The sequence below is a fragment of the Malania oleifera genome, chromosome 3 (assembly GCF_029873635.1).
Source record: "Malania oleifera isolate guangnan ecotype guangnan chromosome 3, ASM2987363v1, whole genome shotgun sequence".
Classification (NCBI taxonomy): domain Eukaryota; kingdom Viridiplantae; phylum Streptophyta; class Magnoliopsida; order Santalales; family Ximeniaceae; genus Malania; species Malania oleifera.
In genome coordinates, this window is record NC_080419.1 from 44787182 (window position 1) to 44859270 (window position 72089).

General features: G+C 36.7%; 1 protein-coding gene across 2 annotated transcripts; it reads right to left on the reverse strand.

Moving 5' to 3' along the window:
• Positions 1-7996: 7996 nt before the first annotated feature.
• LOC131152397 (sm-like protein LSM5) lies at positions 7997-18451 on the reverse strand. Of its 2 annotated transcripts, XM_058104255.1 has the most exons (4): positions 18218-18451; positions 17691-17814; positions 8382-8454; positions 7997-8292 (listed from the first exon to the last, which is right to left on the reverse strand). In XM_058104255.1, exons 1-4 carry the CDS (start codon positions 18249-18251, stop codon positions 8260-8262), a joined length of 264 nt encoding a protein of 87 aa, XP_057960238.1. In that variant the 5' UTR covers positions 18252-18451; the 3' UTR covers positions 7997-8259. The 2 variants fall into 2 exon arrangements, with proteins under 2 accessions (XP_057960238.1, XP_057960237.1); XM_058104254.1 differs by having other exon boundaries at positions 7997-8454; positions 18218-18431.
• Positions 18452-72089: the final 53638 nt, after the last annotated feature.

A 72089-nucleotide genomic window follows, 5' to 3' on the forward strand; every position in this document is an offset into this window, starting at 1 on the left:
CAGAGTTTATATATTAAGCATCACCACTTCAATTTATAAGCATCAATATAGACTTCACACAGAGATTCTATACTGAGCATCACCGCTTCAATCTATACGCCACACAGGCCTTCGACATCATTATAGACTTCACATGGAGTTTTTATACTGAACATCACCACTTCATATTTTTTAATCAAATGCAAAATCTAACTTACCATTTCATGATTAATGGAATTAAACTGTCATATTTTCGTATCCATATCAAACCCGTCATTTTATAATTTCACAGTAATCCCACTATATACATATATCCATGAATTAGTATTACGCCACAAAATCACAATATCATACCATAACAATTTCAACAAATTCATATAAAATTATTTGTTAATTAATCTCATGCCACATGGTTATACGTTAAAATTTTCATTTCTGTAATCCGCCGGGAAAAAAGCGCGTATTTCAAAAATCTGGTCCAATTGTTTTTCAAAAATTCTATTTAATTTTAAATATGCAATTTTTCCTAAAATGGAGGCACACGAACCACCCTCCTGGTTATTCCCAAATATGTATAACACTAAAAAACGACCATTCCATACCCCAAAACATACAGAAATTCAATTACACTGAAAATTCTATTTAATTTAAATATGCAATTTTTCCTAAAATGGAGGCACACGAACCACCCTCCTAATTATTCCCAAATATGTAATACACTCAAAAATGATCATTTCATACGCCCAAATCATACAAAAATTCAAATACGGCGTATACGTATAATATACTCAAATTTAATCATTTCAAAATCTTTAAAAAGCTAACATAATATATTTCCCTTACCTGATTACTGAAATTATACGTGTGAGGAAGTGTTGATGCAGCATGGCAGGGTGGTGGCGTATGCGTCCACACAATTGAAAGAATATAAGAAAAATTATCCTACCTATGATCTTGAACTGGCTGTAGTGGTACACGCATTGAAGATTTGGAGGCATTACCTGTATGGCGAACGATGTGAGATTTTCTCCGATCACAAGAGTTTGAAGTACTTTTTAACTCAAAAGGAATTGAACATGGGGCAGAGAAAGTAGTTGAAGCTAATTAAGGATTTCGATTGTACCATCAGTTGTCACCCAGGGAAAGCTAACGTGGTAGCTGATGCATTAAGCAGGAAGTCTAGGGAATTAGTGTTGGCGGCTATGGAGATTCGGTATCCGATCATGATGGATCTGGAGAGACTCGGCATCGAATTAGTTGAGAGTGATTCACAGGTATGTATCGCCAATTTAATAGTGCAACCTACTCTACAGGAAAGAATTAAAGTTGCTAAAAAAGAAGACCCAAAATTAGCAGAGGCGATGGACCGAGTGCAGAGTGGTCAGGGGGAGGAATTTACTGTTGCAGATGAAGGAGCTTTGCGGTTTCGTTCCATATTATGTGTTCCTGCTGATACTGAGATCAGGAAGACTATTTTAGAGGAGGTTCACATATCTTTGTACATAGTTCATCTCGACAGTACAAAGATGTATAAAGATCTGCGCAAGTCTTATTGGTAGAGTAGTATAAAGAAAGATATTGCTGAGTATGTAGCCCAGTGTTTGACGTGCCAGCAAGTAAAAGTTGAGCACCAGAGGCCGGTAGGGCAGTTGCAGCCATTATTTATCCCAGAGTAGAAGTGAGATCATATATCTATGAATTTTGTGTCAGAATTGCCGATGACGTTACATAGTCAGAATGTCATTTGGGTGATTGTTGACCGTTTGACTAAGACTGCCTATTTCTCGCCTATTAAGATCAACTACTCCCTCAACAGGTTGGCGGAGATTTACATTTAGGAGATAGTTCGTTCTCATGGGGTGCCAGTATTTATAGTATCAGATCGAGACCCATATTTCACGTCACGTTTCTAGAGAAGCTTGTAGGAAACTTTAGGGTCTCAACTATCGTTTAGCATGACATTCCATCATCAGTCAGATGGACAGACTGAGAGGACGTTACAAATATTGGAAGATATGATCTGGGCGTGTGTATTAGATGTTGGGGGTAGTTGGACTCAGTTCATGCCGCTGGTGGAGTTCGTGTATAATAACAGTTATCAGGTTAGCATTGGTATGACACCATTTGAGGCTTTATATGGTAGGATATGTCGATATCCTTTATATTAGGATGAGATGGGTGAGCGACGAATTTGGGGACCAGAGCTTGTACAACAGGTGTACTATAAGGTTTGGCTCATAAGAGACAGAATCAATGTAGCTCAGAGCCGACAGAAGAGTTATGCCGATAATCGCCACAGGAAATTAGAATTTGATATTGGAGATCATGTATTTTTGAAGATAGCTTCATTAAAAAGAGTTATGAGATTTGGAAGAAAGGGTAAACTTAGCCTTAGGTTTATCGGTTCGTTTGAGATTTTAGAGAAAGTGGGGCCGGTTGCCTACAGGTTAGCTTTACCACCTGCGTTATCCAGGATGCATGACGTATTCCACGTTTCCATGTTGAGGAAGTACATCCCATATCCTTCTTATATTATCAGTTATGGTGAATTAGAACTCAGTGATTCATTGGTGTATGAGGAGTAGCAGTACAAATTCTGGATAGGAAAGTGCGGGAGTTACGTAACAAAAAGATTCCTTTGGTAAAAGTTTTATGGAGAAATCATGTGATAAAAGAGGCTTCTTGGGAGTCTGAGGAACAGATAAAGCAAAAGTATCCACAACAATTCCAAGAAGTTTAACCAGGGTAAAATGTAAATAAATGGGTAGCATTTCTTTTGCAGGTACATGTAATAATTTAGTTAGTAAGTGGTATTTTAGTTTTGGGAGAAATTTTCTTCTGTATATGTAATCTCCTAGGACTCGGAATGTAACCACGGTATTCCTTCACCATAAGTGAGGGTAAGTAATAAAATAAGTAGACAGTTTTTCCTTAAGGGATGAGTTATATGAATAGTAAATTTCGAGGACGAAATTTTACAAGGAGGGGAGAATGTAATGACCCGAAGAATAATGGTATTTAAATAATAAGAGAAAGGGAAATGGGAAACAGAAATAGAAGGAGGCAATGTTCGTTGATGACGTGGCACTATGAGCTCGTCGACGAGGGTGCATTTCGTCGACGAGAAGATATCGAGAGGATGTTTTGGGCGACTTTGAATTTCATTGACGAAGAGGAGAGTTTGTTGACGAATTTCCTCTTGACCTCGTCGATGAGGTGACGTGGCTCGTCGACGAAACTCATAGTATAAATAGTGCAAAACTCGGTTTTTACGCAGAAAAATCAGAAAATCCTCATTCTCTCTCCTCCCTATGGTTTCTCTCTCCTCTCTTTTCGATTTCGGCTCCGATGTTCACCGGATCGACGATCTGAGGCCACCACGACACTCCTGGGGAAATTTTCTCTAAATCTATCGAAGCAGATCGTTGGTGGGATTGAGTTGAAATTCATCCCTGGTTTGAGGTAAGACTTTTTATACCAAATTTGGTCTTACCGTAGTTATAGGAAATTATAGTCACGGAAAAATACTGAAATTTAGTTCTTAAAATTGTTGATTTCAGGGTGTTGATTGGGAACCCTACGAGTGTAGGACCGGTATTTTAGGGGGTTTCTTTTCAGTATCAGGTAAGGGAATAAACTAAAATAGTTATTTTCCATGCAAATTATTATTATTTATCAGTAAATTAATTTTCAGGAAAGCATGTATTATATTTGAATATTATTGAGAAAAAACATATTTGGGAAAATACTGATGTTATACAAGAAATATGATTTTAGAATGGAATGTATGATTTTACTTAGTATTGTGTGACATGAATATTATTTTACATAATAAGTGTTATGTTATAATAATTTTATGAATGAAGTATGATTTTCAGAAGTTATAAAATATTACAGTGCATTATAGTTTCAAAATACATGATAAATGAATTATTTCTTCAAAATGATATGTATGAAATATTCGGCGCGAGACCGTGATTGATAGCCAGCGCAAGGCCGAGTATGATGTATGATTTCGGCGCAAGGTCGTATGTATATGTTTGATTTTGGCTCAATGCTACAGATGTGAAAGTAATCAGCGTAAGGCCATATGTATTTTGTTATCATAGAAAATGTTATTAATTTATTTACGCTAAATTGTATATTGTCATGTATTATCTATTATCAGAACTTGGATGCTAGTTTAGTTTAGTTACAGGAGCACGGTACTGTTGTTATACAATAAGATATTTATGTTCAGACTTGTGCTAACCACCCCACAAAAGGGTGAGAGATGGATAGTTGATATGACATTCAGTGTGTAGTTGTAGACATCCACCTGACGCTCCGGACTAGGGTGTGGCGGACTCATTGTACTTATAGACATTTTTGACTCAATAGTGGTCAGCTACCCATTATCCGGTCCCGCCTTCGGGCTGCACAACCCGTTATGGAGGGTAATACATGACATCAACTAGTTATACATCCTAGGTAAATTTTCAGTATTATTAGTTATATCAGACATTTTATGAACTGTATGATTTATTAGAAAATACGAAAATATATGATTATTCAGTATGATATGATGAATGTTTTCAGGTATATGAAATGTACTGTATATGTATAATTGTATCAAATATTCATGTCGCCACATAACTGTACTTAGTTTATTTTCCCTTACTGAGAAATGTCTCATCCCCGAACTTAAATAATTTTCAGGAAACCCAGAAGGACCGGCGGATTGAGGCTGCCATTGAGTCTGTTGTACTACCCCATTAGGAGGGTAAGTTTGAACTAGGATCAGGAGATTTTGATGTGGGATCCTAGAGATATTTTTGTATTTTTGAGAGTTTGTATATAAACACTGTGTTTTGGATTCTATTTGACTCTGGTATTATGTATTTGTGGTTATGAAAATGTGATTTACATTTACTGCTGCTTAGATTTCTGCTGTGAATGTCAAATGAGTCCCCGTTACCCTCGGGTTCGGGTTGATCTTATTATTAAATATGTTTAATTATATGATTAGATAAGTAGGTCATTACATAGTTGGAACCAAAAGTTATGAATTTTTTTTATTAAGTATCCAACATTTCTTGAAAGTTTTTGTGATGCCGATTGGAATACTATGTCAAGTGATTCCCTCTCCACCACTATTTATATTTTTACTTTAGATGGTGGTGCTATTTGTTGGATTAAAAAAAAAAAAAAAACAAACAATAATTGCTAACTTAACTATGGAAGCTAAGCTAGTTGTTTAGCATCAACTAGTAAGAAAGCAAGTTGATTAAGAGATACGTTATGTTAAATTCCATTTTGGGAAAATCCAATACCACCAATCTTAATTAATTATAATAGCTTTGTTGTAATTGGTAGAGTGAATAACCATTATTATAATAGTAAATCTAGACCCATAAGAAGAAAACACAATATTGTGAAATCATATTTAAGTAGTAGCATAGATAATATGAATTATATACGATCTACTAAGAATCTTGTAGGTCTATTAACTAAGGCCTTAGCAAGAGAAATGGTTTGGAATACATCAAGGGGGATGGGGTTGAAGCCCATAAAATCATGAATTACATATGAGAATACCCAATCCAAGGATTAGAGATCCTGTAATTGGGTTTAATGAGAAGAATGAATCATATTATGGTCGAAATAAATGCACAATTATCTTAAACTCATCCCTATGGTGCAAGTGCATTTATCTTTTAATTAGGGGGGTTTAGTTTTTAAGACTGTTAATGATAATCAGTATCTCTTATGAGTGGGGAGTTAGCGTTACAGGAGCATCATTGACAAATTTCACGTATATAAGCATAAGAGTGGCATCATTCTCTATAAGAATTGGGCGTATTCTCAAATATGTTCATGAAATTAGGATTAGCACAAGGCTAAAACATGTCAACCATTAAAGCCCATGTCGACATCTAGATCATTGTTCAAGTATAAGACCACTACTAACTCTGTAGTAAAGATTATTATTCACTAAGTGAAGGTTCAATGCTGAGGACGCCTTCATCATACATAACTATCCTTTTGTTATTGTTAAACTTTCTATATACATGTTGCATACAAAATATTAAAATAAAAGGGAGGGGGATTATTAGTTTATTTTAATATTATATTATCAAAGTTGATTAATCATCTTGGAAATGACATATATTTTGGAGTTAGACTTTATTCAATTGAATCTTTGGAAAAGGGCATTTATCTTGGAGTTGAACTTTTTATTTAACTAAACCTTTAGAAAGGGCATGTATGTTGGAGTTAGACTTTTATTTAATTGAGTCATTGGAAAGAGCATGAATCTTGAAGTTAGACTTTTATTCATTTGAATCTTTAGAAAGAGCATATACATTAGAATTAGATATCTATTTATTAAGTTTTTGGTTTTTGTGTTTCTTGAATTCGAAATATTAAGTACATCTTTTTTTAGGTCCTATGTGCCTATAAATATCCCATGACATTGGCTCTAAACCATAGTCTCTCCACATAATTCTATTCATGCCACTTATATCATACTATTATAGCATCCAAGTATAGAGAGTTTGACAACTTAATAAAGGTGTTCTTTGTGGAGCTTTGAACTCTTCCACTTGTACAGAATTGGAGAGAGTTGCGTGATTCAAATTGGATTGTTGTATCCTAAGGGAGACAAGTCAAAGTAAAGTTCTATTACACTGGTTCATGAGCTAAGCCGAAAAAATCGTAGAGGACTTAAATCTCCTTAAAAAAAAGGAGATATCTATGTCTCAACCTAATTATGAATCGTGCTTGTGTTTGATTTATGCTCATGTTTTTTTTTTTTTTTCCATTATATTTGTACTATATTCCTTATACTTAATATTATAACATTTACAAATCCCCATTCACTATAAAATAGTAAATTTCAAAATGGTGGAGCACACATATAGATGTGCACAACCAGTATTTTTCATTTTAAAAAATAACTTTTCAAAATGCCAGGGGTCAAAAAAAGTATTTCTTCAATGGAGGCAAAATCTTTAATTGATTTTCGAAATTCAATTATATATATAATACTTTTTTTAACACAAATTTGAGTTTTAAAAAGTCAACTTTGTCTTCATCCCTTATTAACATTGCCCTTAAATTTACCACACCTATATTTTACTTATAAACACTAGGTTAGTCACCTAGTAACATTTATTTCATCAGAGTACATTATACATATCCTAATTGACAGTATTTATTTAAAGCTAACTTTATAATTAATGATTAAGTAAATGTAGGTGGGAATAAGAAATTTAGTTTGCAACACTTTGTTGTTGTAATTTACTGGGATATTTGGTAAGCAAAAAATAAATATGTTCCAAGATATCAGGTTAGATTTGCAAGGCCAAATTTGTGGAATTTGGAGATAATTTTAAAGAGTGTTCGAGGCTTTTCGATTTAGGCTAGTGCTCTTTGAGTGATCAGGGCTTAGTATTTACTCATTGGAAATTCCCTCATAAAGCTACAATTAAAGTGAACATAGATGGAAACACTTAGGGTAATCCAAGGGAATCGAGAGTAGTGACATGATCTAAGAAAACTTAGGTAGGTGAATGACAAACTTCTCTAGTCATTCGGCAGTGACAAACATGATGGCAAAATTATGAGCCACTCACCAGCCAAACATACCATAATCACGATGAGCTTAGCCCTTAAAAATTATCCTTCCTGCCATTAAATGACAACTTTAACTATATATATATATTTATTATGTAAAATCTTCAATTGTATTAATTCAAAGTACAGATACTAAAATTATTTTTTCCTAATAGTACATGTCCTTTCCAAGCCTCAATCCCTTTTAATTCCTATTGATGACCAAAAAATTGTGATTTGTTAATTTGTTATTTGCTAATCAGTGTCTTTTTTATTTCCATTGGATCCTATGAATCAATTAAATTTGGATCTTTCCTAGTTCAGAAGTTACGAACTTCATTGACACATCAAAATCAATAACAGAAAGGTTGTTCTAATGAATTCAACCGGGAAAGAAAAAAAGAGAGAACAAAAAGAAGAGTTAGTAACAAGAAATAGTCACATTTACTTCACATTAAAAATGCAAAAATTACCAAAGTAAAAGGTCATCTAGCATTTCAAGAGAATCAGCATTTGAAGCACCCTCAACCATGACTAATGAAACACATCTCATTCTAGTAATCACTTCCTACATATAGTACCATAAAGTAACATAATTTGTGTGACTAACATGTCTCCACCGAACAATGCTTATGCCATCTCGTCCAGAAAAAAATGCCAAAACAGAGGATAGAGACAAGCGCATCATTCTGGATCAGGGGAGCCGCCAGGAACCAGCTGCATGAGATGTAATACACATCAGCCCGAGGCTTAAAATTTTCCACATACAAAGTTGTAGATTTCGTCAGTATCAGCGTTCTACTTACAATGGCAATATTGTTCCCATTTAGCAAAATCTGATCAAGCTTTGTTATTCGTCGCCCTTCAGAAGTGATTTCACTAAAAATAAAATTCTTGCTCGTTACATTACACAAACATATTACTCAAAAAAATATATAATTATTATGGTATACATAAAAATAAACCAGTAGTACATTTAAGAGAGACAAAGTTGACTGAGTGCCAAAGATTTATTCACAGCACAAGAAACCATAGATGTAAACGAGGAAGCTGAACAAAAAGGGAAATTTCAGCCTGCTCAAAGAAGGTTGGATTCAACAAATTCAACACGCATACTTTCATCATGGATGGAAAAAGATGGCACTCAATGGTAAAGCCTCGTTGACTTCCCTTTTTGTGTGATCAGCAATTACACCAGCACAAAAATGTATGCACTATGGAGGAAGGAGCCGATTAAGTGTTAAGTTCAGGCACCCAGGCCCCCTCCCTCTCCACCTCCCCCTCCCCCCTCCCAAAGATGGAATGATGTAGGACAAGAAGCAAGACCATAAGAAGATCCTTGCCAGAGAATAATTAAGAGTTGGGTCAAGGAATTATTAGGTTAAATTAGCACTTTATTATGGGTTTAGTCTAATTAGTAGAGTATTATGTGTAATTGGGTGTGTATTCTAGTGGTACGCTTGTAATGCCATAGTTTTAGGGGTCTGTATGTAATTTCATGTGTTTTAGGGATCTTGAATTTGAATTAAAGTGAACATGAGTTTCTGTCTTGTATCTCCTCTCTCCTCCCTTCCCCTTCCTTCTCTTATAATTTCTCCATGGCTGCAGAAACTTAATGCTGCCCTGCATCAAGGACCCTTATGGTTTTTCCCCCTGTTCTTGAGGTAGGCCTGAAAGCTGATGCATTAATTGGAGATTCCACTTTTCTGTGCTATATAATATAAAATTGATGTTTCTTTCCCTTGTGCAATTTCAAGCTATTCAGCAATCAAAAGATATTTTAACAATTGAATATATGTACTAGAAATAGGGTAAATATAATTAGATTAAGGCTACAGAAAATTAAGTCACTCCTGAAACACAAGAGTTGATATGATTTCTAATATTAATTTTGTCGTTCTCGTGTTAAAATTAAATCTACACGTCACTTCCGTACAACAATTCAATCAACTTTGGATGGTTTAGCAATTGGATCAATATGAAGCCATGTGCAGCCATAGTTATCAGTAGAGATTGACCTCCCTGATCTGTTAGGAAAGAGGTCATTATGGCCTTTGGATTGACCAAAATGACCCTGCAGTCAATAGTTTTGAGTGGAAATTGACTTTCCTGATTTGTTAAGAAAGAGGTCATATGGTCTTTGGGTTGGCCAAAATGGCTAAGTTTTAGACCTTATCATCTGGCTTGGAACTCCAGGGGCACTGGAATGAACTCATCTCAGGTGCACAGAGAGTTTTCTTCCCTGGATACATGGCCCATGACAAACCACTTTCCAACCTCGGGTTATGACCTAGGATACCTAAATATACCCGAAAAAGGATAAAAAGGATTGGAGGAGAAAACGTGTGAATTCCACAGATCTGCAAAGAGTCAACTCGAAATCACAAATTTTATTTTGATAGAAAATGATATTTAAGAGAAGATTTCCACCGACAACTACAAAGAAGACAACTACAAGCAAGCTGCCTCAATCTCTTTGCAAATCAGTTGAAGAAGCACTTTTCAATACCCCAGAAGCTAAAGACCAAACACAGCCGAGAGAAGCCACTATATCCATAACAAATAAGGTGGTGTGGCTTGATCTTTGAATATCCAAGCTAGGGCTGCAACAAGCCAAGCTGAGCAAAGTTCTACCATTCTCAAACTTGTTTATTAAATTTTTAACCAAGCCTGAGCTTGAGTTAGCTCAAACTGAGCTTGAATATGCTTGCTCAAGAGCCCTTACTGAGGCAAGCTATCAAGATGCTCACAAATGATTTGGTTCTTTTGGAACCTCTCACTATGACAGACTAAATGCTCTTTAGGGTTTTGTTAGGGAAAAAAAAAATTGAAACGGGACTCTAACAAATATTGCCCTACTCCCATCAAGCCACAGCCTATTAGCCTTGAGTGGTGGCAATATCAGTAAATTCAGGTTATGGAAATTGAGCTAAACAAGCCACACCCAAAAAGTCCCTACTTTTTTTAAGCCCACTAGTCTATCAAGTATCAAGCCTAATTCAACCTTATTAAATGAGCCTAATCCAAGCCTATTAAACGAGCCTAACCAAGCAATTCCGACTCGCAAGCTGATCCATTCATTTTCAAGATTGGCTCATTTATTAAACGGGCCTCAAAATTGGGTTTGGGAATCACTCATTTATATAATGAATGGGAGTATTGGTTTGTTGCAACCCTAATCCAAGCATTCCTCTCCATCCATAAGGTCCAACAAATTGCGAAAGTATAACTCTGCAACAGTTTATGGCATCTACTTCTACTAACCCCCAAAACTTCACCACCATAAATAATCTGCTGCCTGAGGAGTCACCCACATCTCACCCAGGAAAAAGCAAGCACCAAGCCATCAAATCTACCTAGCATCCTAACCACCTAAGAATAAAGAAATAAGTGCTCATTTTCATCACTAAAGCTGCACACGACACACAAGTATCTGGACTGATTGCTTCATGAGGTCTTCCCTCAGCAGCAAATCAATAGCATTAATGCTGTTAAGAATGAAAGTCCATATAAATGCTTTGATATTGGAAAGAACCTTGGGGCCTATTTAATTGTGAAAAACATATTTTACTTTCCATTTCCATTTTTTCAAAGAATTACAAAAGTTTCACCATGCTTTCCAGTTTTCCAACATTCATAAAGGGAACTTGGAGAAAAATAAAAATATATTCTCCAAGTTTTCTACACAAACATTGAAAATTTCAAAGAACAAGGTTTTGAAGTTCATTAGAAACTATTTTCCAGAACTAAACAGGTCCTTAGCCTTCCAAATCAAAATTCGTATTTCTGAATACATTGATTTTCTAACAAAATGACATAAAGAGACAAAATAAGTGCATGTAAAGGGACTTGACCCAAATACCTCTATGATGTAGAAAAAATACACAAGTTAAACTACATTGTTGCTTTTGTTAACCCAAGGACTTTCTTGTTGTATATGGTTGTGCATGAATGCTCCAGAGACATTATTTGACTATTAACATATCTTTAAAGAGCTGGTCTCCACTCCTGTTCTGGCTGTATGCTCCGGTAAGGTATTTGAGCTGATTTGGATTATGACTTTTGTAATAATGGGATTATATAAATGGTATGATTTCGAAGTTTAGTTTTACAAATCCCAGATGATCAAAATAGTGTTTTTTTTTATGATATTTGTTCTTTCTAGGATTTGATAAGAATTGTCTGGATTACCCTTCGAAATTCCTCATACTCATATATTAATTGATATTTTACAAATGACACCAAACTTGGAACTAGAAGGAGTAATTTTAAGAGTAAAATCTCAAGTTGGAATTCCAGGAGGATTTCCTAAATTCCAAATTTTGATATCCAAACATATGGATTCAGTATATGGTAACCTTTTTAGAAATCTGAAGTTTTTATGAAATCCCATCTTAATATCTCTCATTCAAACAGGCTGTTAAAAATCCTGCCCCAGTAGCCACTATGGCAGCAGGAAGAGCAAGTCCTATGCTAGAGATGTTAAAGATTATGGATCAACTTACACAAGAGATGCAAAACTTGCATTGAAATCATGTAGGATCCCATGTTGATGTACCAGAATGAGAGCATGAGCCCCTGTACCCTATTGAGAAGGAACCAAGAAGAAAGAAAATGCAAATGATGATAAATTTAATTTGTTCTATAATCCCATGAATCATGATAAGCCCGGACACAGTGGATTACAAGAACGTTTAGCAAGAGCATTTGGCCTTAACTCAGGAATTTTGGTAGAAATTTCCGCAAAGATGCGTGCCAGGCCAACTTGAATTTGGAATCTAGCTTACAGATTATATGAAAGCCTGTGGCTGAAGACCTGACTGTATTATTCACAAAGTTAAAGTTGAAAGGGGCAGCAGTTCAATGGTGGAACAAAGCTGGAGGAGAAGCAAGCTAAGCAAAGGAAGCCAAAGATTTACACTAGGTCTTGATGAAGACAAAACTAAGGAAGTTATTTCTCCCAAATGATTATTTGGTGAACTTAAATGTGCAATTTCATGCGCAAAGAAAGGGGGAATTGAGTATGGAGGAGCATACCAGTGAATTTTATAATTTGTATCCAAGAGTAAAACTCAATGAACAGATGAACTTATAGAAAATATGGGATTAATTGCATTACTAATATTAAGGATGCATACCAATATGCACTCCAAGCAGAAGTATGAACGGCTTACTATGGTCCCAAGCAATCCCTGGTGTCTCCTACTACATCGTCAGCAAATGCAAGAAACACTGTGGCTGCTCAACTAGGCAAAGTGTTCAGGCATCCCCATGAACAGGCCAACAAGCTAGTAATTTAATATTTAATTAACAGGAAGAAAATTTACATGAGAAAGAATGAGACATCTCCCAAAAAGAGCCTGGAACAATCCAGAAAAAAGCAACTAATAAATATCAAAAAATAAAAGATCAGCATGCCAAAATGTTCCTCCAATCTCTATGTAACTCATGGAAACTAATTCCTTTGAAAAAACCCAAACCAGCCCACCACAGTGAGCCCAAATATTGAATTTCATCCCAAATCAGCACTCAACTTACGGCTTGTTTGGTTCGGCGGAACAGCTACTCATTAGAAATTAGATGGAATATAGTTTCAATTTTGGGAATCAAGGGAATAGTCATTGCTTATATATTCCTAATTATTTCATTCAACATAAAATAAGAACGGAATAGACATCCCCATGATGAAATTTGGGAATAGTTATTCCTTATCTATTCCTTATTATGGACTCAAAAATGTTTTACATTGTTATCTATTTTATAGTAACAATATAATTTTATGTATAACAATGGTAACTAATTTACTAAAACTAATCTACTCCTGGGAATTGGCATTCCGCGAACCAAGCGTAACCTTAATTTCTTCCTATTGAATATCCTTGCATTATGCTCCAACCATAAGCACCTTTTGGCGCCTCAATGTTATTCCAAAAGAAACAAGATGGGGGTCTATGATTGTATGTAGATTATCGGGCTCTCAATAGGGTGATTGTTCACAACAAGTACCCCATTCCATTGATTGCCGATATTTTTGACCAGTCAAGTATAGCCAAATATTTCACTAAATAGGACTTGAGATCAGGATACCACCAAGTGCGCATTGCAGAGGGAGTTGAACCTAAGACCACTTGTGTCACTCGATATGGAGCATTCGAATTCCTTGTCATTACCTTTTGGGTTAACAAATGCACTTGCTACTTTTTGTACTCTAATGAATTAGGTTTTCCAAGACTACCTTGATCTATTTGTAGTCATCTAACTTGATGAAATAGTTGGGTTCAGCTCATCCTTAGCAGAACATAAAGATCACCTTCGGCAAGTCTTTCAAAAGTTCTAGGAAAATCAGTTATATGTGAAAGGAGAGAAGAGTGATTTCTCTCAAAAGCATATTAAATTCTTGGGGCATATCATTGAAGAGGACCAGATATGGATGGATCCGGAAAAGGTACAAACCATCTATGAATGGCGAGCACCTACATCCATTAGAGAATTGCGATCCTTCTTGGGGCTGGCCACTACTATAGGAAGTTTATAGAGGGACACTCTAGAAGAATTGTGCCATTAACAAATTTATTGAGAAAATGGGTACCATGGGGGTGGTCAGAAGAGTGTCAATCAACATTTGTTGAATTAAAGAGGAAGATTGCAGGAGATCCTGTGCTAATCCTTCCCAATGTGACAAAGTCATTTGAAGTGCAAGTAGATGCCTCAAACTTTGCTTTAGGGGGAGTTCTCTTACAGGAAGGGCATTCGGTTGCTTTTGAAACTCGAAAATTAACGGGCGTCGAACACAACCATATAGCGCAAGAGAAGGAACTTCTAACTGTGGTACACTTTCTTCAGGTGTGAGGGCACTACCTCTTGGGGTCCAAATTTGTGGTAAAGACACATAATTTGGCAGTTACTCACTTTTTGTCACAACCAGGACTACAAAACAAGCCCGCTGGCAGGAGAAGCTAACTGAATTCAATTTTAATTTTGAATAAAAGGTAGGGAAGATGAATCAAGTGGCAAGTGCTTTAAGCAAAAAAATTGAATTGGCAGCACTGAAGCTTATAAGTCATTTATCAACGAGTAGGGTGACTTTATTCTTGAAAGAACTTATCAAGGAACATTTAAGTACAGACCAGTAGGCGCAGACATTGAGCAAACTAATAGAAGAAGGGAAGACACGACAATTCTGGGTAAAAGATGGGCTGATAATGACTAAAGGCAGGAGACTCTACGTGCTCAAAGCTGGGAACTTGAGGAAAACCTTATTAAAAGAGTGTCATGATACATTGTGGGCTGGACATCCCAAATGGCGAAGAACTCATACTTTGATTACACAAGGGTACTATTGGCTGAATATGCAAGATGATGTAATGAGTTATACAAAAACATGTTTGATCTGTCAACAACACAAGGTAGAAAGAAAGAAGACCTCAGGATTGTTGGAGTCATTGCTAGTATCTGTAAGGCCATGGGAGAGTCTCTCTTTAGACTTCATTTCCTCATTGCCAAAAGTAGAGGAGTATGACACGATTCAGGTGGTAATTGATTGATTTTCAAAATATGCAACTTTTGTATAAGTTTCGAAGCCATACTCAGCAGAGAAGACAACTCAACTATTCTTCAAGCATGTAGTGAAATATTGGGGTATTCTAGAGAGCCTAATTAGTGATAGGGATGACAGATTCATTGGGAGATTTTGAGGCAAGCTCTTTTTCTTGATGGGGTCAAACCTTAGTCTTTCCACCAGCTATCACCCTTAGATAGATGGTCAGACAAAACGTTTTAATGAGATGCTGAAAGAATATTTACGACATTTTGTAAACTCAAATCAGAAAAATTGGGTACCCTTACTAGACACAGCACAATTTTGTTTTAATTTTATGAAATCTTCTGCGACTAAGAAAAGCCCTTTTGCTATTGTCATAGGTCAACAACCGATTCTCCTGCACACTCTTGATGGTCCATACAAGGGAAATTACCTGAAAGCATACCAATTCACAAATGGTTGCAAAATATAGAAGTCGCTCGAGCTCAATTAGAAAAAGCATCAAAGTGCATGAAGAAATGGATAGACAATGGACGACGACCACAACAATTAGAAACTAGAGATCGGGTTCTTGTAAAAGTGCCACCAGAGACATTTCGATTTCTTCGCAACAAAGATAAAAGGATTTTATGCAACTAGGAAGGACCAATCAAGGTGATCGAGAAGGTGGGACATGCATCTTATCAACTTGAACAACCAGAGTGGATGAAGAGCCGTAGACAACTAGTTTGTCCAGTGTTTCATCTTAGCAACCTAAAGCCATTCCATGCTCATGAAATAGATCTGCAATGACAAAAGTTAAGGAGATCAACGATTTCTAGAAGGCAGCCTGTAAACAGAGTTGTCCAGGAGATCCTTACAAACAAAGTCGTCAAAGAAGAAGGTAGTCAACAACAACAATATTTGGTTCAGTTGGTGGGGCTGGGAGAAGAAGAGAACAGTTGGGAAAAGGTAGAAAATCTCCAACATGTCATGCAGAAGATTGAAAATTTCAAAAATTTGAAGATAACAACACCAGCATCAACGTTAAAGAATTGAAGAGGCCTTCTAAAACACATCAACAAGTACGTTGATAAAATGAGTGGGGGAGGATGTTAGGGAGTGACAATGTAATTGGGTAAAAGGGAGAGACAGATACTGCTCTATTTGCATTCTCCAGGGATTTATAATGAATATCTGATAGCTTGTGTTAACTTTGGTATGGTTATTCTCTTGGATATGAATAATACAAGTAGTCATTTACATTATGGTGTTTTGTTGTCTTGGATTGTGATATATCTTATTGTTGTAGTATTATTCTATGCATATGAATGTCTTTGCTCATGTGATATCCTACCGTTACTAGTTTCTCATGGGTATTGAGACTTATCTGGTGCTTGTACTTGCAGGCTTGAATGTGTGATTATTAGCTGACTCATCGAGGGAGAGCTCTCAATGAGTGCCACACGAACCTTACTTGAGTCCTATTTTGGGGGTCCGTGACACTTGGCCAAACATTTAGTTAATAAATTTTTAAACATTGTCTGCCACATCACTATAAATGAGTGATAGTGAGATCTTCCACACAAACTTAATTGGCGGTGATAAGTATGGTAAGAATATTTGGTAATGTGCTATGTTTGCAGTGGTGGCTTAGGGGGCTTGACAGATAGAAATGAACAGACTTTCAAGGATTTACACCTAACCCATTAGATATTATGGAACAATGCAGTGTTTATTGTTTCACCTATTTTTTTTTTTCCAGGAGTTTCTAAGATGTCACCTTTAACTGCTATTCAATGTAACTACAAGATTTTGATAAACTTTGATCTGTTAGCTTTGTTTTTTAGGTTGTATTGCTACGTGTAGTGTCCTTGTGGGTGTACTTCTTGTCCTCCAATTACATTTTTTCTCCTTTGCTTTTTTAATAAATTTCTTTTTCTAAAAAACATTATGAATCATAGGCACTGTTAGAATCACTGGAATTTGAATTTAGGCTCTAAATTACTCGGATTTATGACATTTCTTTGTACCTACTGATTTAATTTTCGTAATGATTAAACTCTTACAATCCTTTATTCTTCCTTTATGGCGTCACTTCTATTTTTCAATATAAAGCAACACTTAAGTTTAAAATATAAGAATTCGAGCTTTAAAAAGCCATGACAAGCACATAAGTGTGCTTGTCAGGCTATCTCATTACAAGATTCACTTCGAGCATTCCCTACATAATTTCTCATGCATATACAATTTTTCATTCTTTTTTTAAAAAAATGGGTTCTTGTTGATTGTTTCTTCTACTTACATTTCAGCTACTTTTATAGTAATTTTTAGAATAGGCCTCTGATATATCTACTATATATTCTTCACATTTATTGCACATGCATCCCACATGTGCACAGCGATCCAGTCTACTAGTATATATAGAAGAAAAACAATGAAATTTTGGAGGGAGAGAGAGAAAAAAAAAACACACACACACACACACACACAGAACTCTACAACGACAAGAAATGGCTTAAAGAGATCAACAAAAAACCTAAATCAAATATTTGTGCGTATGCAAAATATGGATAGCCTAAGAAAGAGGAGTTACTATTCTGTAACGTCTTCAAGAACCATGTTCACGTAGACATCAAACCCCCTTAGGGTTCCAACGAGCTCCTTGTCTCCTTTCATTATCACCCATATTTTAGATCCTATGCACCTATCGATCAGCTCTGCAATTCCAACACCACGTCCCATTTGTCATTATAATTTCACAACTTCACAACAAAAAAAAAAAGGAAAACAAAAAAAGAAAAAATACAGTAGTACACCAAATTCATTAGGAGATAAGCCCAGTGTTTGGTCACTCAGAAGAAAATATGAATATAAGAGAAAACGTGATATAGAAAACGAGTTTAATATCTCGTTTTCTAGGGCTTCTAGAAAGCTCTCAAACATACACATTTGAATAACCCCAACAGTTTTCTTAGGTTCAATTTCGAAGAAGGAAGTAGTTTTCTTGGGTCACAAAAATGCGCAAAATCTAAGGCGCAAACTCAATTTCATTTCTTTTCGAAGGTTTCACCCCAGACAAACAAGGCTACATTAAAATCTGAGAGAGAAAAGGGGAAATACCAGATGGAAGGAGTTGAGAAGGATTGTTCGACATGGCTCTGTTCGCTGTAGCTGTGGCTACGGCCGATTGTACGGTTGTATGCCTCCACGAGCGTGACACTGCGACAGTGGTACTACCGTGGTAGACCTATTTTCTTTCACGGACTCCGAAGTAGTCTACACTTCGGTTTGAATTCACGTAAAAGGTCCAAATGAATGGTGTGAAGTGGTTGGAGTTGTGGAGTTTCATATTATTTTGAATTTTAGTGTGCATTTGATTTTTAAAAACACTTTTTGTTTTTTATTTTAATTTTATAAAAATTATTTAAAAATAATTAAACTTTTATTTTAAAATATATATATATAAAATAAATAAATAAAAATATACAATTTTGAGATTTTTTATTTATGAAAATAGTTTTATTTTGTATTTCAAAGTGTTCAAATAATTACAAAAATGTCCCTGTATTTTTAAATTTCTACATTTATATAAAAATATTTTAAAACATCTTTTTACTATTTTTTAAAATTTTTAACTCTTACTTTGGAATTGGGATATTGGATTTCAATTTATGTGGATTACATATAAAATCTTTTATAAATCCACATAAGTATAAATTTAATCCCAAAATACATAATTCTAACTATTACCGTATATAAATTTTGAAAAATAGATAAACAAGTTATCTTTTTATGATTATTTTGAAATCTAAAAATAAAAAAATTATTTTACGCATTAAAACAAACTTTTTATTTTTTATTTTTTTTAATAAGAATATCAAAAAATATAAAAATAAACTAAAATTTTTATAATCCTTTGGAAGACTAAAAATTAAAAAACAATAAATATTTTTCACAACTAAACAGAACCTTAATTTTTATGTTGTTGCTCATTCTTTCAAGAAAAGTTAGTCGTAGCACACACTATGAAAAAAATTATTAAAAAATAGTAAAAAATTAAAGAGTACAAGGGCATTTGGGATTATTTTGGTTGTAGGGATATTTCGGAATAATTATAAGTAGTTATAGGAATATATTTTACATAATTATAAGGATATTTTGGGATAGTTATAAGTAGTTGTAGAGTATTTTTTTAATAGGGCAAAAGACATTGACCTCTCCTAAGTCTTGACAAAAAAATAATGACTTCTCGTGAGGTTTCATGAATTTCAAGGATCTCTCCTAAAATTTAACAAAATGATATAAACATTCTCTTTTATTTTACAAAAAAAAAAAAATTTAAGGAAGACATGTGTCTTTTTGACAAACTTTAAGGAAGGTCAATAGCATTTTTACCAAACTTTTGGAGTGGTGAGTGTCTTTATCCTTTAGAATAATTATGGATAGTTATAGGAGTTAACTTGGAATTTTTTGAAAAAAAAAAAAAAATACACCAAAGGGGAAATCCCCTTTATAGTACTAAAGATAAAGATTAGAAAAACTACTGTAACATTTTTTGTCATATAACTTCTTATTGTATATTCACATTTATTTATATTTTTACTATTAAAAAAGATTTCCAATTATTTTTTTAAAACAATCAAAATTTTAAAATATTCTTAATTTATTAATTATTTAAGTGAAAATATTTTAAAATATAAATTTATAAGTAATTTAATAAGTTAAATTTTGATCTAAAATTTTTAAAAATTCTATATAACTTGCATGATCTTCTTATACAGGGGTTTTGCACGTACGCCATAGGCGTAGATTAGGATTCCTGCGGGCTTATTTTCAGGAATTAGGTTAGGGGATAAGTTATACCAGTTTGTTTTAGAAATTTTACTGGTTAAATTACAGTATTTAATTATGGGATATCAGTATATGATTTTTATGGATATTACAGGATATGAATTTACGTGTATGGAAATTTATGGCTTTCCACATGTTATGTATATTTGGAAAAATTCAGAAACTTGGGTTTCAGAAAAAACCCTATAGTTGATATATATCATTTTTCATATAGCAGGAGATATGATTTTCCCATATAGTAGTAAAATACAGTTTTCCCATACAGATTATAGTATTCAGAGTATTACGCAAATTATGTGGCATGAGAAAACTAGTTTTAATATAGAATTTTAATTCAGAATTTTATACAATTTTTATAGAACCATGATATTATAACTTATACAGAACCATGATATTACAGCTTTTACAAAACTATGATAATACAGTTTTATAGAACCATGATATTACAGCTTATACAGAACCATGATATTACAACTTTTACAGAACCATGATATTACAGCTTATACATAACCATGAAATTACAGTTTTTACATAACCATGATATTATAGTTATTACAAAATCATGGTATTATAGTTATCATAGAATCATGGTATTACAGTTTACATATAGAATCATGGTAAATCAGTAATATACAGAAATAGTATTATGCAGTATCAGAACCATGATGGACCAGAACAAAACATAGAACATGGTACCATAGCTAATACAGTATAGATAGTGCAACCACACATCTCAGATAAAGTGTGGTGTTGATAGTCGATTGTGCCTCAGAGGAGAGTAGAGGAGCTCCCTGACAGTCCGGATCAGTTTGAGCAGGCCAATCGTACTACAGATGAATTATAGTTTGACTTAACCTGGTAGGCCAGCCATGGTTAAGTCTAGCCCACGAGCCGCACAACCCTAGCATGCAGGGTTAATTCATGCATACAGTTATTCATCTAGGGAAGCTTTCATAGTTAGATATATCTATGTAGATTTGTAAAAACAAGTACTATGTATTACAGTTAAAAGTAAGGTCAAATAGAAAGTTTGTATTTTAAATGGCAGAGGTGTGAATTAAGATTTGTATTTATATTCAATTATTATCTCAGCTACAGTTTAATTAATAGTTATGTTATTTATGTAAAACTCATTTGACACACATTGGTGATAACTTATCCTATCTTACTGATAGGTGTCTCACCCCAGAAATTCAAACATTTCAGGGAATCCAGACCAACGTGTGGAGCGAGCTACGAGATAAAGGGGACTTTAGTACTGCCCTAACTGCAAGGTAAGTGTTATATTAGGAGTTGTATTTTGAGTGATCCCTAGGAGTTTCTTGTGGATTTTTGGGAGATGTTCATGTGTGTTTTTGGGAAATATTGAAACTCCGGTATTATAAGAAAGGCTTAAGTATTTTTATGTTTTCTGCTGCATAGATGGTATGTTTTATGAATAGGTATCCTCGGTACCACTTTGGGTCCGAGAGGTTATGGTAAATATTATTATGGATATCAGAGTAATATTATATTGTTGCAGAATATATATAGATAAAAAATGGTAATAATTTGGGGTCGTTACAAGTTTGGTATCAGAGCCTAGATTGCTAGGTTTTGTAGACTTTAGTGCATAGCAGAAAACAGTACCAGATGTTGGCCTTATAAGGCTTAATATCCCTTAATATCCTATTTTGATGCTAACAAACAAGTAGAACTTAACATACTTTGTTTAAGTGATGTATTTTTAGGACTCAATGATGAATGCAAAGATAAAGAATTCATGAAAGCTTATATTTAAAAGAAGGATGATCAATATGAAGCTTAAAAGCATGGATTCAAAAATGAATTTAAAGACAAAACTTGAAGATCATGAGAGCATAAGGATTAAAGAGAACTTGATAAAATCTCAAAAAAATATGAAACAAGTATAAAAGCCTCAAGGAATTCAAAAATTGAAAATTCGAAAGAGTCTAGGAAATTTCATGTAAGTACTTCAAAGAATTTCAATATGGATGCATGAAACTCTTAAGTTAATTTATTAGACCTAGATACCTTTAACATACTTGGAAAATATTTTTATTAGGTCAAAAAGTGTTTCAAAAAGGTTAGAATCATTTTTGGAATGAAAATTAGGTCAAAAAGTGTTTCAAAAAGGTTAGAATCATTTTTGGAATGAAAAGCACCAAAAAGAGGATTTCTCAATTGCTGTCAATTTTTCTACATCCGCATTGATGTACATTTTTCTCTATAAAAAGTTCTTTATTTTAAAATGTGTTCAATATGAAAGTTTTAGTATTTTCTCTTAGATTTCATTTGACATCAAGAACATCAAATTTGGAGTTACATAGAAAAAGTTATGACAAAAAGACTGAAGGGTGCTCGAAATTGACAGCATGACAGACGACTGTCAAGTACTTGACAGACGACTGTATGGGCATTTTGAGACGCCTATCCGTGTTCAGATAGGCGACTGCCACCTTGCTGTCCCTTTAATTTAACTAGACAACCGACTGCCAAAAATAGACAAGCAACTATCACGCAGCTGTTTTGAAATTTTCATAATGGTCAAATTTTTTAAATAAGATTGCTTGGGGCTCAAACTTTGTGAAAACTTGGGGAATACACTAAGTCACTTGTGGAACAAGTTAAATACTTATCTACATCTATAAATAAGCCTAAAATATAATTGAATTAATTAACTAAGAACCAAGAATCAAATTTAGCACTCAATACTCACTCAATTGTTCTCATCATTCAAAGGCTCTCAAGTTCACATATTGTGCACGAATTCAACTGAGTTTTTATTGATCTTCTTCCACTGGAATTGTACTACAAATTCTAAATCTTTCAATCATTGAAAGAATTAATCGGTGATATACTTCATTGAGCAACAAGTTAAATTCCATATTGTTATTTACTTTGAAGTATATAGTTCTAAATTGTTGTACTAATCTGCTATTGTAGGAGCAAAATCTTTGTACACAAATATTTGATTTGTATCTTGTAAATTGACGATTCCAAGGGTTGTTTAGATCATTGGCTAAGTAAGGGGATATTGCTTAGAGAGGCAAGCTCTAGCCTAATTAAGGAGTGACCGAATGAGGGGACATCGTTTGGAGAGGTGGGCTCTAGCCTACTAAAGGAGTGTGTAAATGGTATTGTTCTGCCCGGAAAAGGAACTGAATTTAGTAATCCTTTGGTGGTTTTCCAAAGGCGAGGACATAAATTGGGTATAAGCCGAACCTCGTAAAAATCCCTGTCTCGCTCTCTCTTCCCTACTCTTTACTTTTCAGAAAAATTTATGAATTGCGTGGATGTTTTATAAATCTCTAAATTCTGAATGTTTGGTTGTTAAATAGATCAGAAGTTAGTTTGTTTTGGTTTGATCAACATTGATTGCAGAAACCGAAAGGGATTACGTTGGTTGATCATTCTTAACTTATTAAATTGAAAGTTTATTTAAAAGCTGAACATTGGGAAGAAGTGTGTTTGTGAATGGTTTGTTGAAAATCTTATTGAAGAATCAAATTCATATTAGCAAGCATAAAATATCATTCACTACAGGGTTTGGTTCAAATCTATATGCATAAGGCTTATATAAATAAACAACCATATTAAGTTCTTATATTACCAAAGTGTTGTATATTTCAAATCTTGATTTGGTTGTTTGCTTTTAAAATTGTGGTTGATTGGATTGGATGATTGATTACTTGGATGGTTGAATGATTGTGTTGTTGTAGATTGAATTAAGAAATAAGCTTTTGTTGAAAGTTTGAAGAATCAACGATAAGTTAAGAATTCCTAAACGGATTCAAAAGAAAATTTTAAAACCCAATTCACCCCCCCCCCCTCTTGGGACTATACCTTGCTTTTCACCAGAGTATAGAAATAGATCTTGAAGAGGGCAGGAAATGGATAGATCAAGATTTTAGTGAGTCAATATGGGAAGTTAAGAGGAGAATTTAGGGTTTTGTCTCGCAGCTTGGAGGCAGGATTTCTGTGGTGGTTTCCGTGTTTTTTCTTGGGGGTGATGATTTTAGGAAAACCACGGTAAACAATCAATGCGTTTTGTTTCTAAATTACAGGATTGAATCTTAAATTGAGAATAAGGATGTTAGGTTAATGATAATATGAGGTTCTTAGTTAGATAAATGTATTAGTTATATTATGAAAATAGGTTCCTCTAACTATGTTTATTCTCTTTTCAGGATGGACCCTGGGAATAACAGTGCTTTTGCCAGTGGTGATGATCGTGCAGAGCCCTCTAGTGTGGGCGGCAGTGATTTAGATGCAGTCCTGTGCAGTGTAACTCAACGGGTTATAGCTATGAGAACACGGACTTCTAGGGCACAGGGAGGCCCATCAGTGGACCAGCGCTGCACTATAGGGTAGTTCACCAGAATGAATCCTCTAGTCTTTTTAGGGAGTGCGGACCCAATTATGGCGGAGAACTTGGTACATAAAATAGAAAAATACTGACTGTACTACGCTACACCGATGAACAGAGAGTTACAGAGAGTATTGTATGCCACCTTCAGACTAACAAGGGAGGCTGAGGGTTGGTGGTCTATTGTGAGACTCTTGGGGGAGTAGAGACCGATACCTGTAGCCACGACTTGGAGCTGATTTAAAGAAATGGTTTCCGACCGATATTTCCCTACCACCACTAGAGAAGTTAAAGTGGAGGAATTCTTGAACCTGACCCAGGGGCATATGACAGTCTTGCAGTATGTGGAAAAATTTATTGAACTGTATTGCTTTGCCTCGTACATAGTCTCAGATGAGGCAAAGAAGGCAAGAAAATTTGAGAGAGGCTTGATGTAGAGACCCAACAATAACAACAACAAAACCAAGCCTTAGTCCCACTAAGTGGGGTCGGCTTATGAAATTTTCCGCCAATTTATGCGATCATAGACCATTTCTTTTGATAGATTCAAGGATATTAAATCCTTACTCACTATCTCCTCCCAAGTTATTTTAGGTCTACCCCTACCCCTTCTACTGCCCCCCACAATAACTAAGTCACTCTTCCTCATAGGTGCACTATAAGGCCTACGTTGCAAGTGTCCATACCATTTGAGTCGTCCCTCCCTTATCTTATCTTCTGTAGAAGCTACATATAACTTACCACTAATATGTTCATTCCATAATTTATCTTTCAATATTATACCACTCATCCATCTAAGCATCCTCATCTCGGCAACTTTTACTTTTTGGATATTATATTTCTTCGTCGCCCAACATTCTGATCCATATAGGATAGCTGGTCTTATAGCTGTCTTATAAAACTTCCCTTTCAATTTTAAGGGTATTCTACGATCACATAGCACACTTGAAGCACTTCTCCATTTTACCCAACCTGCTTTACCTCCATGCATTACATCATTTTCAATTTCTCCTTCAGCTTGCATAATAGATCTAAGGTATCGAAATCTATAAGTGCTATTTATTTCTTCATCATCAAGTTTAACTTTGTCTCCAATATTCCTCCTATCATTACTAAAATTACATTTCATATATTCTGTTTTATTTCTACTTATCCTAAAGCTTCTAGATTCCAAAGCTTCTCTCCATAATTCCAAAGCTTGATGTAAAGACCCAAATTCGGAAAATAAAGAAATAAATGAGAAAAGAAGGAAAGGAAAAATAAAAAAGGGATTTCAATAGACTTCGTCAATGAGTCCCTTGTGTTCATCGACGAAGGCCCTCTAGTGGTTCGTTGTCGAATTTCAGAGCATCATCGATGAAGAGATCCAGAACGACCGAAAATATCAAGCTTAGAGTTCGTCGACAAAGCCCTTCGTTCATCGACAAACAGCCTTTGGTAGTTCATTGACGAATTTGACCGGGTTAAGGGGTCTATAAATAGAAATTTTGTTTGCTTCTTCATTAAGAAACATAATTTATCTCTCTCTCTCTCTCTCTCTCTCTCTCTCTCTCTCTCTTTCTCTCTCTCGCTCTTTACGATTTCTCGCCGCTCATTGATAGATTCAATGATCGGAAGTTACTACGAAGGTCTAGGGGAGATTCTTTACAAGTCTAGCAGAACAGATTTTTGATCTGAGCTTTTCGGGCGTTACTCCAAAATCAAGGTAAATAGCTTATTTTAAGGCTTTATGGTTGTTGTGAACTACATGAAGGCTTAGAAAATGATTAATGGTTGCTGACTTAGAGTTTGTGTTGATTTATTTGGGAAAAATGTGGTTTCAGGATTTTGAACTGCAAATGCTGTAGGGCGTGGAGTTTGGGGTTTCCAGTGGGGTTTCTTGTAAGCCAAGTAAGGGGATTTGTCTTACATTAGTTACTTTTGAAATCTGAACCAGTTAAAATGTATTTTATGGTTTTGGGAAAATTAGGGTTTTGGGGTATGGTCTCCATTTTTCTTTAAACTTATATATTCTTATTATATTAAAGGTTGGAGATGCTTGAACCTTTGTTTTTAAATTAAAGGTTATTTTCCGAACCATTTATTATATTATAGAATATTTAATTAAATGAGTGTGACATGAGATGGTAAATGTGAATGAACAGAACTGGTGAAATATCTATATGAGATATGGGAACTGGAGTTCCAAATTGTTTTCAAGAATTGTGGTAAATGAGATACCAGTTTAAAATCGAGGGCTGTGAAGGCCTGGTAATGCCGATGAATGAATGAGTTTGTGAAAAATACTGGAATTTTTTAAATGCTTTATGGAATGAAAATAGGTTACTGTGCTTTCATTATAAATTGTATATATGATGTATGAACTACTTGAGGAACTGGTTACTTAGAGAGCGCGGTACTGTTGCTAGTGGGTGATACAGTACAACCACACCTTATTGGTAAGGGTGGGTATCTGAAAAGTCGATTGGTGACTAGCTCTAGTGTTTGATTCAGGGTGGGGTTGACCAAAGCGGACTTGTAACATTGAAGTGATTAGACCGGTGGGCTGCCAGAGCTAGATTGGGTCTACGCAACTCATACCATGGGGGAAGTAAATGGTGTTCATGTGGTGTTCCAAGGTAGGGAGGAGTTCAATATGCATATACATGATTTAAAAATAAAATGGGCGGCGTTACAACTTTGAGTACCAAGTCAGGGAATTTTATAGTGAATGAGCCTATATCATACCCCAACCTCGGGAACTCTCGCTTGTAATGAGCCACACTATCTTTTGCAGGAACTGTATACATATCTTATATATTACAGGGTTGAGAATGTTTTAACTGTGTAATTCATTTCAGTTAAACTTACTATTGTTTTCTATTGGAATAAACTCATATGATCACACACTGATATAATCTGATCCACCTTACTGAGAAGTGTCTCACCCCAATATACATATCTTGTTTCAGGTCCTGCAGGAAACTGGACCTAGCGTTCTAGTGGGTTCTGGAGCGTTGTGTTTTGTGAGTTTTGTAAGTACTTATGTAAGTATTGGACTATGGTTAGGTTATCTTTTTGGGGTTGTAATAGAAACATTGGTAGCATTTATGTAATAGTATTGACTTAGAACTCTAGTATGGTATTTTGAGAATGAAACTTTTTTGCTACTTTATTGTATGTTGTTTATGGAAAGGGCAACCGTGAATCCTTTGGGGTCAGACCCTCTTATTTGTGGTATTAGAGAGTATTTTTGTTTTATGTTATGTTTTCTAACACTTTGGGCCCACGTGGCGGGTCAGGGCGTTACACTCGAGGCAAGAAATTTATGAGCAGGTGGCAGTTTTTAAAGTGTAAGAAACTTTTTGCTACTTTATTGTATGTTGTTTATGGAAAGGGCAACCGTGAATCCTTTGGGATCAGACCCTCTTATTTATGGTATTAGAGAGTATTTTTGTTTTATGTTATGTTTTCTAACACTTCGGGCCCACGTGGCGGGTCAGGGCGTTACACTCGAGGCAAGAAATTTATGAGCAGGTGGCAGTTTTTAAAGTGTAAGATTTTTCAGAACTGGTGGATAGAGCCGCCGTGGAAGAGGTGAGTTGGAAGAGGGGTGCTGAGGGGCAGGACCAAAGGAAAAGACCCACACCCCCTAGATCTCAGGTGGGACCTAGCCAGGGCCTATGGAGAAGAGGTAGTACAACGGGGAATAAAGGCAGGAGACGGGGAGCTGTGAGTTTCAGGGCGAGCAGACTTATCCTGTTTGTCTTAGATGTGACAAGAGGCACGTGGGAGAATGTCGTGTGGGAGAGAATGTTTGCTATCGGTGTGGAAGACCTGGACACATTGTGTGGGCGTGTCATGGGCCATTAAGCAATGCACCAGCACTTCGACAATTTCAGGGAAACGTTCAGACACCCCGAAGCGTCTAGCAGAGGAATACCACATAAGCGCGGGTCTACGCACTGACACTAGGAGATGCTGAGGTAGCTGGCGATGTGGTGATAGGTACTATTAATATTCTTTCAATTAAAGATATTGTTTTATTTTATTTAGGGGCCACACACTCTTTCATGTCTATGGGCTACGTCAAATTATGTGGGGGTAGAAACTTAGTTGTTAGACACCAAATTATCAGTATCCACACCGACAGGATCAGTAGTGAGGTGTCGAAGGGTACTTAAAGGGTGTCTAGTAGATATTCAAGGGAGAGTATTTCCAGCTGACTTAGTAGTGTTAGACATGCATGGGTTTGATATGATTTTTGGAAAGGACTGGTTAGTTGCTAATTATGCCAACAACAACAGTCATCAGAAAGAGGTGATATTCAAACCTCTTGGAGAGTAGGAGTTTAGATTTGTAGGGTAGCATGTGCATTCTTCACCTCAGCTAGTGTCAGCCATTCAAGTGAGAAGGCTACTCCTGGATGGATGTCAGGGGTATATAGCCTGTGTAAAGGTAGTGCTAGAGAAAGAATTAAAACTTATCGATATTCCAGTGGTGAAGGAATTTTCAGATGCCTTTCCAGAGGAATCACCAGGTTTACCTCTTGACTGTGAGATTGAATTTGCCATTGATTTGCTTCTAGGGACGGCACCAATTTCTAAAGCACCCTATAGAATGGCTCTAGCTGAATTGAAAGAATTGAAAGATCAGTTGTAGGAATTATTAGATAAAAGATTTATCAAGCCTAGTGTGTTGCCTTGGGGAGCGCCAGTTTTATTTGTAAAGAAGAAAGATGGGACGATGAAGATGTGCATTGATTATAGGGAGAAAAATAAAATGATAGCTAAGAATAAGTATATCTTCCTCGTATTGACTACTTATTTGATCAGCTCCAGGGAACCTGGTTCTACTATAAGATTGATCTTAGGTCAGGATACCATCAGGTAAAAATTAAAGCAGAGGACATTCTAAAGACAACTTTCTGAACCAAGTATGACCATTACAAATTCTTGGTTATGCCTTTCGGATTGACCAAAGCACCGGCAGAGTTTATAGATTTAATGAATAAAGTTTTCCAAGAATACCTGGACTAGTTTGTAGTGGTTTTCATTGATGATATCCTGGTCTATTCAAAGAGTTTTGATGAGCATGAAGATCATCTGAGGATGGTGCTACAAGTATTGAGAGAAAAAAAGTTGTATGCTAAGTTAAAAAAATGTGAATTTTGGCTGAAGGAGGTTACATTCCTTGGACATGTGATCACTGGGGATGGTATTTTAGTAGATCCAAGAAAAATAGAAGCACTAGTAGACTGGGTAAGACCGAGGAATATTCAGGAGATTAAAAGTTTCCTGGATTTGGCAGGATACTATCTACGGTTTGTGGATGGTTTTTCCAGATTATCGAGTCCTCTAACATGACTCACAAGAAAAAATGTGAAGTTTGAGTGGACTGACGAATGTGAGCAGAGCTTTCAGGAGTTGAAGTAGCGACTCGTCACTGCACCATTTTTGACTATTCCATTAGGGGATAGTGGATTTGTGATCTACAATGACGTGTCTCTAAGAGGACTTGGGCATGTATTGATGGAGCAAAGAAAAGTTGTGGTTTACGCTTCTTGGAAACTCAAATAATATGAAAAGAACTACCCAAAGCATGATTTGGAATTGGTTGCAGTGGTGTATGCATTGAAAATCTAGAAGTATTATCTGTATGGTGGAAAGTGCAAAATATTTAAAGATCATAAAAGTCTGAAGTATTTCTTCACACAGAAGGAGTTGAATATGAAGCAGAGGAGATGACTGGAGTTAATTAAAGATTATGACTGTACCATCAGTAAACACCCAGGGAAAGCAAATGTGGTAGCTGATGCCTTAAGCTGGAAATCAGGGGGTTTCTTAATATCAGTGGTGGTAATGCAGCATCATATCAGAATGGACTTAGAAAGATTGGGTGTAGAGCTAGTAGAGGGATATTACTAGCCATTTATTGCTAGTCTGGTACGTCAGCAGACTTTACTGGAGAAAATTAAGATTACGCAAATGCAAGATACATAATTAGTAAAGATTAGAGATAAAGTATAGAGTGGACAAGGAGCCTATTTTACTATTTCTGATGATGGTGCTCTGAGATTTCGTTCCAGACTGTGTGTACCTGATGATGTTGAAATTAAAAAGATCATTTTGGAGAAGACGCATCATTCTCTGTATATGGTACATCCAGGAAGCACAAAAATGTACAGAGATTTGCGAGAATCCTTATAGTGGAGCAATATGAAAAGAGAAATAACCCAATAAATGGAGCAGTATTTGACCTGTTAGCATATAAAGGCTGAGCACTAGAGGCCAGAAGGACCATTGCAACCACTTCACATTCCTGAATGAATGTGGGAGCACATATCTATGGATTTCATCACAGGGCTACCTTTGACATTGCATGGACAGGATGCCATTTAGGTAGTCGTAGATTGATTGACGAAGACTGCCCATTTCCTTCCCATAAGAGTTAACTACCCCATAAGTAGATTGGCAGAATTATACATACATGAGATAGTTAGACTGCACGGAGTGCCAGTGTCTATCGTTTCTGACTGGGATACACGTTTCACGTCCCTATTCTGGAAAAGCTAACAAAGAGCGTTGGGATCCCGGTTAACTTTTAGCATGACTTTTCATCCTTAGACTGATGAATAGACGGAGAGGATGATTCAGATACTAGAGGATATGCTATGGGCCTGCGTATTGGATGTTGGTGGTAGTTGGATCCAGTATATGCCACTAGTCGAGTTTGCTTATAACAATAGCAGCTAGGCCAGTATTGAAATGGCCCCTTATAAGGCATTGTATGGCCAAAAGTGTAGAACTCCTTTGTACTGGGATGAAATCGGTGAAAGACAGATTTTGGGGCCGCAGTTGGTCTAGTAGACTTATGATAAAATCAAGCTTATCAGAGACAGGATTAGAATAACATAGGGTCGGCAGAAGAGTTATGCAAATACTCACTGGTGGGAGTTGGAGTTTAATGTAGGGGACCATGTGTTTTTGAAAATTGCACCGATGAAAGGGATTATGAGATTTGGAAAGAAGGGTAAGCTAAGACTTAGGTATATTAGTTCATTTGAGATATTGGAAAGGATTGGCCCAATTGCCTACCGGTTAGTGTTACCCCCAGATTTGTCTCGAATTCATGATGTATTTCATGTGTTTATGTTAACGAAGTACATCCCAGATCCCTTCCACGTGATTAGTTATGAGGCACTCAAGCTGGGTGATACCTTATCCTACAATGAAGTACCTGTTCAGATTTTAGATTATAAGGAATAGGAGCTACACACAAAGAGGATTCCACTAGTAAAGGTATTATGGCGCAATCATGCAGTTGAGGAGGTTTCGTAGGAACTAGAGGAACTAATGCTTTAGAGACATCCACATCTATTCAGTGGAGCATAGAGCTGAGCTAGTAAAAGAAAAAGTAAATGGCAATGTGTGTATTTTGACTTGTATAATGTAGCGTAGGATGGATAGTGTTTTTGGTTTTAGGTTATGAATGGTTTTGAGAGAATTTTCATTAAATGATTGTAATCTCCCAGAACCCTCCCTTGTAACCATGGTATTCCTTCGCCATAAGTGAGGGTAATTAATAAAATTGTAATGTTTTCCCTTAAAGTTGGAAATGTGATAGATAGCAAATTTCGAGGACGAAATTTTTTAAGGAGGGGAGAATGTAGAGACCCAGAAAATTTAACTTATAAGAAAATAAGGAAAAAGGAAAAGAAAAAGGCAAAAAAAAAAAAAAAAGGAAGAAAAATTTGTAGGGGCATCAGCAAGGACTCATCAATGAGCGCCTTACACTCGTTGACGAGGAGATCCCGACAGAGGGAATTTCAAAACATTAAGGGTTCATCGACGAACCCATTGTTTTCGTCAACGAACGTCCTTCCTTGACTCGTCGACGAGTACATGTGGCTAGCAGTCTATATATATAGGCTTAAAATCATTTTTCAATAAAGAAATTTCTCTCCTTCACTCACTCACTCTCTCTCTCTCTCTCTCTCTCTCTCTCTCTCTCTCTCTCTCTCTAGGTTTTGGCCCAACCCTCTTCTCTCTTTGATTTTGGCTCCGTTTTAGACCAATTCGGTGATCAGGAACCACCACCAGAATCTATAGATGATTCTCTACAAGTTAATTAGAGCAGATTGTTAATTTGGGGTACTTGGGCACCACTCCAAAATCAGGGTAAGGAAGTTTGTAATGACCTGCTTAATAAACTGGGTTATATATATATATATACACTATAATATTCTACATGCTCTGATACCATACTGGAATAACCAAACCATAAACCTAAGCAGCAAGAAGTAGAACTGAATAAACATATCCATATGTAAATATATACAATACAAAACCAATACCAGAGTACTACATGTTCCCCAAAATATACATATATCACTGCTTTCCCAAAATACCCACAACCATGCTGGGATAAACAAAAACACTCCCAAAATATACTCACTCTCTGACAGGGCACTATTGAAGCCCCTCTATTTGCGAGCCTGGTCTGCTCACCTACTTGGATCACATGAAAAATGTTTCAACACTAGGATGAGCCAACGCTCAGTAAGAAGAAATATGCTATTACTAGTGTGTGGCAAATGAGCTACTATATATTTCATGAAATCTGTTTTCATATAAACATGAATAACTGAATACAAAAGTACAGTACAAATAATAAAATACACCACCCCTTTCCATGTTGCTTAACATAGCAGTATTATAGGTTATAATTCAAAGTACTTCTAGTGTACATAAGTATGATCCCTGTTTCTGTAAATCCGTACGTATGTAATAGTAACTGAAACTGTTCCTTGTGGCTATCTGTGTGTCATGACTTACCCCCTCATGACAGGGTTGTGCAGCCCGTAGGCTGGATTTACCCTGGCTGGCCAACCAGGAATAAATCATTGTACTCCGTCAGTCGATCTGCCCACCTCAACCCATATCTGGATGGGAAGCCTGACCTCTTCAAGGGCCTAGGTGATCGACCTTACCACGTATTATCTAAATAGGTGGTTGCACTCATAAAGTAACATAGTATCTGTAGCAACGGTACCGTGCTCTGTAGCTGCAAGTCCAATAGGGTCTGATATCATATAATATATTTCTATACATATCTATCTAATTTACCATGATTATGAAGTAATCGTAATAACCAGGATGCTGCATAACTGTATTGTAATGCATATGTCATAATACTGAGAACTGAATAATCATAACACTGAATCTGCATAATCATAATACTAATTATTTGTGTAATTATGGTACTGAGATCTGTATAATCATGGTACTAAAATCCATAAAATCGTGGTACTGAAATTCACATAATCATAATACTGAAATTCGTAAAATCATGAAACTAAATTCGTAAAACATATCCCCGTACCATATACATATTCACAAGCCACACCATACTAAATACATAATTTTTATAATTAAATAAACTGTATCATATTTTAAGAAGTACCTAGTATAGCATATTTCCCTTACCTGACTACTGGAAAGCCCTTAGGGAATACTAGCCTAACACCCGCAGGGCCTCCTACAAAACACCCCGAAAACAATATATGCCAGAACATAACATCAGTATTTTTTTGCCTACATCATTTTCTATAACTATCATAAGGCTAAAAATGGACTAAAAGGCCTTACCTTGAATTTGGGATGAAATCCAACTTGATCCCACTGATGATCCGTCCTAGCAAACTTAAAGAGAACTCCTCCAGGAATGTCGTGGTGGCTTCGGATCGCCAATCCGGCGTCTGGCGGGGTCAGAAACAAAGAGAGAAGTGAGAGGGAGTCGTAGGAGAGAGAGAGAGAGGAGAGAGGGAGAGGCGTCGGAAAAGAATAAAAATCTAAGCTTTTCCTACTTATGGGGCCAGATTCGTCGATGAGACACATCACCTCGTCAACGAGACACGTCATCTCGTTGACGAGTCTTTCAGTAAATTCATCGACGAAATTCAGTGCAGCCCGAACCATCTCTTGGTATTTTCTCGTTGACGAAACCCTGTGTTCGTCGACGAAATCTACTGTCACGCCCCGAACCCTGAAATGGGACCCAGGGGTGAATTTATTAACCTAACCTATTTCTGTATCAATATATAACATACATGATACCATATACAAGAGGGTCCGACCCCGTGGGGTAACGGATGCCCTATATGCAAACATACAATACATGTCCATACTCATCAATATACGCAGCGAAATACGGTCTTTCTTTACATCAAACTGTACCATACCAGAGTCTATACCATTCAAGGTTAAACATACCTAGAAATACCATACATACCATGGGTGTCTATAAAATCCATCAGGACAACCCGGTTACAAAATTCGTACCTATCAGGTACTAACAGTAGCTAAACACACCCCCGCTTCTAGATGCTAGGATGCTAGTTTCGGCTCCCCGAAGGACCTGAAAAAAAACATTTGTATATATATTCGGGATGAGACACCTCTCAGTAAGGGAGAAAACAGGTTATATCAGTGTGTGGCATACCAGTGTCATTTTCATACTTCATAATACATACATACGATACAGTTTGAAACACATACGTACATTTTCAAAACGAGTTCCGTACATTCCCATACAATTCCATACAGCTCCAGTATTTCCACAAAATCCATTCCAGTTCATACGATATTCAAATACATACATACATACATACGTTCAGTGTCGTCACACTACTCACAACTGCACAAGTCACCTAGTCTCACAGCGGTTATGTTCCAACACATTAAACTACAAAGGTTTCCGACTCAGGCCCAATAGTGAATCCATTGCTACATATGTAACTACACAAGGTTGCCTAGTCTAACCCCGATTACATTACCATGTGGAAACTACGCTGCGTCTACCTAGGCCTACTATGGCCCGTTGCTACATTCGGTGACCAATCGAATCATACTGGTGAAATTTCGCACCCCAGATATAGAGCCGGCCACTCTTGGTGATATTTCGCACCCTCGATATAGAGCTAGCCACTTTTGGCGTACTGTAATTAGCCGTCCCTAGCCAATTTCCCAAAATTTGGAATCACTTTGGAACTCACGTCCCTATACATTTCAGCGTACGGTAATAAGCCACCACATAGCTGTTTTTCACAAATATCTGGAACAACATACATACATACACACGTACCACACTTATTTGGTTTATTGCAAATCATATCGTTTACAATTTCAAGTATATAGTTTATGCAAATATGGATTACGGTCACCTCAATAATACAGTTTAAACAACATAAACGGTTTTCCAATCAAATAAGAGATGATACCCGAAATCCCTAATTTTCCCGAAAACTGTAACCCGAAAATCCCGTGTTTTCACCCGATAGATTTCCCCAAATAAGTAGCTAAAACATACATACGATCGTAGCCTACAGGCTTACTGATCCTGATTTCGAAAATGAACTGATATAAACAGAATCCCCTTACCTCGACCCGAAACCAAACCACGAACTCTACGACCCTCAAAACTATGAATCGAGACTCCGAAATCTACAAATCACAATACTAAACATGTTTATAATCCATACTACTACACATATACTGAATCAGAAACGAAAATCGAGCCTTGCCTCGATTTTGGCTTGAAACCCAAAAATGCTCGAACCGAGATTTCGATCCATAGATGTTGTAGAGAATCCCTCCACGATCCTCGTGGTAACCTCAGATTTCCGATTCTATTAACGACCGGCCAGGAAATCTAGAGAGAGAGAGAGAGAGAGTTTAGAGAGAGAGAGAGTAGAGAAACTTAGTGAAGAAGAAAACCCAAATATCCCTTTTTTAAGTCTTTGACCCGCCCGATTTTCGTTGACGAAAAGTACCTTCGTCGACGAAAAATCAAGAATTTCTTCATGGATGTCGGCAACCTTGTCGACGAAGTCTGATATTTAAAATTTTCCAGACCTCTCGGCTTCTCTTCATCGACAAACCTCTGAATTTCGTCGACGAAAAGTCTACTGCCTTCGTCGACGAAATCTGTAGAAATCCATTTTATATTTTCCGGGTTCTTACAATCTCCCCTCCTTACAAAAATTTTGTCCTCGAAATTTGCCATCTCTCATTACAATACATGCATACTACTACATGCATACTCACTCTAAAGCGAAACCAAACTGTCACAATAGACACATACGTACTCTAGAGGATACCAAGCTATTACAATACATACATACTGATACCCAGCGGTCACCATCCATACATACACTCTCTAAAGGACACGGCGGCCATTTATACGCAGCCCCATTACAATACGTACATACACACTCTAGAGAATACGGCGACCATGATACCAAGTTGTTACGATACATACATACTCTACGAATACGATGGCCATTTATACGCAGCCCCGTTACGATACATACATACATTTCCTTACTTATGGCGGAGGAAAATACCGTGGTTACATACATACAAGTCTCGGGAGTTTACAATACAACAAGACCCACCCAAAGACTAACCACCAATACCCTACGATAACAGGGTATTAGATACATACATATTCATACTACCCTGCTATCAAAATACTACTCAAACAACTGTGGATACTTCCGGCGTTTCTCCGTTTCTAGTTCCCAAGAAGCCTCCTCTACCTCGTGGTTTCTCCACAATACCTTCACTAACGGTATCTCTTTGGTACAGAGCTTCTGAACTTTACGGTCCAGAACCTGAATAGGTATCTCCTCATACACTAAAGTATCTTTAAACCCCAACTCATCATAGCTGATAACATGTGAAGGATCCAACATGTACCTTCTCAGCATAGGTACGTGAAACACATCGTGGAACCTCGAAAGTGCTGGAGGTAATGCAACTCTGTAGGCTACTGGACCCACTCGTTCAAGTATCTCGAATGGTCCAATATATCTCGGGCTCAACTTGCCCTTCTTGCCGAATCTCATGACTCCCTTCATCGGAGCGATACGCAGAAATACCTTACCTCCCACTTCGAACTCTAACTCACGGCGGCGAACATCCGCGTAACTCTTCTGCCGACTCTGAGCTGATCTAATCCTCTCCCGAATCAAACCCACCTTCTCAGATGCCTACTGCACAAGTTCAGGTCCTAAAACCTGATGTTCACCGACCTCATCCCAATACAAAGGAGATCGACACCTCCGACCATACAAAGCCTCAAACGGTGCCATCCCTATACTAGCTTGAAAGCTGTTGTTATAGGCAAACTCCACTAGTGGCAGAAACTGAATCCAACTACCACCGAACTCTAATACATAAGCCCGTAACATATCCTCCAAGATCTGTATCGTCCTCTTCGAATGTCCATTAGTCTGGGGGTGGAACGCTGTACTGAAAGTAAGCTTCGTCCCCAATGCCTCCTACAAGCTTTTCCAAAATCGAGAAGTAAACCTCGTATCCCAATCTGAAATAATGGACACTGGAACTCCGTGCATTCTCACAATCTTATGCACAAACAACTCTGCTAGCCTACTCAAAGAGTAGTTAACCTTCATCGGTATGAAGTGAGTAGATTTTGTCAACCTGTCCACAACTACCCAAATAGCATTTTGCCCGTGAAGCGCTATCAGTAATTCAGTAACAAAGTCTACGAAAATATGTTCCCATTTCCATACTGGAATAGGCAAAGGCTGCAACGGCCCTGCCGGCCTTTGATGTTCAGCTTTCACCTGCTGACACGTTAGACACTGCTCCATAAACTGGGCAATATCCCTTTTCATACCACTCCACAAGAAGGACTCGTGCAAATCCCGATACATCTTCGTACTACCCAGATGTACCGTATACAAAGAATGATGCGCTTCCTCCAAAATCGTCTTTTTGATCTCATCATCATTTGGAACATACAATCTGGTCCCAAACTTCAACACATCTTTGTCAGAGATGTTAAAATTCGCCGCCAAACCCTGCTGTACTTTCTTTACAATCCTAGCTAACTCCTCATCACTAGCCTGTGCAGCCTTAATACGTTCAAACAAAGTCGGTTGAATTACCAAGCTAGCAGTGAAAGCCTGATGATCACCAAACACCAACTCTACGCCAAGGCTTTCCAAATCTCGCCTGACATGATGCTGAGCTACAACTGCAGATACGACTGCATGTTCTGACTTACGACTCAATGCATCTGCTACCACATTAGCCTTTCCTGGGTGATAGCTGATCGTACAATCGTAGTCCTTAATCAATTCTAGCCACCGCCTCTGCCTCATATTCAGTTCCTTTTGTGTGAAAAAAGTACTTGAGGCTTTTGTGGTCTGTGAAGATCTCACACTGCACCCTGTACAGATAGTGTCGCCAGATCTTTAGTGCATATAGCACGGAAGCTAACTCCAAATCATGCGTAGGGTAATTCTTCTCATATTCTTTCAGTTGTCGAGAAGCATACGCCACTACCTTACCTTGCTGCATAAGCACACATCCCAAACCCTTCAGTGACGCGTCGCTATAAATCACATATCCACCATCCCCTGAGGGAATAGTCAACACTAGAGCAGTAACCAACCGGTGCTTCAACTCCTAAAAGCATTGCTCGCAATCACTAGTCCACTCAAACTGAACTCACTTCTTGGTTAATCGTGTCAGAGGTCCAGACAGTTTAAAGAAACCCTCTACGAACCGACGATAATAACCCGCCAGTCCAAGAAAACTCCAAACCTCCTGCACACTCTTCGGTCTAACCCAGTCAACCACAGCTTCTATCTTGTTAGGATCAACAGAGATACCGCCCTTAGACACCACATGGCCTAAGAATGCGACCCAATTCAACCAGAACTCACACTTCGTTAGCTTAGCGTACAACTTCTTTTCTCGCAACCTCTGTAGCACTAACCTCAAATGACCCACATGCTCTTCCGTACTCCTCGAGTATACCAGAATGTCATCAATAAACACCACCACGAATCGATCCAAGTACTCATGGAAAACTTTGTTCATCAGATCCATGAACACTGCTGGTGCATTCGTCAACCCAAAAGGCATGACGAAGAACTCGTAGTGGCCATATCTGGTTCGGAAGGCAGTTTTCGCTACATCCTCAACTCTATCCCTCACCTGATGATATCCTGACCGCAAGTCGATCTTCGAAAATACCTGTGTCCCCTGCAACTGGTCAAAGAGATCATTTATACGAGGCAAAGGGTAACGGTTCTTCATCGTCACTTTGTTAATCTCATGGTAATCAATGCACATACACATCGACCCGTCCTTCTTCTTCACAAATAATACTGGAGCTCCCCAAGGTGAGACACTAGGTCGAATGAATCCCCTGTCCAGTAATTCCTGCAACTGCTCCTTCAACTCTCAAAGTTCTGCTAGAGCCATCCGGTACGGAGCTTTAGAGATCGGTGCCTTACCAGGCAGCAACTGAATCGTAAACTCCACCTCACGATCCGGAGGTAAACCGGGTAAATCGTCTAGAAACACATCTGGAAACTCGTTGACCACCTGAATGTCCTTGAGTCTCAACTCATCCTGCGGTGGTTCCTTCACACAAGATAGGTACCCCTGACATCCGCCCAAGAGTAACCTCCTCGCTTGCAATGCCGATAAGATCTGTGGAGCCGAACGCACACGCGATCCCACGAACTCATATTCCTATTTCCTAGGAGGTCTGAACACTACTACCTTCTCACGACAGTTGATCACAGCATAACTGAAGAACAACCAATCCATCCCCAGAATGACGTCAAAACCCGACATGTCGTATACCACTAGATTTGCCGGTAGCAGTCTCTCCTAAATTATAACTGGACAATTTCTTATTATCTTACTACAAACTTTTACACTCCGAGTTGGCGTAATCACAGACAACAACTCACTCATCACACAAGTTTCTGCCTACACAACTTCAAAAAACTAGCAGATATGAACGAATGGGTTGCCCCTGAATCAAATAAAACAATAGCTTTATTCGAAAGTAATAACATGGTACCTGTCAACCCGTTCCCAGCGTGTTCCGCATCTGCTGGAGTAAGTGAATATACTCTCATCGGAGCTGTTGCTGGAGCCGTGGTTGCCTGATAATTTCCCCGAGGCACCTAATTACTCCTACAATTCTGGCTCTGTGCAGGCATAATCTTTCTCTATTCCGGACAATACTTCGCTATGTGGCCCGACTAACCACAGTTGAAGCAGACACCCCAAAATGGCTGACATTCGCCATCGTGCCATTCATGGCACTTCGCGCACGGTGCGGAGGATGGATCCCCCTGAGAACTCAGCCACTCGGTGTTTTGTCGATACCCGGAACTATAGCTCTTCTTCTTCTTCCACGATCCCTGCCAAGAACTACTCTGAGGACCAGAAGATACTAGCCTCTTCCCCTGTACCTGTACAACCTCATCTCCTTGAAGGTCGGTCTCAACTATAGTGGCTTTATCCACCATAACAGAAAACTCACGGATCTGTAGCATCCCCACAAGACGGCGGATGTCTTTCCTCAGACCCTTCTCGAACCTCCGAGTCTTCTCGTGCTCATTCGGAACTAAGTATGGTGCAAATCGAGATAACTCGATGTATCTGGAAGCATATCTCTGCACCGACAAAGTCCCCTGTGTCAGGCCTGAAAACTCATCAGCCTTCGTATCCCGAGTGGAGACCGAAAAGTATCTCTCGAAGAATACCTCCTTGAAGCAGCCCCACGTCATATCAGATGAACCAGCTCTTTCCCTCTTAAGCAGACTCACCGCTGTCCACCATCGCGCTGCCTCCCCAGCCAGCTGGAAGGTAGCGTACAAGACCTTCTACTTCTCAGTGCAGTGGAGGACTCCCAAAATCCTCTCAGTCTTCTTAATTAAATCTTCTGCCACAATCAAATCCGGTCCTCCCGTAAATGTCGGAGGGTGCATGCATGTGAACCTCTCGATGGTAGACCCCGCATCAGTAGGAGAGCTCTCGCATCTCCTGACACTTCGTCCAATTTACCGGATCACCTGTCTCACCGTACTACGAGACACAGAAGGAGACTCATCACTTGCCGTCTCCTCGGAACCACTTTCCAAGTTATTATCCTTGAGCTCCATGCTGAAAACAGAATAGGATTCGGTTAGAATCCCTACAACACATATGGTTAACACAATGATCTACACTAATCATGTTAACTACTCCCTGCCAAGTCTAGGTCTGTCCTATCACACCGACACGAAAGTCATCAATGATCTGCCCTGCTTTTACCGGAATCGTCATCCAAGGAAAAACATGGAATATCGTCGACAATTCCCGGTCTAGCAACCGAACAACCCACAACCAACTCTACCCATATCCACATCCTATACTCTGTTATGTACACAAAAATACTCCTTACCAAGTCTACAAGATCTAACAACCTGGTTAGCTCTGATACCAAGCTGTCACGCCCCGAACCCTGAAATGGGACCTATGGGTGAATTTATTAACCTAACTTGTCTCTACATCAATATAAAACATACATGATACCATATACAAGAGGGTCCGACCCTATGGGGTAACGGATGCCCTATATACATACATACAATACATGTCCATACTCATCAATATACGCAGCGGAATATGGTCTTTCTTTACATCAAACTGTACCATACCAGAGTCTATACCATACAGGGTTAAACATACCTACAAATACCATACATACCACGGGTGTCTACAAAATCCATCAGGACAACTTGGTTACAAAATTCGTACATATCAGGTACTAACAGTAGCTAAACACACCCCCGCTTCTGGATGCTAGGATGCTAGTTTTGGCTACCCGAAGGACCTGAAAAAAAACATTTGTATATATATTCGGGGTGAGACACCTCTCAGTAAGGGAGAAAACAGGTTATATTAGTGTGTGGCATATCGGTGTCATTTTCATACTTCATAATACATACATACGATACAGTTTGAAACACATACGTACAGTTTCAAAACGAGTTCCATACATTCCCATACAATTCCATACAGTTCCAGTATTTCCACAAAATCCATTCCAGTTCATACGATATTCAAATACATACATACATACATACAGTCAGTGTCGTCACACTACTCACAACTGCACAAGTCACCTAGTCTCACAATTGTTATGTTCCAACACATTAAACTACAAAGGTTTCCGACTCAGGCCCAATAGTGAATCCATTGCTACATATGCAACTACACAAGGTTACCTGGTCTAACCCCGATTATGTTACCATGTGGAAACTACGTTGCGTCAACCCAGGCCCACTGTGGTTTGTTGCTACATTCATTGGCCAACCGAATCATATTGGTGATATTTTGCACCTCGGATATAGAGCCGGCCACTCTTGGTGATATTTTGCACCCTGGATATAGAGCCAGCCACTCTTGGTGATATTTCGCACCCTGGATATAGAGCCAGCCACTCTTGGCCTACGGTAATTAGCCGCCCCTAGCCGATTTCACAAAATTTGGAATCACTTTGGAACTCACGTCCCTATACATTTTAGCGTACGGTAATAAGCCGCCACATAGTTGTTTTCACAAATATCTGGAACAACATACATACATACACACATACCACACTTATTTGGTTTACGAAAAATCATATTGTTTATAATTTCAAGTATACAGTTTATGCAAATATGGATTACGGTCACCTCAATAATACAGTTTAAACAACATAAACGGTTTTCCAATCAAATAAGAGATGATACCCGAAATCCCCAATTTTCTCAAAAACTGTAACCCGAAAATCCCATGTTTTCACCTGATTGATTTCCCCAAATAAGTAGCTAAAACATACATACGATCGTAGCCTACAGGCTTACTAATCCTGATTTCGAAAATGAACTGATATAAACAGAATCCCCTTACCTCAACCCGAAACCAAACCACGAACTCTACGGCCCTCAAAACTACGAACCGAGATTCCTAAATCTACAAATCACAATACTAAACATGCTTATAATCCATACTACTACACATATACCGAATCAGAAACGAAAATCGAGCCTTGCCTCGATTTTGGCCCGAAACCCAAAAACGCTCGCACCGAGATTCCGATCCACAGATGTTGTAGAGAATCCCTCCACGATCCTCGTGGTAACCTCAGATTTTCGATTCTATTAATGACCGACCATGAAATCTAGAGAGAGAGAGAGAGAGAGTTTAGAGAGAGAGAGTAGAGAGAGAGAGAGTAGAGAAACTTAGTGAAGAAGAAAACCCAAATATCCCTTTTTTAAGCCTTTGACTTGCCCGGTTTTCATCAAAGAAAAGTACCTTCGTCAACAAAAAATCAAGAATTTCGTCGCGGATGTCGGCAGCCTCATCGACAAAGTCTGATATTTAAAATTTTCCAGACCTCTCGGCTTCTCTTCGTCGACGAACCTCTGAATTTCATCGACGAAAAGTCTACTGCCTTCATCGATGAAATCTGCAGAATTCCATTTTATATTGTTCGGGTTCTTACATCTACAGCCTCCTTCTGTTTCTATTTCTATTTTCTCTCCCTCTTTATTATTAAAATGCTATTATTCTTCGGGTCACTACAAAGTTATTTTTGAGTCTTGTTAATTATTTAATGAGTATAGGCTAAGGAATGTTAAATAGAGAATGTTTTGGGGTTAATTTGACTGGATTAGGATTTATGAATCTAGGGGTTTTGCGCGTACACTGCAAGCATATATTAGGATCCATGCGGGTTTATTTTTAGGAATCAGGTAAGGGGATAGGTTATACAAGTTTGTTTTAGAAATTTTATCGATTAAATTATAGTATTTAATTATGGGACATCAGTATATGATTTTTCTGGATATTACAGGATATGAATTTACGGGTATGGAAATTTATGGCTTTCCACATGTTATGTATATTTGGGAAAATTCAGAAACTTGGGTTTCAGAAAAACCCTGTAGTTGATATATATTATTTTCATATAGCAGGAAATATGATTTTCCCATATAGTGGTAAAATACCTGTTTTCCCATACAGATTATAGTATTCAGAGTATGACATAAATTGTGTGGCATGAGAAATACTAGTTTTAGTATAGAATTTTAATTTAGAATATATATTGTTTTTACAGAACCATGATATTACAGCTTATACAGAACCATGATATTATAGCTTTTACAAAACCATGATATTACATTTTATACAAAACCATGATATTATAGCTTATACAGAACCATGATATTACAGTTTTTATAGAGCCATGATATTATAGCTTATACAGAACCATGATATTACAATTTTTACAGAACCATGATATTATAGTTATTATAAAATCGTGGTATTACAGTTATCATAGAATCATGGTATTACGGTTTATATATAGAATCATGGTAAAATATTAATATACAGAAATAATATTATACCATATCAGAAGCCACCAAAACAAAACATAGAGCACGGTTCCGTAGCTAATATAGTATAAATAGTGCAACCACACATCTTAAATAGAGTATGGTGTTGACAGTTGATTGTGCCTCAAAGGAGAGTAAAGGAGCTCCCTGGCAGTCCGGACCAAGTTGAGTAGGCCAATTGTACTACAGACAAGTTATAGTTTGACTTAATCTAGTAGGCCATCCATGGTTAAGTCCAGCCCACGGACCGCACAACCTGAGCATGTAGGGTTAAGTCATGCATACAATTATCCATCTGGGGAAGTTTTCACAGTTTTATATATATATATATATATATATATATATATATATATATATATATCTATGTAGATTTGTAAAAACAGGAACTATGTATTACAGTTAAATGTATGATCATATAGAAAGTTTGTATTTTAAATGGCAGAGGTGTGAATTAAGATTTGTATTTATATTCAATTATTATCTCAGCTACAGTTTAATTGGTAGTTATGTTATTTATATAAAACTCATTTGCCACACACTGGTGATAACTTATCTTATCTTACTGAGAGGTGTCTCACCCCAGAAATTCAAACATTTCAAGAATTACAGACCGACGTGCGAAGCGAGCTCTAAGATAGAGGAGAGTTTAGTACTGCCCTAGCTGCAGGGTAAGTGATATATTGGGAGTTGTATTTTGAGTGATCCCTAGGAATTTCTTGTGGATTTTTTGGGAGATGTACATGTGTATTTTTGGGAAAGACTGAAACCCTGGTATTATAAATAAGGTTTAAGTATTTTTATGTTTTCCACTGCACAGATGGTAAGTTTTATTAACAGGTATCCTCGGCACCGCTTTTGGTTTGAGAGGATATAGTAAATATTATTAGGGATATTAGAGTAATATTATATTGTTACAGAATATATACAAATAAAAAAATGGTAATAATTTGGGGTCGTTGCACTTCCTCTCCAAGTCTCTCCCACGCCTAACCCTCATCTCCTTTTCTTTCTCTAATTTCACAAATTAAGGCAAATTATTGATAATAATATCATACTATGTTTAGCTTGTCATTTATGAAGGATATGATAGAGATATGGATAAATATTTTTTAACCTTTTGGTTTTAGTACCATTAATATGCGTTGTCTACATTGGTGGCAAAGCCAATTGGCTATGGTCTGCCTGCATGGTCTAAGAAGTCTTCTTAGTTTGTCTCATCCTTCACTTTTTTCTTTTTTCGCCAAACATAAACTAAGAGTGACTTAACTAAGTTTTATCACTCTTAGTCGGTGTAACAAATTTTGCCCTTTACATCTATTGTTATTATTTGCTATACACTAAATATGCTTTATTAGAAAATATTATAAATTATGTTTTTAAATTTTTTATGATATTTTTGGTTTATTATATGCTCTATTACACCTAATGACAATGTCATATTGCTATTTTCTTTTGCATGTTGATCCTTCAAACTTTCTCATATTCATGTTAGCTTTGTATGGTACTTTTATTACAAATAGAAGTTGTCTATACTCAAATTCAAAACGTATAATTATGTTTCAAATTTATTAACAAAACAACCCAACTTCCTCTTCTTTTTCTTTTTCTTTTTCCTAACAAAACATAAACATTTTGGAGGATTGTGAGCACAAATGTAGAGTGTGCTCACAACTTCTTAACATGTTAAAATAGAACACCGTGCTTTCAAAATTTTCTTAATTTTGAATTTTAATATTTCACAAATTTAAATTTAAATTATATGTAAAAAATACTTTTAATTTAATTATTCTATTATTTTTCCATATATATATATATATATATATATATTTTCATTTAACTCCTAGACATTGCAATATACAATCTCCTCTTTCGATCTCGTCCTTCGTTCATGCTCAGATCTCTTTCCTTTGTCTTTATCAACAACCTTTAAATGTGCACCTCAATTCTTCACTCTTCCTCTCCAACTCTCTCCCACGCCTAACCCTCATCTCTTTTTCTCTCTCTAATTTCATGAATTAAGAAAAAATGTTGATAGTAATATCATACTATGCTTGGCTTGTCATTTATGAAGGATATGATAGAGATATGGATATATATTTTTTAACGTTTTGGTTTTAATACCATTAATATGCCTTGTCTATGTTAGTGGTAGAGCTAGTTGTTTATGGTCTAGTTGTATGGTCTAAGAAGTCTCTTCTTGGTTTGTCTCATCCTTCACTTTTTTTTTTTCACCAAATATAAACTAAGAGTGACTTAACTAAGCTTTATCACTGTTAGTTGGTGAAACAAATTTTGTCCTTTACATATATTGGTTTTTATTTGCTATGCACTGAAGATGCTTCATTAAAAAATATTATAAATTAATTCTTTAAGCTTTTTGTGATATTTTGGTTTATTATATGCTCTGCTACACCTAATGAAAATGTCATATTGCTATTTTCTTTTGCATGTTGATCCTTCAGGCTTTCTCCCATTCATGTTAGCGTTGTATGGTACTTTTATTACAAATAATTGTTATGTATAAGTATGCAACCAAATTTAAAGGGACACATTACAATTTAACAAAAGAATTACATTTTGGTAAAAATATCAATGCAGTAAGTAAATCCTAGGCAATTAGAAGAGTAAAAGCACAAGCATACATGTTTAGGAACTTCAATTACGCTAAAAATATATAAGCTCACTTTGCAAAATAGTTGGCATGAGACTCCCCTACTTTATTCCCTAATGTTGAGCTTGCAATGTATATCCATGAGTTTGTGATTCTAAGCTTAAGTTTTTAAATGTGTATGTTTGTTTTGTGAATAAATGTATAGGATGCATGCCCTGTATAATGTTTATACACACATGCACACAACCTAAGATAGCTAGGTTGGAGAGTGAATCTACAAAGTAAGGCGAGGATGGTGGCTACACATGAGCATGGAGGATAAGTAAAAGAACTCTGGAGAATAGCTTGAGAGAAATAGAGGGCTAACGTTAAAATTAGAAAGAAGAAATTGTGATAAAAAGAGAAAGAAATAAACACAACAATGAGAGGGGTGGCTTAGTAGCTTGAGAAAGCTGAAGAGAGAATCTTAAGATAACAAAAGAAAATATGATAGGGAGAGATTGTGTGGTGCTCAACAACGATGGAGATTGTACATGAGCTACAATAGCAAGTTTGAGACTTTGAGAGGCTATAAGTGTATAATGGTCATACAATGAAATTTGCTAAAATGGTTAGCTATAATTTTTTTTATAAGATGGGAAGTTATTTTTCAAGCTAAAAATTCAATTATGTGGGAAGTAAAAGCTTTTTAGAAAATATTATTTCATTTATTCTTGTGCAGATCCAATTAAATAGAATTTTACACACAACATTCTTGAATCATATTTCTTCATTTTGGACTAAATGTTTGTGTTTTAGAGTTCTTTATAGCTAGTTTCGTTATTAAGACAATGACTAGATTTTTGGGCACGACCTTTCCATTTTTCTTTATTTTTTTATTTGACCTTGTTGGTGATAACTCATATTGAGTTTGTTGCCAAGATTTTTTATTCTTAGTGATTATAGTGGATGTATGCATTTCGTTCGAAAAGGGAAGACTGATTATAATTCTAACATTTTGAAATAGTGAAAAAAATTGGAAGGAAATTTTAACTAGTGGTTTCCTTTCATAGTGAATGTCTTCTTTATGAATCTTGGCGTCTTCTTTTTTGTGTGTTTGGGGCTAATTTTATGTTATTGTTGATTGTTGATCAGTTGTGATGGTGATTGATTGTAACAACCCAAAAACTACCCCATTTTTATTTATTTTCATTTTTTTTTAATAAAAACATATAAACTACTATGATATCTTTGCTATAGCATCTCAGGCCTCAGATGGGCACTGAGGTTTTTTTGTACATAATAGACACACCTATGCAGTAGAAACATAAGTCATATAACTGTATATATACGTACAATGCCAGAATCCATGGTTATCAAACCATAATTACATTTTTACATCTCTCACTAGTACCATCCATCCCAAAACACAACGCTCTATACACACTTACCCTATAAGCAGGGCAATTAAGGGGTCACTCTATCTATGAGCCCGATCTACTTTCCTAACTGGCTCACCTGAAAAATGTTAAAGTAATGGGGTGAGACGATACTCGGTAAGTGGAAATATGCTATTACTAGTGTGTGGCGACCAAGTAACATAACTATTATAATAACATTTGAAACTGTATAAAATAGTAAATTTGTACAAAGTATATCATGCATTCGTCGTAGTTTAAAATATAACTATATCATCTGATTTTCTACTTTTCATACTTCTAATATCATACTATATTATCAAATGTTGTAAAACTGTATAGGTATACATAACTGTGCTTTTTCCCTGGAAATCTGTATATCATGATTTGACCCCTCATGACAGGGTTGTGCGGCACATAGGCGGGACTTAATTCTGGTTGGCCCACCAGGTAAGTCACTGTACTCTACCATTCCTCAGTTCGGTCAAACTGAATCCTCTCTTAGGCACAGAACTGGACTGCTATCTCATCAAAGTGGGCCCCTTCAACCTAGAAACTGGGGAGCTGCATCCACTCCGGGCATGGTTGACGGTACTCACACACTATCTGAGATATGTGGTTGCACTCTATTCAGTAAATAGCAATGGTACCATACTCTGTAGTATGTATATGTCTGTAATATTTCATTAGGGATCTAATACTGTATATATATTACTATAATCTTTCTACTGTTTTCATCATGTTTCCAAAATAACCATAACATTATAATTCTGTACTGGAAATATTGTATATCTGAATAACATAACTGTAGCATTTGATTGCTATCACTGTATATCTGACTGTATAATTTGTCTATATAATTTGACTGTATAATCTGAGTGTTATGGTATTAGGAAACATGGCATTCTGTAATTGTTGTAATACACCGATTTAAATAAAAACTGTAATATACTAATCTGAATAAAATTTGTATACTTGTTTGATAAATATCTATTTATATCTATCTATATCTGTATATACTATAAATCATGGCATGCTGGGAAAAAGCTATATAATTTCTATATCAGGTAAGTGTGTACTCAGGCCATATAAACATTAAAACTTATATTCCATAAAACTATATATACGCATAGAATTTCTGATAGCTTTGCTAAAACTCCTCGCATAGCATATTTCCCTTACCTAGCTTCTGAAAAACTCCTTTTTCTGTATTTGGTCCCATACCTGCAGGGTTCCCCACTCAACACCCTGAAAACAACATCTCCCAGAATAAAATATCATTATATATCCATATACTACATTTTACGTAACTATAGAAAAGGCAAAAACTAAATAAAATGTCTTACCCTGAAATTGGGATGAAGTTCAAATCACTTCTACCAACAATCCACTCCAGAAGATTTGTAGAGAACTTTCCCAGGAGCGTCGTGGTGACCTTAGATTGTCGATCCGGTGAGAAATGGAGCCGGATTCAAAGAGAGAAGGGGAGAGGGACGTTTAGAGAGAGAAAGTGAGAATTCCTGCAATTTTTCCACAAGAAATCTGGTTTTAAGCTTACTTATAGTCCTAGATTTGTCGATGAGACACGTCATCTCATTGACGAGTCTTTGAAGAAAGTTTGTTGACGAACATAAACCCCCCATTGATGAATTTCAGACTGCTGAAGACCACCTCTCGGTATCTTCTCGTCGACGATATGGTTCCTCGTCAATGAGACCCTCATATATTCTCATTGACGAATTTCCTGTGTTTGTCGACGAGGCCCTAATTAATTTCCTAGGTTATCAAATTCTCCCCTCCTTATAAAATTTTGTCCTCGAAATTTGCTATCTGTGTTGAACACCATCCATACAATCTATCATCCCATAGAGATAAATGGTCTACTTATTTTATTACTTACCCTCACTTATGGCGGAGTAATATCGTGGTTACATTCAAGGTTCTGGGAGATTATAAATATATATTCAAAAAGAAAAATTCTCCCAAAACCAAAATACTACCTGTCCTATAACCTAAAGTACAACATTTATATCACTTTATACTAAACAAGTTCTATCTTTATCTAAGCACATTGACCAATACTATAATTCATTAAATAAGTGTGGGTATTTCTGTTTAATTTCTTCTTCAAGCTCCCACGAAGCTTCTTCTATAGCATGGTTTTTCCACAAGACTTTCACTAGCTGAATTTCTTTGGTGCGCAATTCTTGTGTCTTCCTGTCCAAGATCTGTATTGGTGCTTCCTTATAGGCTAGTGATTTTTTAAGCTCTATTTGTGTATAGCTGATTATGTGGAATGGGTCTGGGACGTATTTCCTTAACATGGTAACATGAAATACGTCATGAATTCTAGACAGAGCTAGCGGCAAAGCTAACCTATAGGCAATCGACCCCACCCTTTCTAGTATCTCAAAAGGGCCAATATACCTAGGGCTCAGCTTTCCTTTCTTCCCAAATCTCATAACCCCTCTCAGAGGAGCTACCTTAAGGAATACCTAATCCCCCATATCAAACTCTAATCCCTGGCGGCGTGTGTTTGCATAGCTTTTTTGCTGACTCTGTGCGGTATTGATTCTTTCTTTAATCAGTCGGACCTTATTATATGCCTGTTGCACTATCTATGGATATTGGTATCCCATGGACGCGAACTATTTCCTAAATATATATTTCTATCAATCTGTCCATGGAATAACCGACCTTAATAGGGATGAAATGAGTGGTCTTCGTCAGATGATCAACAATCACCTAAATTGCATTCAATCCTTGTCGCACTGGTAATGAAATCCATAGAGACATGATCCCATTTCCACTCTGGAATGAGCAATGACTGTAACTGCCCTACTGGTCTCTTGTGTTTAGCCTTAACCTGCTGGCATGTAAAACACTATTGTATAAATTCAGAAATTTCCCTTTTCATTCCACTCCACCAAAAATACTCTCGCAGATCCCTATACATTTTAGTACTGTTGGGATGGACTATGTATAGTGATCTGTGAGCCTCTTCTAGGATCGTTCTTCTAATATCATCAACTGCTAGCACGCACAACCTGGTGCGAAACCTCAAAGCTCCATCATCAGAGATGCTAAACTCCCCTCCTTGACCATCCCGTACTCTAGTAATTGCTTCTGCTAACTCTACGTCATCACCCTGAGCGGCCTTAATCTTCTCATATAGTGTAGGATGCACAACTAGAATAGCAATAAATGTCTAAGGATTACACTCTACTAGTTCTACACCAAGTCTCTCCAAATTCATCAGAATCGGGTGCTGAATCTCCATAGCTGCTAGTACTGGTCCCACTGATTTCCTGCTCAGAGCATCTGCTACCATATTCACCTTCTCTGGGTGGTAACTAATGGTGCAGTCATAGTCTTTAATAAGCTCTAGCCATCTTCTTTGTCTCATATTTGACTCTTTTTAGGTAAAGAAATATTTTAAGCTTTTGTGATTCGTGAAGATTTCGCACTTCCCACCATATAGATAATGCCTCCATATCTTGAGAGCGTACACAACTGCAACTAGCTCCAAATCGTGCACCGAATAGTTTTTCTCATATTCTTTAAGCTGTCTAGAAGCATACGCGATAACTCTACCAACTTGCATCAACACACATCCAAGACCCTTTAAAGATGTATCACTATATATCACAAACCCGTCCTCTCGTGATGGGATAGCCAACACTGGGGCAGTAACTAACCTTTGTTTCAACTCCTGATAGCTTTGCTCATAGTCATCGATCCATTCAAACTTTACATTCTTCCTCGTAAGTTGCGTCAGCGAACCCGATAAACTAGAGAAATCATCAACAAAATGTCTGTAGTAACCTACCAAACCCAAAAAACTTCTAACTTCTTGGACATTCCCTAGCCTTACCCAATTCATTCCTGCCTCTATCTTACTTGGGTCAATTGAAACTCCTGCCTCAGAGATCACATGGCTGAGAAAAGAAACCTGCTAGAATTCACATTTCTTGAATTTCGCATGTAGCTTTCTATTTCTCAATGTTTGCAATACTAGCCTCAAATGATGCTCGTGCTCCTTAAAACTTCTCAAGTATACCAGTATATCATCAATGAATACCACTACAAATTGGTCCAAATACTGATGGAACACCTGATTCATTAAATCAATAAATACTGCTAGTGCGTTAGTGTGCCCAAATGACATCACTAAGAACTTGTGATGCCCATATCTCGTTCGAAATGCTGTCTTTGAGACGTCTTCTGCTCTAACTTTCACCTGATGATACCCCGATCGAAGGTCAATTTTAGAGTAGACTTGGGTCCCCTGGAGCTGATCAAACAAGTCATCGATTTTAGGAAGAGGATATTTATTCTTGACTGTCAGTTTTTTTTTATCTCCCTATAATCAGTACATGACCTCATGGTCTCATCTTTCTTCTTCACGAATAGAACTGGTGCACCCCAGGGCAAAACATTGGGCCTAATAAATCCCTTGTCAAATAATTCCTGTAACTGGTCTTTCAATTCTTTCAATTCGAGTGGAGCCATATCGTATGGTTCTTTAGATACCGATGTTGACGTCGGCAACATATCTTCAGTAAACTCAATCTCTCAATCTGGTGGTAGGCCAGGTAAATCCTTCGGAAAAACATCTGGAAATTCTCTCACTACTGGTAGATCAACTTGTTTTAGTTCTTCTTTTGGCATTTCCTTTATGTATGCAACATACCTTTGGCAATCGTCTTGTAGCAGTCTCCTCACCTGAATAGCCGATACAAACTGTGGCGAGGCATGCACGCGTGAACCCACAAATCTATATTTTTACTCACCCGGCAGTCTAAAAACCACTTCTTTTTTATGGCAATCTATGTTGGCGTGATGAGTCGCTAGCCAATCCATACCCAGTATCACATCAAACCCTCGCATATCTAGGATCTCGAGATCAGCTGGTAGTACTCTCTCCTGAATACTTACTAGGAAATTCCGAAACACCTTTTTACATCTTACCACAGATCCTGTCGGTGTACCCATAGACAATTCCACATCTAATAGCTGTGTTTCTACCCCAGTTACTTTGACATACCCTGCCGATATAAACGAATGGGTGGCACCTATTGTCACGCCCCGAACCCAGAAATGGGACCCGGGGGTGATTTTAAGTAACCTAACCTATCTCTTTTTACCAATTTAAAACATACATGATACCATATAAAGAGAGGGTTCGACCTTGTGGGGTACACGGTTGCCCTATATACATACACATACCAATCCATACTCATCAGATACGCAGCGAAATACGGTCTTTTATACACATACAGTATCATACTAGAGTCTATACAATCTAGGATAAACATACCCATAATACAAAGCAGACCACAGGTGTCTACAAAAACCATCCCGAGAACTTGGATACCAAAACCCGTACCTAGTAGGTACTAGTAGTAGCTACGACACCCTTGCTTTGAGACGCTAGGATGTTACTTACGGCTACCTGAAGGACCTGAAAAATATTGTATGTACATTCGGGGTGAGACACCTCTCAGTAAGGAAGAAAACAGTTTATATCAGTGTGTGACATACTAGTGTTATTTTATATACTTCATAACACTATAAAAAGATACGATACAGTTGAAACATTTCCATACAGTTTCATACATATACATACAGTTCCATACAGTTCCAGTATTTTCACAAAAACCATTCCAGTACATACGATACCCAAAACATAAGGTCGGTGTTGTCACACTAGTTTGCAACTACACAAGGTTACCTCGCCTCACAGCGATTACATTGCTATGTACGCAACTACGCTGCGACGACAGAGGCCCAATAGTGATTACATTGCTCCATACGCAACTACACAAGGTCACCTAGTCTCACATCGATTACATTGCTACACACGCAACTACAATGCAACAACTCAGGCCCACAATGATTACATTGCCACATACGCAACTACACAAGGTCACCTAGTCTTACAGCGATTACATTGCTACACACACAACTATGAAGCGATGACCTAGGCCCACAGTGATTACATTGCCACATATGCAACTACGCAAGGTCACCTAGTCTCACCACGATTACATTGCCACATGCACAACTATGCTACGACAACTCAGACCCACAGTGATTACATTGCTACATACGGTGTAGAACACACCCTTCGGTGACCAGCCGGAACATACTAGTGATATTTCACACCTCGGATATAGAGCCGGCCACTCTCGCCCATGGTAGTTAACCAATACATGGCAATTTTACAAATCCCTGGAATCATTTTGGAACTCACGTTCCTATACATTTCAGCGTACGGTAATTAGCCGCCACATAGCTGTTTTACAAATATCTAGAACAAATACATACAACCATATATACCACACTTATTTGGTTTACGGCGAATCATATCATTTACAATTTCAAGTATACAGTTTATGTAAATATGGATTACGGTCACCTCAATAATACAGTTTAGCATAACAGCAGTTTTCCAAACAAAGTAGAGATGATACCCGAAATCCTCAATTTTTCCTGAAAACTGTAACCCAAAAATTTTTTACCCAATAGATTTCCGCAAATAAGTAGCCAAAACATACATACGATCATAGCCTATAAGCTTACCGATCTTGATTTTGAAAATGGATTGATATAAACTGAATCCCCTTACCTTAATTCGAAATCTAACATCGAACTTTACGGTCCCCAAAACTACGAACCGAGACTCCAAAACCTACAAACCACAGTACAGTGCATGCTTACAATCCGTACTACTACACATATACTAAATCAGAAACGAAAATTGAGCCTTACCTCGATTTTAGTTCAAAACCCGAGATCGCTCGAAACGAGATTCCGATCCACTAGAAACGTAGAGAATTCTTCACTGATCCTTGTAGTAACTTTGGATTTGCGATTCAGGCAAAAAATGGTGAAGCAATCGAGGAGAGAGAGAGAGAGAGAGAGAGAGAGAGAGAGAGAGAGAGAGAGAGGAAATCCGTAACTTAGCCAAGAAGAAAACTACAAATATCCTTATCAAGACCTTTGACCCGGAGGATTTCGTGGACGAATTGGATTCCTCATCGATGAATTGTTCAGGATTTTGTAGACGATAAACAAATTTTCGTCAACGAATCCTGATATTTCCAATTTCTGCCTCTCGGTTTTTCCTCGTCGATGAAGCTCTGAATTTTGTTGATGAGAAACCTTCTACCTTCGTCGACGAATTATGGCCTCATCGACGAAGTCTGCAGAATTCCATTTTTACCCCTCTTTTACATGAAAACCCACATCTCATGGTTCGGGTAAAGCAATAAGGGTACATGTGACTACGTCTCCAGCCCTCTCGGCGTCATCCAACGTCAACGCATAGACCCTCACTGGCACAGTGTTCCTCTATTGACCTCCGCGGGGCTGCTGGTATCCACCCCAAAACAGTCTGGGAACCGATGCATAATTCAACATCATCTGGCATGATTGAGCCATATGGCGGGGTCTCCCATAGAGATAGCAAACATTCTCCCCTAGCTGATATACCCCTAGATGTCTCTGTCCACATATGGGGCAAGTGGTAGGAGGCTGTCCACCCTAAAATCCACCGTGCTCTACCATCTACCTCTGTCCCCCGCCAGATCTACCTCCTCTCCACGGGCCTTGGCTGGACCACACCTAAAAACTCAAGGGTGCGGTCTTTTTATTCTGACTCTATATCTCAGTCTCTCTCGGCAAACTCTCCTCTGCTATTATGGCCAAGTCAACTAACTCTAAAAAATCCTGTATCCTTAGTACTGCCACCTATCTGTAAATATCACGCCTCAAATTTCTCTCAAACATTCTAGCCTTCTTAACTTCATCTGGAACAATGTAAGGACAGAAACAAGATAGCTTGATAAATTTTGTCGCGTACTTATGGACTATCAACGATCCCTAGGACAAGCTCAGAAAATCCTGTACCTGAGCCTCTTTAATTGAGGTAGGATAATATCTATCAAAGAATACGTCCTTAAATCGAGCCCAAGTCATTGACACTAGAATTGTTCTCTGCTCCTCCAATAATCTAGTGGCGGTCCACTATCCCTGGGCCTCCCCTATCAGCCTTTATGTAGCGTAAAGGACCCTCTGCTCATCGGTGCAATGAAGCACCATCAAAATCTTCTTTACCTCCTGCATCCAATTTTCCACAATTGTAGGATCAGCCGCTCCTGCAAATGCTGGTGGGTTCATCTTCATAAATTTCTCTACCGTACACCTCTAAACTAGAGATGGACCTCTCTGCTCCCTGGAGCTCAGAGCAATCTTAGCCATAACTTGTTGAGCCACACTACATAGCACAACATCTAAATCCCCGCCTCCTGCACCAGAAGGCCCACCTCCATCATCCCCACTAGCATGCGCGCTACTATCTCTTAGATCCATCCTGTAATATTACCAAATTATTTTAAGTATCTGAATCTTACAATACTCAACTAACTAAAATACCCCAAACCTCTCATTACTAATTTAAGGCTGAGTCCTACCGTATGAAAATAGAAATCATCAATAGTTTACTATGGTTTTCCTAGAATCGTCACCCCAAGAAAATCACAGAAACCACCCTGAAACTCTACTTCCAAACCGTAGAAAAAAACCCCAAATTTTCATCCTAATTTCCCCAACATTACTTCCACTAATACCCTAAAGCACTCTTCTTAAGATTCCATTTCTAAATTTTGGTATTGTTTTCCACTGCACTTTAGAGTCTACAAAACCTAGCAACCTAGGCTCTGATACCAAACTGTAACGACCCAAAAACTACCCCATTATTTATTTATTTATAATAAAAAAATATAAACTACTATGATATCTCTGCTATAGCATCTCAGGCCTCAGCTGTGCACTGAGGTAATTCTGTACAAAATAGACACACCTATGCAGCGGAAACATAAGTCAATAACCGTATATATACGTACAATACCAGAATCCAAGGTTATCAAACCATAATTACATTTTTACATATCTCACTAGTACCATCCATCCCAAAAAACAACGCTCTATATACACTTACCCTATAGGCAGGGCAATTAAGGGGTCAGTTTATCTGCGAGCCTGATCTGATCGCCTGACTGGATCACCTGAAAAATATTAAAGTAATAGGGTGAGATGACACTCAGTAAGTGGAAATATTCTATTACTAGTGTGTGGTGACCAAGCAACATAACTATTATAATAACATCTGAAACTGTATAAAAGAGTAAATCTATACAAAGTATATCATACATTCATCGTAGTTTAAAATATACATGTATTATCTGATTTTCTACTTTTCATACTTCTAATATCATACTATATTATCAAATGCTGTAAAACTGTATACGTATACATAATTGTGCTTTTTCCCTAGAAATCTTTATGTCATGATTTGACCCCTCATGACAGGGTTGTGCGGTCCGTAGGCGGGACTTAACTCTAGTTGGCCTACAAGGTAAGTCACAGTACTCTACCCTTCCTTAGTCCAGCCAAACTGCTTCCTCTCCTAGGCATAGAATTGGACTTCTACCTTGTCAAATTGGGCCCCCTCAACCCAAAAACTGGGGAGCTGCATCTACTCCGAGCGCGGTTAATGGTACCGACACATTATCTAAGATATGTGGTTGTACTCTATTCTGTAAATAGCAACGGTACCATGCTTTGTAATCTGCATCTGTCTGTAATATTTCATCAGGGATCTGATACTGTATATATGTATATGACTATAATCTTTCTACTGTTTTCATTATGTTTCCAAAATAACCATAACACTATAATTCTGTACTGGAAATACTGTATATCTAAATAACGTAACTGTAGCATCTAATTGCTATCACTGTATATCTGACTGTATAATCTGTCTGTATAATCTAAGTGTTATGGTATTTGGAAACATGACATTCTGTAATTACTGTAATACACTGATTTGAATAAAAGTTGCAATATACTGATATGAATAAAATCGGTATACTTGTCTGATAAATATTTGTTTATTTCTGTCTATATCTGTATATACTATAAATCATGGCATGCTGGGAAAAAGCTATATAATTTCTATATTAGGTAAGTATCTACTCAGGCCACACAAACATTAAAACTCATATTCTGTAAAACTAGTTAATAAACTGATATATATATATATATATATATATATGCATAGAATTTCTGATAACTTTGCTAAAACTCCTAGCATAGCATATTTCCCTTTCCTAATTTCTGAAAAGCAGCCTTTTCTATATCTAGTCCCACACTCGTAGGGTTCCCCACTTAACACGTTAAAAACATCTCCCAAAATAAAATATCATTATTTCTCGACGTACTACATTTTACGTAACTATGGGAAAGGCAAAAATTAAATAAAATGCCTTATCCTGAAATTGGGACGGAGTTCAAATCACTTCTACCAACAATCCACTCTGACAGATTTGTAGAGAACTTTCTTAGGAACATCGTGGTGACCTTAGATCATCAATCCGGTGAGAAACAGAGTCAGATTCGAAGAGAGAAGGGGAGAGGGACGCTTAGAGAGAGAAAGTGAGAATTCCTGCAATTTTTCAGCAAGAAATCCGGTTTTAAGCTTACTTATAGTCCTGGATTCGTTAACGAGGCACGTCATCTCATCGACGAGTCCTTGAATAAAGTTCGTCGATGAACATAAACCCCTTGTTGACGAATTTCAGACTGCTAAAAACCCCTCTTGGTATCTTCTCGTCGATGATACGGTTCCTCGTTGACAAGACCCTCATGTTGTCACGGCCTGCTCATTTTCCACACATAATAATAATAATAATAATAATAATAATAATAATAATAATAATAATAATAATAATAATAATAATAATAATAATAATATCAACATCATCCATTCTAGCTCAGCAGGTCACAATCCACCTGGACCCATAGGTATTAGGGATATATTAGAACATACAGCAGAAGCCCTAGCAGTAAAAAACATACAATAACGTACATCTCAATACCATATATCACAATATACTAGAGTTACTATACCCGCTCTATTTCCATATATACATCTCAAAAATAAAATCTAGGGACATACCCCACAAAATCTAACTGTCCCTACCAACTTACCCTTCACAAAGGGCAGATAAGCGACACTATATCAGTGGGGCTTTTCCTGCTCTACTATTTGGGGCTCTTGAAAAGTTTATAAGATTTAGGGGTGAGACACCTCTTAGTAAGGGAAATAAACTAATACTAGTGTGTGACAATATGAGTATTCGATGTTCTACATATATCATATATAACATATTCAGTATTGTTTATCAAACTGGGAAAACATATGTATATCGAAACATGGCAGAACATACTGCATTTCATAAGCACATCTCATCTCATATCATAATAATAACATAAAAACAATCCTGGTAGGTTAGCTGGCTGTTGTCATGTATTACCCCCACATGACTGGGTTGTGTGACCCGAAGGTGGGACCTGACAATGGTTGGCCGACCACTGCCAAGTCAAACAGTAGTCTGAAGGTCCGATGGGTCTGTCAGACCTGGTTCGCACACCAGGGGTGATCAGCACACTTCTTATAAACCACATCGACCATCCAATCTCACACCATTCCGTATAGCGGCGTTAACACAAATATCATGGTCATGAAGACCATGGACACATAGCAACGGTATCGTGCAAGTGCTAGCCTAGACCAAGCCAACTAGGTTCTGATATCATATACATATACTAAAATTGTGATACATAGATATCTCATATCATTTATTTTTACATCAATCATATCATTTTGCATATATACGTGTATCATGAAAATCATCGGCCCGTACGCTGGTATTACACATTTTATCATAGCTCGGCCTATACGCCGACAAATCATAACACAGCCCGTACGCTAGCAAATCACAGTCACAAAGCACGGCCCATACGCCGGCAAATCATAGCACAGTCCGTACACTGACAAATCACATCCATATAGCGCGGCCCGTACGCCGGCAAATCACACACAAAGCTCGGCCCGTACGCTGGCAAATCATATAAAATCTCAGCCCGTACGCCGATTTTCCGTCATAAAAGTCCATATCATCGACATTCCCAGAAAACAGTATTTCACAAAATTTTTACTTATGCCACACAAACGGATTTTCACATATTCAACATACGATCATTTTCACAGTATTTTGCAAATATAAATCATATATATAAATATATTTATTTTTCCTAAAATCAAATACTATATATACATATACATGCATTTTCTCAAAACGAAACTAGCTTAGTTTATCCCCTTACCTGATTCCTGGAAAGCCCCTAATAAAACTGCCCCGCACCCGCAAACTCCCAGTATTAAAGTTCAGTATTTTCGTACGTACAACATTTTTTATAGCTACCACAAAGTCAAATTCGGCTTAAAAATCTTACCTCAACTTAGGGATGATTTCCTACCTTCTCAATTCAACACTCCTGGAAATGAAAATTCCCAATATTAAACTTCGATATTTCTACATGTATAACACTTTTCTCAACTGTCAAAAGTCCAAATAATGAGTAAAAAGCCTTACCCTGAATTTGGAATGGTTTTCACCTAACTTTCACCAACGATCCGCTCTAGTAGATTTGGAGAGAACTTCCTTAGGAGCGTCGTGGTGACTTCGGATTGTCGATCCGGCAAAGATTTGGCCCGAAATCGACGAAAGAAAGAGGGAAAATCGAAGGGGAGAGAGGGAGGGAAGAGGTAGCTTCGTTTGTAAGTTAAAAATCCAGATTTTTCTATTTATAGACAGGAGATTTCATCGACGAGACATGTCACCTTGTCGACGAGTCCTTCATTAAATTCGTCGACAAGACCCTGTATTCGTCGACGAAATTCAGGCTGCCCCAGAACTTCTCTCGGTATTTTCTCGTCGATGAAGCCCTATGTTCGTCGATGAATTTTCTTATGTACTTGTCGATGAATCCTGGCAATTTCCTTGAAATTATGGTTATCCCCCAAAATGTAATGTCACCGACGAACGCAAGTCTACGGCCTCCTTCTATTTCTGTTTCTATTTTTCTCCCTCTTATTATTAAAATTATATTTTTCTTCAGGTCACTACACATGTATTCTCGTCGACGAATTTCCTGTGTTTGTTGACGTGACCCTGATTAATTTCCTATGTTATTACATTGATTATTCTAATTAGTGTTGATTTGAACAGGGAGGATAACTTAAGCTTGATGCTTTGGCCATCACCTTTTAGCCCTTTCCCAATAATGATTTTAGATTTTGGTTGATGTAGCTATAGAGCTTAATATTGGTGGAATGATTAGTTTGGATTTGAGTGATTATCATATTTAGGAAGGAAAAATGTAATAGGTTGAATTGCGGAGTTAATTGTTTACATGCATTTTGAATCCATCTCCAAGTTTATGTTGAATCTTTGTGCTTCCACCTATGAGATAAAGTTATGTGTAGCCTTGGTATTCACCATAGGACAAGTGCTCTTCCAATTAATCCACATATCCACAAACATTAACCCTTTTGTTGGGTAACTTTCAACTATTTTTTTATGCCCCTTCAACGTGTTAAGTAATTGCATTGCACCCATTTTTAGGGTTTCCTCCTCATCCAATGTGTAAGGAATTAAGTGACGACTTGTGAGGACAATTAACAACTTTTTGAGGGCCTTAACTTAAGAAGCACGCCAACTTACCTATAGAACTAGATGCATTGAAAGATTAAGACAACGAAGCTTCTTTTAAAGCTAAGTGGCTTAGTGCTGGTTCCTCCATTTTTGGTTTTGCGTCTCTTGAAAGACTTTCGACTATTTCCACCCAACATGCTACTTTCTTTGGGCATGGTGTGTTCCATAAAAGCTTGTGCAATATGCAAGTCTTATACTCTTTGTCAATGAAATTCAACTCTTACCCACAATTTCAATCCTTTAAGGACTCTAATATGTATCGGATATCTAACATCAATCCAAAGAATTATGTTATGTACTCCCTTACTATACCAATTTGCTTGGTATCTTACAACACTGGCCATTGTACTCAATATTTCAAAGTGATAATTGGGCCTTGAGCTCTCTCTTCGAGCCTACCAAACTTTCAATTACACACAATCCATTTTGAATTTCATCTTACTAGGTATTCCCCTACATCTTAGCGTCACCACTCTAGTATATTGTTATTATTGATACTTTTGCCTCCACATAGTTGGTCCTAACCATATAAAAGTATTGCTCCATATCATATAATAAGTCCTCCAAATTCTCAACATCATGGGCACCACCATATGCTTTAGGTTATGAAACTCTTATTGTTCCCTTATAAAATCAGAATTCTTGATAGCACAAAACCATTAGGTTTATATTGACCAATAAGCTCACCATCTGGATTTATAGTGATTCTGCCATACCAAGAAATTCTTCCAACAATTATTTAATGGAACCTATTATTGTTTTTGGAATCCATCTATTACATCAACATGTTTTGCAAGATGTGCCATCTCCACAACATTGTTGGCAATTTCAGCTTGCACCTCTTGCTCATCAATTCTCTTGGTATTAGTGCACAAAATTTCTCTCTTACTGTTGCTTCACACAATCTCGCAATTTGAAGGCATTCGAATCATGGAAAAAGCTCTAATACAAACTATCACAAGACGAACACTTTGTCCTTTGTGAAGGGTTGTGTGGCATTACTTATAACACACTAGCTAAATTAGTCAATCGAAAGTTTATTGTGGTTGACCACGTGAATAATCAAATGCAATTGAAGTACTTGAAGCAATAAACCAACATGAAAGTAAACAAGAGTCAACAAAAAAACTATAAGGCAACACAATTAATTTTTCACACCTTCTTAGGAAACTTGTTAGGCATTGTATGCTTAGCAAAGGATGCAAATAAGTTAAACATATTTACAATAACTAGTGAGTTTTATAATGATTGAAAACACTCACCCTCCTATAAGGAATTTTTAATGCTATTCTTATTTTGTTACTGAGAAACATCAAAGCGACCAAGGAATCATACTCACTATCTTCACTAATCTATTGTCCTACTCTAAAAATAAAACCTACTCTACTATTTTTATTTTTTATACCCATCCTATGCACTCAAGATAGCATACACAAGTATGCACAATGCCCTTAAAAAGCTTGGCTTATGCCGCATAGCATGTACGCATGCAAAAGGGAAAGGTCTTACTTGTGCATGCGTAGGACTACTAAGACATGCAATTTTATGTATGTATGCATGTGAGAGTGAAATCTTATGTGCAAATGCATGCATTTATGCAAGATCAAGGTGTTAGGTTTTAAGTGTGCATGCACACATACGAAAGTGAGGTCATACTTGCACACACAAGAGATTGATTGGATGCATTTTACGTGTGCAAATTATAGTTCGTGTTAGAGCTAAGATCCTTGGTTAGTACGGACAACTATTCTTAATGCATGCATGAGCATTACTTTTGATCATAACAATTAATTCGAACATAAAAAATTCACAGTTGGCCTAACAAGGCTTAATCTCGTTTTGATGATTAACAAATCAAGGTTACTTAACATGTCTATTTAAGTTTGAGTTTTAGGACTTAAATGTTTTTTTTAGCGTACTTGAAGAGCTTAATAGATTTGAACACTTAAAAACATGAATCATGAAGGATATAAAGCTATGTGGGACATGAAGCTCATTGAAGCAATGTATAAAGCTCAGAAGAATCTTGGAAGCTTCACAACATGAAGACTTAGGCACTTAGAAAAAAGAAGAAGATGAAAGTCTCATGATATGTCATTGGACTTAGACACCTAATTTTACACATGGAAAATATTTTCTCAAAGTCCAAATTAAGTTTTCCAATACATGAATTTAAGTTTGGAACCAAAAATATTGAAGAACAAGTGTTGCTGAAAGGATAGGCGATTGATGATGTCTCATTTAGCGACAGAGGTGCTACTGAGTTTAAAAATATGCAAACAGAATAGGCACAGACGAGCGACCTATTAGGCACAGTCGACTGACCCCATTTTGACTTTCAAAATGCGCTATTTTTAAAAGAGCATAGGCGATTGACCCCTCGAGTACAGTCGACTGATGCGTATGTTTAAACGAGTTACAACGCTGATCTTGTTTCCATATATTGCTTGATTGGTTTCCAAATTAAGGAAAAATTTGAGGGAAACTTTTTGAAACCCTAGTGCACTATTTAAACATCATATTCTCGCACATTAGGGAAACAGAAAATTCACAAGAAAGAGAACAACACACACATATTTTATAAACACTCTCTAGTTATACTGCTGCTGTGTTCTTGGTGAATGCTCATAGAAAACTGATTTGATCTTTTGAAATGCACACTCTTGAATTAGCTTTGGTGATATACTTTTGAGTTTCAACTTTTATATTGTTTATTTTAAGTATTTTTTATTCTAACGTGTACTAATATGCTCATTTGAGGAGCTTTCTCTTGTACAAGCAATTGTTGCTTTGGCTGTTTTTTTTTGACGATTCAAGGATTTTGAATTGTTGCCTAGCGAAAGGGTTGTTTTTGTTAGAGAGGCGAACTCTACCTTGAACGGAGTGAGGTTGTAACTTCACCTGGTAACGAAGTTGGGAAAGGAAATCCTCACAGCGAGTTGCTTGAGGCAAGGATGTTGGCTAATGCTGAACCTTGTAAAAATACGGTGTTCAACTTCTTATTCCCTACTCTTTTTAATTTCTACAAGATATAACTTGCATGCTTGACTATATTTTCATTATAAACTTGCTAAATATTAAAACTCATTGAATATCTAATCTTGTTGAATATCGTATTGTGCTGCAAATCTAATCTTGCTGAATATTGGATATTGTTAAATGCTGATTGATTGTGATTGAACATATATCAGTTGTATGGTTGAGTTGTTAAATTAAAAATTCAGATGAACACATACTTCTAAATTATTGAGAGACTACACTGAGTTAAAGCTTGTGTTAACTTTCAGATTAAAACTTAACGTGCTAAACATTACAAGTGATTTTACAAAAATCTTTTTTGAAAGAAAATATTATTCATTGTTAAAAATCTTATCTTAATATTGATTATATCTTTAAGGCATAAGTTGAATCAATGAATTTATTTTTCTTGAATACATTGTTGTAAATCTCCTTGACTTCAGCTAAAAATCATATTTTAAATAAGTTCTTAACTGAATGTATTAATTCTAAATTTCATATTGTAAATTCATATCTTGTTTTGATCTTTATATTCATTTACATATTCGTGCTCATATCTACAACTCCCGATTGGTATGGTAAGTTCGCTGAATAGATATATAGTTTGTGTAAATTATTTAAGTTTAGATAATCAAGGGTTAAAGTAAAAAGGAATTCAGCAAATAAAATTTAAATAACCAATTCACCCCCCTCTTGGGATTACATCCTAATTTCATACACTACTAATATTTGGTTATTAGATTCAATTTTAATAAAAGACTGGGACAAATTTGACATATAGATGAAGTATCTTGCTTATGGTCACCAAACTTTCCAATTAAGTAAAAATAATAGTAACTTACAACAAAAATACTATACACTATAGTAGCCATCCAAGCCTATGAATTATTCACAGCCTTAACCATCACTTTACAAATGAATAACACATATAAGTTGGGATAAATATGAAAATTTAAGGTAGATAGCCAATCAACCATATCCGAATTAGACTACTTAAAGCACAAATGGGGAAATTCGGTAGTCCCCAAAATGACAAAAAATTAAAATGCCATATTTACTTTTGAACAACTATACATACAAAATAAAATGGTCGTCTATGTTCCAAACCCACTCACACAATTTTGTTATTTCTCTTGCACTCTACTATTGATTATCCCAACTTTCACTTCACCTTTAGTCATCTGTTATGCGCCGCTAGTATTCTTATCAGAGTCGTAATGTTGGGAGCTCAATTACCCATTGGTTATGGTCAACAACCTTAGACTATGATGTTGCTATTGCTTATCTCCTTGTAAACCTTCTTTATTCAATTGATATTTCTCACAACTATCTCTAACAACTATTGAAGAAAATTCATTCACCTAGCAACCCTCTTCGACAAATTCTTGTATCAAAGATTTCTCGGCAGAACAAATTTGATTACCAAGTCAATCTAATAACAACCTTGCATCCATACGAGCGTATATCTTTATTTTTCAATTTTCATGTTCAAAATGTTTTTTGTGATTCCACATTGAAGTTGCGCATCTTCTACAAGTTTGTCTTCTTTTGATTTGCTACATATGATTAGTGTATTATGTTTATATTTTGACATAATTTTCAACATTAAGGATAATGTTTATTAGTTGTTCAACCATGAATATATTAAACTATCCCATTGTTTTCAATTTGACTTGCTTCCCCATCTATAGTGTTTGGGAAATGTAGTGATGGATGTAAGGTATTTGATGATATTCCTGTGAGAGGTGGATATGAAAAAATCAATGATAGTTTTGATTATAATTTTCCTAAAAAATGCAGAGTAATACTTAAATTTTATGGAGTATTAGATGGGTGTAACTATTTGGAAACAAAGCAGACAATAACATTTGGTTTTTGAGTTTTATATGCTTGACCTAAGTATTTGGAAGATTGAAAATCAACTCATGTCAAGCACACAAAAGTTAAGGTTACATAATAGCAGAAGAATAATTGAATAAGAAATTTTACCAAAAACGTCAGTGTCATATACTTTACTCAAAAAATAAAAATAAAAATATAAAGAAAAATTCAGCCACATTCTATGATATCAATCACCAACTTTATACCTTATTCCTCTTGAGCTATATCTTGGATTGTAATGGTAGGTAGAGTGTAGAATAATGCTTTTGCTATTTTGTTTATCTTAGTTGTCTTCCTTTTTTTTTTTTGTTAAATATTTATTAATCAAATATTGGAGATGTATTTGATGTTTTTCATCTTTCAAGAAGGCACATTTAGTAGCCTTTTTATACACGTTGTGTCACCATGGTCATAAAAAACCTACACCATAAAATTAGTTGCCAACATGACATTCATTTGGTTGAAGCTTTACCTATCTATGATTATATAATTGAAGTAGCACCGATCTACATTTTTTTTTTATGGTCTATTGTAGCAACATAAGCAATGAACTAATGGAAAGCTCTAGGATAAGGAAAATCTATAGTTTAACCTAGATATATGTTCATCAGTATTTTGATTTAAATTCAAAATTTTCAACTAATATTGACTTTATGCCATGACATTCAATATCCAAGTTTTGGGAGATAATACAATATTCAAAGTTAAATGCATTTGAACTCCATCGAAAAAGGAATCAAAGTTCAAGAATAGGTAACACTCTATTTAGATAAAAGATTTTGTTTAACAAAATAAAAGGAAAGAGAGGGTGGTGAGCTTACTTGAATATTAGAGTTTTTTATTCTTATATTCCTAATGTGAGGGAATATGCCAGCCTTTGGATTCTTATGTCCCTTTACTCTTTTTTCCCAACAACATAATTCTTTTCCTTTAATTTTTTGAAATAGTAATGTCCTTCACTTTTTATTAAATTATAGTGAGCATTTTAGCTTTGTAGGTAGCAAACACTTCACATTTGATTACATTTTTTTTTTACCATTTTAACATTAAATGTGATGTTGTTATTAATGTTGCAACAATTGATTGTTCGAAAACTTTGAAATGCTGAATTTGATTGGTATTTGGTTGGGATTTGGAAGTACTTTCTGTTGGAATTTGTGTATTCCCAAGAGGGGGGGGGGGTGAATTGGGTATTTAAAAATTTCTATGTAGGTTAGATCCTCAACCAGTATTTAGCAACATAGCGTCTTTCTAAGCAAATGTCAATTACCCACTAATATAAAACTAAGCAAATGATCAATACAAATATAGCAAGCTAAGTATTTCCCAAAAAAATATGTATGCAAATGTTTAAAGCAATTAAAACATTCATAGTAGTTCAAGTACTAGCATACATGTGTGGAATTGAAAGTGCAAAAATTAAATAGAGAACTGGCACAAAATATGTTATCAGGATTCGACCAATACTGCCTGCATCCCCACCTCAAGCTCACAAGCAAGAGGATTCCACTAGTTGCTCACTTACGAGTGGAGCGACACCGTTTGCAACATCTTACCATGATGGCGCACCTAGTTCTCTTGACTAGGTTTGAACCAGTCCAGTGCTCACCTAACCAAGTCTAAGCAATTCAGTACTATTCACAGGGCTAGTCTGCCTCTTCCGACAACCCGTTCGGAATACAACAGACAATCAAATAATTTTTGTGTACCAACAAATGTGCTTCTAAACTAATAAGATGATGTACAATAGTTTTCTTAATACACTCACGTATGATGGGATATTAAGCTCAAGTGAGATCTTATTTAATCAGTATAGCAACTCACAACAATATGTGTATCTATATGTATATGTGTGGGTGAATGAGACATTTGATCCAAGTTAATATATTCACAATATGAATAGTCAAAGAGTCTCTACAACCATAAGCAAATATCACAATAGTATTTTTCAAATATCAAGCCCAATGGATATTAAGATTTAAGCTTGCTAAAAATATTTTTATCAAAACACAAAGCAAGCTTATAAAACTTGCAATAAGGATGCAAGTTCTTAAGCAAATGAAGAGTTTTCCCAAGATATATTTATGAATGAAATACAATGGGAAAACTTTAGCTAACTCTCAAAAGACAATATCAAACAATGCAAGTTTGAGAGAGTTGTTAGCTTGCAAAATGAATGTGAAGAACAAAATGATCTCTCTCAAAAATATGTAATTAAATGAGTATGAGAAAAAGATTTTAGCAATATGCTTGTAAAAGGTGGGAGTATGAAAGATTTAGCTGAATAAAATTTTTAGAGAAAAAAATGCTAATCGATATGCTAATCTCACACTAATCTTAGCAAATGAGGAGGTATATATAATTTTTGTCAAAAATATAACCGTTGGGGTCATCAAAGGCATTTTGGGATTTGTTCAATCATGTTTAATAAAAATTAACCTTGTTTAACTGTGGTAAAAGTTTTGCCAACTTGAGAGGTTCAGTCGACCATGGTCAAGGTTTGGTCGACCACTTTTATAAGTTCGGTTGACCGTGGCAATCTTAAATTACAGCTTTGTTCGACCGTCTTAGGGTGATTTTGAACCTTTCATTGGTCCGGTCAACCAAGACAAAGGTCTGTCAGCTACTCATTTAGGTTCGGTCGACCCAAGCTAATTTGAACTACACATTTGGTCGACCAAGTTGTTAGGGAGTCAGACACCTTTTTATTTGGTTGACCTAGGATGATACGTTCAAAACAAAATGGTCGATCGAGCGAAGTTAACATGTTGACTTCTGGCTGGTTCGTTTGATCGAGGCATTTATACTGCCAAGAGTTCAGTCGACCGAGACCATTGGTTTTGTTCTTTTAAGTCCTATTTTGGTCTCTATGCTTCATCAACCTAGTTTGAATAAGCATAAGGCATTTAAGTTATATGGGTGATGGTTCCTATGGTCATTCTAAGGCCTCTTGAGCATATACACCCCATCATGCATAATGTGCAAATATTACAGACCATTATTATAGAGCAACAAATTATAAACTAAATGCAATACAACAAAATGTCTTCTTCTTGATCTCTTGCTCTTCACTTCATGGAGTACGCCAGGTGTATGTGTATTAAGATTTGTCTTGGCCTCCATTTTCCCTGTCCCTTATGTGTGATCTCAAAGATGGACCTGTTCACATGCTAAATACACATATAAGTTCACTATGTTTTGTTTGCATCAAAACAGAGATCAGACTCAAAAATTCAACACTTTCTACATCTCATAACCTTGATACAGTAAATTACTATATAGTAATAAAAAACTATTCTCTAATAATTGATTACAAATAATGAAAATATCAAATATCAATATTATTACACATGACTGGCCACCTAGACATTGAATTTGTGTTTGTGAGAGAATAAATTTTGATTTCTTTATTTATGAAAATTTATTAGTACCTTGTGATGTGAATGGTGTAATACCAAGAGGGGGTGAATTGAAAATTTTAAACTATTCTTAGGTCAATTACATCCTAATTCTAGACCACAAATAGTATATCACAACCTAGGGTCTTTCTAAACAAACTCAATTCCCCAAATAATTAAAGCATGTGTGTAAAACAATTTACACAATAAATAATCAAACATGCATGTGCGGAAAATAAATAGTGTAGGGAAAAAGAGAATGACACAGTTATTGTTATCGAAGTTTGTCCAATTTTGCCTACATCCCCACCTCAAGCCTTAGCTCAAGGATTCCACTATTTACTTACTTAACCTGGTGAAGCAACACCGTTTACAATACTCCTTATGAGGTGGAGTCTCCTCGGCTCACTTACGAGCGAAGTAAAATCATTTCTCCTTACAAGCGGAGTCGCGTTAGCTCAATTCATTAGGCTGAGCCAAATTGGTTTCTCCTTATGAGGCGGAGTCTCCTCAGTTCACTTACTTTGCGGAACCAAACTAGTTCTCCTTACAAGGTAGAGTCTCCTCAGCTCACCTAACTGGGTTAGAGCCAAACCAGTACACCTTACAAGACAGTGTATTCCTCTTCGGGGCACGCCTGGAATACAAAGATATGAAATTTTGTGTACAAACAAAATGCTTCTACAAAAGCAAAGATGTACAAATTGAAGCTCTAAAATGCACTCTCAAAAGATATAAGTTTAAGCTTAGTAAAGTATGTGTTTTTCACAATATAATTTTGCAATCTTTGAAAAATACATGTATAATAAAATACTTCAAAGATTGAAACCCAATAAATATTTCTCCAAAATATTTTTCAATGAAAAGTGTAGGAGAACCTAGGGTTTTTCTTTCAAAAGTTTTTGCCCAAACAATAGTAAATGATCTTTGATGAAATATAAAATAAGAAAATATATGTTTTTTCAAAGATCTTGAAATCCCATGTGCTTTCTTCTAAAAATAATATTAAAAAATATTTGTTCAAGAAAGTTAGGGTTTTAGCTCAAGAAGATTTTTGCAAACAAACACAAATGATCCTTTTGGTCTTACAATAGATGTGCACAAAGATCCACAAGTTATATGAAGTTTCCCTAAAAAATATTTATCAAGAAAAAATATGTGGGAGAAACTATATACTTACTCTCAAGAATGATTTTCAAAATAAAGCATGAGTGAGAGTAAATGCTTTCAAATGCTAAGAAATATGCCCACTAGAATGATCCTTCAACAATCTTCTAGAGCAATGAATTTGCTAAAAAAAAATGTGAGAAATAGATAATGCTCCCTTTCAAAAGGTTTTTTCAAGGAAAAAGGGAAAGAGAGTAACAATTTAAGCACAAAATATTTGGGAGAATTTTTGGGCTAATCTTGTTGCTAATTCTGCTTATGAAAGGGTAATATATAGAGTTTCTAAAAATATGACCGTTTGGGGATACGAAGGGTATTTTAAGTTTGTTGAATTAAAAACTAAACACGTTTTAGCGCTGAAAAAATGGGCAACCCGAGAGGGTCGGTCGATTGACGACTTCGTCAATTGGCTGACTTAGGCTAAAAA

Excerpts from the sequence above, each read along its gene's own strand:
- LOC131152397 (XM_058104254.1), bottom strand. The coding sequence starts at position 18,251 with ATGTCGAACAATCCTTCTCAACTCCTTCCATCTG. Across the intron at positions 17,815-18,217 it reads TTCTCAACTCCTTCCATCTG|AGCTGATCGATAGGTGCATA; the intron begins GTATTTCCCCTT and ends TTGGAATTGCAG. Across the intron at positions 8,455-17,690 it reads CTTGAAGACGTTACAGAATA|TGAAATCACTTCTGAAGGGC; the intron begins GTAACTCCTCTT and ends TTTTATTTTTAG.